We start from the raw sequence: 72,089 nt of genomic DNA on the forward strand, positions 1-72,089 counted from the left end.
GGGCAGAGGGAGAGACTCTCAAGCAGACTTCCCACTGAGCATGAAACTCGTGCTTAGGAAGTCAGTGGCTGATGTTCCCTGACTCTGAACACTGATGTGGTGAACCTTGCTACTAGCTTGCCATGTCACACAACTGGAACTGCAAAGCTTGAACCAGCTCCCTGATTCTTAGAGGGGAGGGCATGGTGCTCTGCACAACCACAAATGCTGAGCCTGTCCAGATGGGGTGGGAACCACGTCTTGCCACGTTGTTCTGTAGATGTATCCTGACCCCTGATCACACTGCTGCTTCACTAATCAGACAACCCAAACCCCACTGGTGCTTCACTAATCAGCAACCCAAACCCCACCACTCAAGAGTTGAGATGCCTGTCTTGGACCCTACAACCAGCCCTATCAGATCTCTGGTGCTGTCCTAGAAGGCAGTGGACAATGAGGTCCTGCTCATCTTCCCATCCTCACCTCCATGAGTTTCCTCAGTGAACATTACTCCCACAGGAGGGGTGTGTGTACTCACACAGTGTCTAATATTCTGCTATATTTCTGCCTGATCCTTTTTTCAGTGTTTGTGTGTGTGTGCGTGTACATGTGCAGACACGTGGGTGTATTTAAACGAAATTGGAATCATGGGACACATGATTCCATGGGACACATGGGACGCATTTACTTTAATTAATTAATGTTTTATTTTGGATAATTTAAATGTTTTATAGAAGAGTTGCAAAAGTAGTAGAGTTCTTGAACACTTTTATAGTTTCCCTAAGGTTAACATCTCAGATAGCCATAACATCTCAGATAGTACATTTGTCAAAACCGAAGAAATTAACATCAATTCATTACTATTAATTAAATGACAGACTATATTCAGATTTCACTAGTTTTTTTTTTTATAATTATTAATGTCCTTTTTATGTTCCAGGATCCAATACAAGATACTACATTGCATTTAATCATCATGTCCCCTCAGTCTTCTAGTTTCTCAGCCTTTCCTTGTTTTCCATGACTTCGACAGTTTTCAAGAATACTGGTCAAGTATTTTGTAGAATGTCCCTCGGTTCAGTTTGTCAGATGTTTTCTCATGATTAGATGCAGGTTGTGGGTCCAAGGGAAGAAGATCACAGAAATGAAGTGCCCTTCTACTCACATCATACCTGAGGGGACATGAAAGCAACAAGACCTACCCCCTTGGTTATAGGGGTGTCCTCCAGGTTTCTCACTGTAAAGTTACTGGTTTTTCCTTTCCATATGCTACTGTTTGGGAGTGAGTCACAAAGTCTGGCCCACACTCAAGGGGAGGGGAATCAAGCTCCACCTCCTGGGGAGGGAAGGAAGGTATCTGTGGATATTATTTGGAATTTTTCTGTAAGGAATATTTTTCTTTTCTCCCCCATTTATATGTTTACTTATTCAATCATATATTTATATCACTACGGCGTCATGGATATGTATTTTGTTTTGAGAGGTTATAGTCCAATACTATCATTATTTATTTTGTCATGCAAACTGTCCCAGTTTTGACCTTTGGTATTTCTTTAAGGTTAGCTCCTGTGTCCTTTTGGCATGTCCCTAAACTCCCCATCCTTTTTCTGGACACTCTTCCTTACTTCTGGCCCTACAAGGTACTCTGGGTTCATCTTGTATTTTCAGTACAGAGCCCTACAATCAGACATTTCTCCTAGAAGCTATGGTTTCTTTCATTGGAAAGTGATAGTTAAACCCCAAGATCTGGGCACTGGGGATGTTCATTGCTACCAGGGTGCTACTGCTGCTAAGCCCTCTCAGCAGACAAAGCTAGGAAATACATGGACGTATACTAACCTACGTTTATACGCATACCTGTCATTACTTCTGTATCTATTTATCTGTATAAATAAACGTAAGTTCACAGGTTATCTCCAACTTGAACCCAGTACAGGATTCAAGCTAGCTTTCCACCTTTACTTATTTGAAATTTCTTTCTCCAACATTGAGAAATGTGGCTTCCCTTATCCACAACTTGTTTACTTACTTGTTCAACCCTAATGTATGGGGAAAGTAGTTTCAAAATTGTTAACCTATACCCCAGCACACTGAGTTTAATATACCAATGTTTTTCTTCTTTTAGGTAATGTAAGTTTTTTGGAAGGATCAAATACACATATAAAAGTATACAAGTCAAAAGTGTAAGGTTTGAATTTTCACAGAGTGAGCACATTCTGTTAACCTACACCCAGATCAAGAAACAAAACATCACCCAAATTCCAAAAGCTCCCATGGGCCCTTTGCCAAACACTTCTCCCCACAAAGAGAAAGCACAAGTGTGGCTTCTCATACCATAGGTGGGTTTTGGCTGGATTTGAAATTTTATAGACATGGAATCACACTGTATTGTGTCTGCTTCTTTTGTTTGATGCTTTGCTTATGAGATCCTTCCCTGTTGTTGCAGGTAGTTATGGTTCATTCATTCCATATGTCCTGCTTTCTTTCTTTTTTTTTTAATTTTTTAAATTTTATTATGTTGTTAGTCACCATACAATACATTAGTTTTTGATGTGGTGATCCACGATCCATTGTTTTCATATAACACCCAGTGCTCCATGCAGTACGTGCCCTCCTTAATACCTATCACTGGGCTAACCCATCCCTCTCCCCTCTCCCCTCTAAAACCCTGTTTGTTTCTCAGAGTCCATAGTCTCTCATGGGTCATCTCTCCCTCCGATTTTCCCCCCTTCATTTTTCCCTTCCTTCTCCTAATGTCCTCCATGCTATTCCTTATGTTCCACAAATAAGTGAAACCATATGATAATTGACTTTCTCTGTTTGACTTATTTCACTTAGCATAATCTCCTCCAGTCCCATCCATGTTGATGTAAAAGTTGGGTATTCATCCTTTCTGATGGCTGAGTAATATTCCATTGTATATATGGACCACATCTTCTTTATCCATTCATCTATTGAAGGGCATCTCGGCTCTTTCCACAGTTTGGCTATTGCGGATATTGCTGCTATGAACATTGGGGTGCATATGGCCCTTCTTTTCACTACATCTGTGTCTTTGGGGTAAATACCCAGAAGTGCAATTGCTGGGTCATAGGGTAGCTCTATTTTTAAATTTTTGAGGCACCTCCACACTGTTTTCCAAAGTGGCTGTACCAACTTGCATTCCCACCAACAGTGTAAGAGGGTTCCCCTTTCTCCACAACCTCTCCAACATTTGTTGTTTCTTTCCCTGTCCATTTTTGCCATTCTAACTGGTGTAAGGTGTTATTTCAATGTGGCTTTCTTAAGAAAAGAAACAGCTTTTCTTAAGAAAAAAAACAGCTCTCATGAGCTGTTTTTCTTGGTCTTAAATATTTCTCTACAATATGATTTTAATGCCTATATAATATTTTATAGTATGATTATACCATAAACTATTTAATCATCCCCATATTGCCAGTTATTTAATTGTCCTCTAGTTTCTACATCATAAATAATGTTGGCCAATGGTACTTTAAGAAGATAGTTAGGAGAATCATATAATAATTCTAATGGCTCAAAATCAGTCAAACCACATATGGAGTTTTGCATTACATTCTGGCCTTAGTGGTCAGAGCATATCCAGAGAGGTTTATGAGGGTGGTGAAGATTCTGGAAACTATGACTTATGAATCTTAGCTGGTTGAATGGAGACTATTTGGCATGGGGGTGTGCAAGTGAAACACTATTTGAAAGGGAGTAAACTTATTCTGTATTATAAAGTTTTAGTCCTCATATTTAACTAAGAGAAGGCATTTTTCCCCCTAGCATAAGGGAGGTAACCAATCATCTAAACTAGGACACATCTGAGGGTGAAAGAAGCACGAGTCATAATTACACCCAAATAACAGACCTACACTGGGGATCTCCCAGGCACACCAGGATGCTGATAATCACCCTGGGAAGGGAGAAGTCTTTCCTAATGAGCAGAGACTGACTGAGAAATGGAAAGGTTGACTCACAGTGCTGACCCTCCATTATTTAAGGCCTAGTGTATTGTTAGGCATGAATGTACAGAGATTCCCTGCTTTGGGTTGGAGGTTACTGGATGTTATTAGTTACCAGATGACTTCCAAGTTGCCAGATTGTCATCAGATGACATTCTAGCGCTAAACACCCATAATCCAACTTAGAAAATAATCACGGGCATTGCTGAGATGATTAAATGAGATTCACATTTCTTTCTTCCAGGTCCTTATGGTGCTCAAACATTGTGTGTGTGGTCTAAGAGGAGAGGAGGATGATGATACAAAGGTGCTAAGTGTTACATTCAATGCTCTGTGTTGGTTCATGGAAGATTCCATTGGAGCTGCAGAGAATTGTAATGTCTTATGCAGGTTACACCAGTTAGACTTTTTTAGTTTTAAGAAATGAAGTAGAAGTGATGTTGGGTCCTCAAAGGAAATAGTCAACAAAACCAAAAGACAACTGACAGAATGGGAGAAGATATTTGCAAATGACATATCAGATAAAGGGCTAGTATCCAAAATCTATAAAGAACTTATCAAACTCAACACCCAAAGAACAAATAATCCAATCAAGAAATGGGCAGAAGACATGAACAGACATTTTTCCAAAGAAGACATCCAAATGGCCAACAGACACACGAAAAAGTGCTCAACATCGCTCGGCATCAGGGAAATACAATTCTAAAACCTCAGTGAGATACTACCTCACACCAGTCAGAATAGCTAAAATTAACAGGTCAGGAAACAACAGATGTTGGTGAGGATGCGGAGAAAGGGGAACCCTCCTACACTGTTGGTGGGAATGCAAACTGGTGCTGCCACTCTGGAAAACAGTATGGAGGTTCCTCAAAAAGTTGAAAGTAGAGCTACCCTATGACCCAGGAATTGCCCTACTGGGCATTTACCCCAAAGATACAAATGTAGTGATCTGAAGGGGTACGTACACCCCAATGTTTATAGCAGCAATGTCCACAATAGCCAAACTATGGAAAGAGCCAAGATGTCCATCAACAGATGAATGTATAAAAAAGATGTGGTATATATACACAATGGAATATTATGCAGCCATCAAAAAAAACCCAAAATCTTGCCATTTGCAATGACGTGGATAGAACTAGAGGGTATTATGCTAAGCGAAATAAGTCAATCAGAGAAAGACATGTATCATATGATCTCACTGATATGAGGAATTCGTAATCTCAGGAAACAAACTGAGGGTTGCTGGAGTGGTGGGGGGTGAGAGGGATGAGGTGGCTGGCTGATAGACATTGGGGAGGGTATGTGCTATGGTGAGCACTGTGAATTGTGTAAGACTGATGAATCACAGACCTGTACCTCTGAAACAAATAATACATTATATGTTAAAAAAAAAAAAAAGAAGATAGTAGGAAGGGAAAAATGAAGGGGGGAGGGAACCGGAGGGGGAGATGAACCATGAGAGACTATGGACTCTGAGAAACAAACTGAGGGTTCTAGAGGGGAGGAGGTGGGGGGATGTGTTAGCCTGGTGATGGGTATTAAAGAGGGGACATATTGAATTGAGCACTGGGTGTTATACACAAACAATGAATCATGGAACACTACATCAAAAACTAATGTTGTAATGTATGGTGATTAACATAACATAATAAAATTAAATTAAAAAAAAGAAAAAGCAAGAGAAATGAAAAAAAAAAGTGATGCTGTTTCCTTCACAGTGCATTGTGTCAGGGAGCATGTGATATTGCTATATCTTGTTATGGGTGGTGTTAACCTTGATCACTGTCTTGAGGTGGTGTTTTCCAAGTTTCTTCACTGTAAAGTTAAATTTCCCCTTTGTAGTTAACAAATTTTACTTTGATATCATCCAAATACCATTTTCCTTCTTAAAAACTTGCTCACTAATTTTAGCATTTTTCATAAATCAACTTTTTCTTTTAAGCTGAATCACACGAATTCCTGAGGAAAAATGCGTAAGTGCAGAGAGCATACTTCCTGGCTTCTACAGTCATCTATCTGTCTTTCTTTTTCTGTCACTTGGATCAGCTTTTTCTCTTTAGGTTTGCTTCATGCTTCTCTCTCTGCATGGCTGTCTCTGCTTTCCAGTTTGTATGGTGGAGAGTGAGGCTACCGTCATCATCTCTCCTCAGTTTAAGAGATCAGTCCAAGGAGATGAACTCTTTTAGTGTCAAGCCCAAATCCCCAGGGAAGGGACTCCGGTTGATCCAATCTGGGTCAGTAACCAAGCCCTGGCCCATTAATTTGCACCCAAAGATGCAAAACCAAGTTGCTTATATACATCTACTTGGAACCACCTTAGTATTGGGATGTGGTGGAGAATATTCCCTAGAAATCTTTGTGAGATGAGAAGCCCCTCAGGGGTCCACAGCAAGTCTGAGGCATGGTCAAAATTAGAGCACAGTTGTCCTGACTTCCCAAGCAGTGTGAGTTTCTCTTCAACACCCTTACCCACGTTAGGCACTGAATCAAAGACAACTTGACTTCCTGTCTTGATCAGACTCAAGAGAGAGAGTGGTATCTTATCCCAAATCTTGGAAATAAATATGAAATTACAGTTGGGTAAGGAAGGGAGATGAAGGGTTGAAGGTCCCTAATAATTCCCTGGATTTAAAGCTCTCCTTGGTAGATCTGTGGAGCTGAATTATCCATCCAGCTGTGTTACCCTAATTCTCTAAAGACATGGAACTAAAACCCAAAAGCTAATCCCTTAATGGGATTGAACTTAAAATGCAGCAGATTTTCAGAAATGATTGGGAAATCTTTTCTGAAAGGAGAGATGCCTGGATCAGATTCTTCAAGGAAGGAAAGCAAAGCATACCTCCCTGGTTCAACAGGGAGAAAAAGGAGGGGTGGGTGCATATAAGGAAGAAACAATGCTTAGCAGCATTTCCTAGATTCCTGATTCATAGTTTCCCTCTGATGTCAGGAATGGAGCATCCTTTTCTCCTCTGGCAGCTTGGTTATGGCACTAAGAAATTCAAGATAAATGGGACGCTCTGTGAACAGACCCTGGAACAGCTGGACATTGCTGGACACAACTGCAATGATTAGTCAGATACATCTGGTTCACTTCCCCAGAGGTTTAGCAATGGCAGGAAGTCCAGTAAAGATATTCCAATTGGCCACTGCCAGGCTGAGCTCCCAGGAGTCCAAACACTGGGCTGGGGAGGTTGGGTTTCTTCCATGGGAGCAGAGGAGGGAGAGTGGCAGGACAGCCAGCTGTACACCTTAGCCTTTCTTGCCTGCAATCCTGGGTCCATGTGACCATGGGGGACAACCTTCCAAGAAAGTTGGGGGATTGCCTGGAAGAATTTGGAAGATTTTTCACATTTGCATTTTGGGAGCACACCAATGGTCTCCAGTGAGAAACTCTAGAAACTCATGAGAACTTTCTAGCCTGCAGTGTGACAGATATTTGTTCTATAATGACCAGGTTGAGGGACTCTTAGCTAGAGGTTAGAAGACTTAGAATCAGGGCTGTTTTATATCATGCAAGAGTTTAGCAGTCTTGGCAAAAGACTTAAGTCTCTTCTGAAACTCAATTTTCTCAGCTATAAAATAAGAGCAGTAATACCAGCTTCCAGGACTGTCATGAACATTATATGAAATCATGGGCATAGAGAATTTTGCTAGAAAAGCCTGAGCCATTTTGGTGGTGGATGAGATCATTTAAAATATAGCTGAGTGTCAGTTCTCCATAGGGACAGGCGACACGGAGAACTGAAACCCATGGAAGACTCAGATATCTCCATTTTAGCCTCTAGTGTCAAACTGTAAAAAATCATTTAGCTCTTTTTTTTTATAAAGAGAATATATAGGCAAAAAGACATGTTGGATATCCATACCTTAATTTCCACTCAGAGGGATCGCTGACTCGAAGGTCACAGAGGAAAGGTATGGATCTAATGATTAGATTTGACTGACTGAGGTTCAGAAAAGCGACCAGATTTTGGCTACAAGATCATAATTTAGAGCAGGGCTTGCCATTAAGCTCTCATGGGCAAGTGATTTTTGGTTCCAACACTCTGCAATTCCCTAAGCTGAGACTATTAAGAGTCCAGTAACTAAGTAATTTACTAGTATTTTACCTTGGTTTCTCAATATGGCCCTAGTCACCTCCAGACCTCAAAGGGGTGACTCTTGAGAAAAATGCCCAGGAGCATTGCCCAAGGAGTTACACGAAGTCACCCTAGAAGTTAAAATAAACATGTGTGGAGGAGGGGCAGATGGAGGCAGCTGGAGGGGAGGGAGGGGATCATTTGGTTGTAGTGCCCTGGTCTGCAGATGTGCCCACAGAGTATGGGCACTGGAAAGGGGAGGGACAAAATGACAAAACAGGGTGCAGCCACAAGGGCCTCTTTGAGAAAAGGGAGCATGACATGAGGAAGGACTCTTTTATGTAGTTTGCTCCATTTAGGGCATATTTGTCAGCAGGACCATGAGTCAGAAGGAAAAGGGTCTTTGATAACCTAAAAATAAAGCCATAGGGATGGAGCAATCAGGGGAGGGTTTGTGGCTTGACCTTTTCTATTTCTGAATGTGTGTGAAGCATGTGTGTTGTGGGGGAGGAGGAAGTATGGTGGACATGAAGGAGAGCCAAGAGACTCCAGCCCTAATCCCAAGAAGTTATGTTGGTGAAGTGAGCACTTGGTGGCAGCGATGGTTACCTAAAACTAAAAACCAGAATTCTAGCCCTGGCAGATTCTGGTTTGCTAAGGACCCAGCATCCCAAATCTTTATCCCTAATCTACTCTACTGTCCATCCCTTAGCCACAGTGCATACACACAGGCACCCAACCCCTTCACAGGTGTGCTGCCAAATTTTGTTGCATGTCTAAAACTGACTTTGGGTTCATTGAGGATGCATACTACCCTGGTGATGTCCACCTGAACTGAGGCATATCACAGGATGGGAGGCATAGCATGAGGACAGACTGTCATCACAACATGCAAGAATTCTACTCATGGGTGTCAAAGAGCAAACCAGGGTGGAGAAGGCAACAAAAGGTTAGTACAGTCATGGAGGATGCAACGTAATCCCTTCTAGTATACAGCCCCCAAATCTAGTGTATGAATTTCTTCCCCAAGGACAAAAATGGCTGGAAACCACAGTCAAACAATTTTGCAGATAGGTGCAGAAAACCCTTGAGGTCATATCCTGTTTACCTTCCTCATCTCCTGTGCTTTCTCATCAGAAAGCAAGTATTTGTCTGTGATCCCCACTGAGTGTAGTATCTCACAAAGCCTCAGAATTCCTGGGAATCAATGAAGACAGTGATATGAAAGAGCAAAAACAGAACACATTTCACTTTCTTTTCTACTCACCATGCTGTGACTACCCACCCACCCACCTCATGCTCTTCCCTGCTCCTAACCTGCCCCTCTGGTTCCTCTGGATAAATCTCACTCATCCTGGAAAGGCCAGTCCCATCCACCCTCCCTATGGAAACCTTCCCCAAATGCTCCATCTCACACTGCTCTCTCCTTCTTCCCAATCCCCCCCACCCCCCACCCCCACACACACACTCTATGCCACTCAGTGCTAGCACTTACTGATAGGCTGTTCTGTTGTCTGCCACTGTTTTGCACGTAGGGGAACTTGTGACCCTAACTAAGCTGGGCAAGAATGAGGCATCAGACCTTGGTCTAAGTCCCAGGCAAACACTTGCGCTCTCTACAGCATCGCTTTCTTGTCAGTAAGAAGGGGTTAATCATATCCCTCTCATGGGATTCTTATGAGAAGGAAATGAGGAAAAGTATGTAAAGGACTTAAAATAATAGCTGGTACATAATAACTTTTTAAAAATACAATCTAGGGGCAGCTGGGTGGGGCAGTAAGTTGAGCATGTGACTCTTGATTTTAGCTCAGGTCATGATCTCAGGGTTGTGGGATTGAGCCCCGCATTGGGCTCCATGTTCAGTGCAGAGTCTGCTTGTCCCTCTCCCTCTGCTCCTCCCCCCATCTCAAATAAATAAATACAATCTTTAAAAAAATAAAAATTAATAAATAAAAACACTGGTATTTTTTGGTATTGTACCAAATATTGGTATCAAGAGGGTACAATTTGTTTAGATCCAAGACTTTCCCCATATATTACCCCTCATCACACTCATTGCATAATTAGTGGTCCAAAAATATAGGTGAAATAGAAGTATTACAGACCCTTCAATGGAGGGGCTGGTAGTGCCACTGATGCAAAGCTACTGAATGACTCTGTTAAAATGGCATACTCCTCAGCCCAATTTACCTCCTCTCCCCATTGAGTGAGGGGTAAGAACTCTGACACTGGCCTGCTTGGCTGAGTGTCTTGGGAAATGGCCTAAGAGTCAGAACATGAGCTCCCAGGAGCCTGGAGACCATGTGCTCCATGACCTTCCTGGGGCCTCTTGCAGCCTCACACTCCATAAATCTGAATTTGATTAGGACGGGCAATGACTGGAGATGCTCCCCAGTGAGACGATGCCAAGAGCCCTGCCTAGGAGGGTCTGTCAGCGCCTGTGATGAAGTAATCGGAGGGAGACAGCTGCATCTGTCCTGGTAAACAGATGAACTCAGTCAACAGCCTCATCAGCAACCAACACAGAGAGAAGCCACCCACAAGACCGTCTCACTCTCCGGCCAAAACATTAACCAGCTTATCCATTCCCTTCACATCGCACACAGGAAAGCCAATGTCTAGAGAGGTTGAAATGATTTGCCTGCACTTAACACCTATAGTGTGTGAAAAAACTCAGACCTAAGACAACAGCCTTCCGAATCCCATTCCACTGTTCCTGGACAAGAATAAATTTGACAGAATCAATACAACACCTCCAAGCCTGACACTGCATGAGATACCCTGGGGGCCAGGGGCACTCCCAAAGTCACGCTATCCAATTTCTCACCCCTTAGCAGAGGAGATTGGGTCCCGATACAGGTGACATGTTAGGTGCAAAGGGTCTCAGACTTGGACTGGTTGACTTGCACCATGACTGAGGCAGCTGGCTGTTTCTGAGTTTTTGTTGTTTCTCTGTTGAGTAGGGAGAATAATTCATGGCCACTGTATCTGAGATTTAAAAAAAAAAAAATCACTGAGTCCCTCAGTATCTAGTAGGAATACTTCAGTTTCTAATAGGAACTCAAAAAATGTTAAATGAATCCTGTCTGCTTGAAAATGTTCTGATTAAGTTTACATGCCCCCAAGAAAGCACATGGAGAGTTAGAGTCAGACCAATTCTTTGACTCTAGAGCTTGATCTTTTGAGAACAGGTGTCAGGGTGGGAGAGTGCATATCACTGCAGCATTCAAGAGGAGAGGGAAGGAATGCTTAGTCCTTTGGGGGTCTGGAGGGTGCTTTATGGTTGCTGAGCCCTGGATCCCAAGAGGGGAGTTTCTATTTCCTTCTGGGAAAATCACTTAATCTCATTGAACCTCAGTTTCTTCATCTGTAAAGCAATGACAATAATTTCTCCCTTATTGAGAGGCACTGAGGATTAAATGCACTTTGTAAATTGTCAAGTGCATTGACAATGTGAGCCATTATTACTCTATTTAAGGATGACTGTCAATGCAAATAGAACCATTTAAGCTGATACTTTTGATAGACCCATTTTTTTCCAGGGTCTTTTGGAAAGATTCAATGCTTCCCAGAAAATACTCTAAGACTATGGCTGCACCTGCAGGTCCAGGCAGTGCCCATCTGCCTATTGTACATTATACCATTAGGGTCTGCTCTGCAGAATTCTTGGCTGCCCCTGGTTGTGCTGATCCTCACAAGGGGGAGATAGTGGAGTGCTGTACCATCTGAAAGGAGCAAGTGAAGGGATGTGCAACATTTCCTGCTGGGCCCTCTCCACTCTAATGCCTTTCCTCCTTGTTGCCCCAACCAAATTGCTTTGGATGATATCCATGGGGACAAATAGCCAGAAGGTGGATGCTCTTTTCCCTGCCTTTTTTTCCTCCTCCCCTTGCTACTCTTTCTCCCTTCTTTACTAACTTGAACATTTTAACCAATATGATGCTTCTCCAGGGTCTCCATGCTGTCACTGCAATTTGCTGTGGTTCAATGGGTCAATTTTCTTTTCCCTTCTAGTGGAAAACAGAATTATTTCCATGATAGGAGCCGACTGGTCCAGAGAGGCCTGCACACAAAGAGCACTATGAAGAAAGGAAACAGCTGGCTGAAAAGAGAGAAGGGATTTGGGGAATTGAAATTCCTTATGATATTGGACTTAAACGTGGAAAATTCACTGCTCTACATTGCTCAAATGCCTCTGAATTAGAGCAGAAGGGATATCAGTTAATTTGTTAACTCTGGGAGAAATTCATGGCCCAGAGATTTATAGGACTTTTTTTTTCTGACTGGTTATGACGTCCATTGTTCTTGGCGTTGGTCTATACTCATCTCTTCTTTTACAGTCTAGACTAACCCATTGATCCCTTTGCTGGTCATCCCTCTGCCTTCAGGAAAGAGGGCATTCAAACCACTTCAGAGAAGGAGCTGCTTCTCTGCATCACCATCTCTTCAAGTGTAAGGACAGTGGATATCCTTGTGTGTGTATTCAGAAAAGCACAAGACCAAGACTACAAGACTGGGTTCTGGTCCCATCACTCTCACCCACCTGCTGGTGGCCCAGGAGCAGTCACTTCCCCCTCTGACCCTCCTATTTCTCAGCTCTGGAGTGAGAGACCAGGTTTTGGCCTTTTCCCTAAGGTCAGTGAGAAGACACCATGCAGTTCAAAGCAGGGTTGTGATGGCTGGATTTGCTCAAGGAGTTGTTGACACAGAGGGTTGTGGTGGATGCTGTGTGGATGGGAGAGTGAGTGAGTTGGCTCTATTCATAGCATGTCTCAGAGGTGTTTCTGAAGTCTGTCTCTGCAAAATGACTCCTGAACATTGGATGACACTAAAGCTCTCTAGGCTTAAGGTTTGACTCTTACCAAAGTCCAAGTATCCTGGGAGGGAGAACATATGGCTCTCATCAGTCACCAACACCAGGGCCCCTCAGTTGAGGCAATGACATTTCCAAGGAGGTTCTTGGGAAATTTGTGGGAACAGCTTTTTTTTTTTTTTTTTAAGTACCGTTGTACCTGAGCATTTGCCTATTGAAATACATATGTTTTTATACATTTTGTTTCTCTTATATTCAGTAGAGCCTTCCATTGTTTGCATATTATGAGTATAGGAAGGTATAGGCAGATAGCTTTGTTATAAAAGCAAGTGTTGGATCACCTCACACCCATTAGGATTAACTATTTTAAAAAGCCCAGAAAATGACAAGGGTTGGATATGGAGAAATTATAACCTTGCATATTGTTATAGTGGGAATGCAAAATGGGGTGGCTGCTATAGAAAATAGTATGACAATTTCTAAAAAAAAATTAAAAATAGAATTACCATCTGATCCAGCAATTCCATTTTAAGATATATAATCAAAATAATTGAAGGTAAATTCTTGAAAAGATATTTATATACCAACATTCATAGCAGCATTATTCACAATAGCCAAACAATGGAAGCAATCCAAGTGTCCATCAACCGATGAATGGATAAGCAAAATGTGTCATAAACATAGAATGGAATATTATTCAGTCTTAAAAAGGAAGGAAATTCTGACACGTGCCACAATATTGATGAACATTGAAGACATTGTGCTAAGTGAAATAAATCAGTCACAAAAAGATAAATACTATGTGATCCCACTTACATTTGTCTCCTAGAATAGCCAAATTCACAGAAACGGAAAGTAGAATGGGGTTGCTAGGGGCTAGGGGAAGGGAGAACTCATCATCACTGTCACAAAATGAAAAAAGTTCTGGAGACTGATTGTACAACAATGTAAACTGAATGCACACAGCACTCCTGAACTGTAAAATGGTTAAGAGGTAAAACAAAAAATCATTAAGAGGTTAATTAAAAAATAAATAAATAAAGCAGATGTTGGGTGTAATGGAGATAAGAACCATAGACTTACTCCTTAGTGCAAATCAGTTAAAGCTGACTTCCTGAGAGGACAAGGTAGAAATGGCAGGAGGGTCTTGGGCTCTGAGGACAGTCAGATGGGCCCTGCTGGTGGGATAACAGACACTCTCAAGCTTCACTGATTTCACTATCTGGACTATGACGGGGACTGAGACATTTACTTCCTTGGAGATAGCTGAAGAAGACTGTATCTCCACGTGGGTTGTGGCTGTGCAGTCCTGGAGACAGGAGTGTGAGGGAGGTGAAGGTTGGAGATAAAAGCCCTGTGTTAAGGATCTCTGCCTCTTAAGATTATTTAGCATTTCCAAAGCATCATCTTATTTTCCTAGCTTATTGTCCTCCCATAGAGGACAAGTATTGAGCTTGTTGTCTATTTATACCTTCTTCAGGCCTTTAATTCTATTCAACTCAGTCATCTCAGTAGGCAGCTTGACACCCAATTCAAGTATATAATACTTGTTCTGAAGGGTTTTCCAGTTGAGAAGCACCATAGACAACATCTTAGCATAAATCCCACCTAGAACTGAGTCTGAATCTGAAAGTAAATCAAATGAGCAAAATTATTTGGGAAACATGAGTGAGGAGAAAGAGTTGTGAGACAGAGATGAGGGATGAACAAATGTGAGGGTATACTCTCATGATGTCCATGCTTGATACCTAGGCCAGTCCATCCAGGAGGAGGAAGGAGGAAATGTATCCACCAACTCTTATGTCCCAACTGTAAAAGTTTTGCTGAATATACATCAACTCCCTTAGAATTTCAGGTTAAATATGTAGGGTTATCTAGTAGATCCCTGGTGATTCATACCCCAGCTGGCAGTGGGAAACCCCAAGGTGGGACCAGAGAGGACACAGCAGGGGCATGAGATGAGGGTTCTTGGGTTGTGTCTGATGGGATCATATGTATTTTCCACAGAATGAGTGATCAAGAGCTAGAGAGAAACAGGTGAGCCTGGAAGGATCTGAGGTGGCCCAACAGGTAAAAATGACTGATTCTGTAAATAAAAAGGAAAATTGGAAAGTTCCACTTCCATGTCTCTTTTTGTCTTTTTATTTTTTTTCTTTTTGTCTTTTTTAAAAAAGATTTTATTTACTTATTTGAGAGAGAGAGAGAGAGCTGGAGCGGGGTGGGGGAGGGGCAGGGGGAGAGGGAGAAGCAGACTCCCTGCTAAGCAGGGAGCCCGATGTGGGGGGACCCTGAGATCATGACCTGAGCCAAAGGCAGACGCTAAACTGACTGAGCCACCCAGGTGCTCCTTGATGTCTTTTTTTATTTTCATTGTAATCCTATCATGTCACAATATATAAATTGCATTCTGCAATTCCACTGGCCCTATTTATTTTTTTACTCTTCCATGCCTTTGTTTATACTGCACACTTTCTTGTACAAGAGTGTATCCTCTCCCTCCTACAACTTTTAACTGAGCATGTAGGACTGGATTATCTCTAAGTTACCACCTTGCGACTCTAACTTTGCCATAAGTCCTTAACACAGTTGCATGCAGTCCAGATTGGAAATGCTCTGGGTATTGGTTTCTAAACTGACTTCCCCATAATCTGTTTCTGCTGCTTGCTCCAAAGTGAGCTTTCTGTCATCACACTTTGGCTCCCCACATTCTCAGCCTCTTCCATGGATATACCCCATATAAAACCACCCCTGCTGTTGTCCTTTCTCCTTTCCTCTCAGCTTGACTTTGATCTACTTTCAAGGTTCACTCTCTAATAGATTGGCTCTAGAAAATGTTGTTTTTCCATTTTTAAGATGTTTGGAGGGTGCTCTCTTCCAACTCTCCCTGGCCACCCATCTTCTCCAGATGATTCAGTTATGTCAGTCCTACCTTCCTACGCTTCTTACCAGCCTTCCAATTGCCATTCTGGATAACTATTTCTCCCTTATCATTTCCCTTTTTTAGGCATCACCTGAAAATGGGAGCTCCTGAATCACAGTATGTGATTCTGGCCACTGGCAGCTCAGTGTTCTGAGGATCTTTACTCAGTCACTCATGTGTGTTGAACATCTTCCAGAAGAGCTGATCTTCCAGGTAATTCATCTTCCAGGGAATTAAAAGTGTTCACAAATGTAGACATGTATAAGAATGTTTATTTCTAGGAGTCTTGGTGTGTGACTGGATGCCAAAATGACTTAAATATGGTTTTAGCCTGAAATTTAGCCTGAAAAATGAAGAAAGACTGTCTAACCTTGGGTACCATTTATTTAATATATACCGAGAATTATTCTAGATGCTTCCCATAAATTCACAGTATCATTATTTTGACAAAATAACACAAAAAGGTAGCTATTTTTAATCTCCATTTACAGATGGGAAATCAAGGATCAAGGAAGTAAAATAACTTTCCCAAGTTCTCATAGCTAGTAAGTGATTGAATCAGGGTCCAAATCCACCTTGTGTGAGGACATCTTTGTTGTGTGGCCTTGCCAATCCATTTTGGGAGGGGATCAGATTAGGGCAGCTCATGTGATTTCTCCCGAATCACCTGGAATAGGTGGCTTGTGCCTGAACTACTGAGGGTTTTATTCAGCCCCCATCTTTGGGTCAAAGTCCTCAGGTAGAATCTCAGGCTTCAGTTCAGCAATGAATGATCATCAGTCATTTAGTCTTAGTATGGGTGCATCCCTTTCTTGGGAAGTTCAGCTTCTTAAACCTTTGCTTCCTCTCTTTAACCAGAGAAAGCTGACAAGCCAGGGAAGCTCCAGAGCTCCATTCTAAGACAGTTCTATCCTCAGAGAAGAGACTTCACTATCCCCAGAAGGATGTGCTTCAGGAGATGTTGATACTTCCTTTATAATATTCTCTTAGCATAGGGACTTTGGTGAGAACTATGTGCTGCCAGAGTGGAGAAGGTATTCAACAAAGCAAGCTATGTCAACACAGACAAAATCTGGAATGTCACCCCTTTCACCTCCCCACCCCCACCAAGGTGCAATGAATTAAGCCGTTTCTATCTGCCAATCTGTACCCACCACTAGGTTATGCATTATAGATAAAATAAATGAATAATTATAATAACAGGGTCCTGTTTGCAAATTTATCTAATTTATTTTCTTCCTCTTTCCCTTTTGCTTTCCCTCACTTCCTCCTTCCCTTTCTCCTCAATTTCCTCCCTCCAAAAAGGATGGGACCTTATGTAGACAAAGAAATTCTTACAGATTTTGCAAGCCCATTCAGTAATTACCTTTGCTTAATAAACCTACTCTGAAACCTTGAAGTTTGTGAGAAATCACACCTGTCATTATTTTTAAGTTAGGAACTAACTGAATATATACAAGAATTGAATAAATTGTTATCAAAATGTCATTTTTAAAAAGATTTTATTTATTTGAGAGAGAGAGAACACATGAACAGGGGAAGGGGCAGAGGGAGAGAGAGAAAATCATCAAGCAGACTCCCCACTGAGCTCAGAGCCAGATGCGGAGCTCAAGCCCAGCACCCTCAGATCATGACTTGAGTTGAAGGCAGACACTTAACTGATTGAGCTACCCAGGCGCCCCTCAAAATGTCATTTCTATGATGGATGAAGCTGAATTCAATAAGTGGTTGAGACATATAAACTCAAATGGACCTCCTCCCTCCCCAAATATCTTGGTAGAATTATGGTTTGCAGAGTAGACTTGCCCAATGTCACTGTTAGTAAAGTGAGGCCAAAGACAGAGAAAAGGAGAAAGTCTACAATATGCTTAATTATTAATATACTAATTCCACTCAGGGAAGGGCCCAAGAAGGGCTTCATTAAAGCTGGAAAGAAATACCAATCTATTACTCAGTAAATATTTTATTTTATTTTATTTTATTTAAATTTAATTAGCAAACATTTGGTACATCATTAGTTTTTGATGTAGTGTTCACTGTTTCGTTAGTTGCATATAACACCCAGTGCTCATCAGATCACATAAACATTTTAACATGAAAACATGAAATAAGGAAAACAAAATTTCCTTCTGGGGTAGGTAAATTCTCCAGTCAGTCTACTTCAGTTAACTTAAAAATAGTTCTTCTAGTTAAAGAAAATTAAAAATCTGAGCAAAAACAAAAATCCTTTAATGTTTTACTGATGCTTATATTCAGATCCTCTTAAATCAGCATAGCTTATAAATAGCCAATACATTTCACTAACTTACAACATTTATTTCTCTCCTCTCTGTGTATCATGAGGACCTTCACCTTCACCTGACTGTTAAAGACTAATTCCCACCCCTTGAAGCCAAGAAGGGTGTCTTAGGTTTTAACTCTCTATAAAAACAAGTCTGTAAGTAAGAACCAGCACCCCTCCCCCATGCACACCTCATTTGGTTCCAAAATGCAGATTTTCATCTTATGGGAAAGCTATCTCTAACTTATGTTGTGGTCTTTTCCTTCACAACAGCAGTCTCTGCCAGTAAAAGCATCCTGGATTTCATTTACCAATATCCTCATTCAGAAAAGAAAAATATCAGCCTAGTAGTGCTCTGAACTCTATTAAACCATATTAGCACAAGCTCTTCTGGATTGTATTTTTCTATTCTGAAGCCCTGGTTCCCACTTGCTGGAGCAGGAGAGTTCTTCCAGTTTATAAGGATTGTGAAGCCCCTTGGAAATGACTTTACAGACCATTTTCTGAAGGGAGCCATTACCTCTGCAGGAAACCAGCAGCAGGGTGTTACTGACTAGAAGGCTCAGTGATAACAAGAAATCTCACCTTCAGAGGGACTGCTAACAACACCCCTAGCAATGTGCCTGCAATCCTTGAAATCTGGTACTTAGAAGGGGTCCCCAAGGTCATCTGCCTCTTCATTCCTCCCCTCAGAGGGGCAGGTGTCTCTTGTTCTCTTTGACCTTCTGAGGAGATGTTTAAAACCCTACTCTCTTAACCCATTTTGTCATTTCCATTAAGAAATTATTTTCAATGCCAAACTGTTTTTAGAAGTCATGTGATTTTAAAGCCTGGGCATTCATGTAACCTATCAAATACAGGATCAGGAAATCTTCAAGGAAAATAAATTCCCCTGTAGCCCATTTGGCAGAGCTATCCTGGTCTGGGCTAGTAATTGCAAAGCAATGAACCCCAAAAGTAAATGCCAGAGTCCTCATTCAATGGAGATTTTTTTTCCCCTTTAAACTACTCTGTTAAAAAGTCTACAGAACACTAAACAAGTTTTCTTCAACTATCTGCTCAATATTTTCAGCTAGGTTCCTTTAGTTGTTAAGTCTCCCTCCCGATTATCCTGTGGTCCTTCTTATCTCTAGGTCAGCACTAGTCAACAAATGTTGCTGTCTACATTTGCCCTATCTTTCCTAGTGAGGTTCTGAAGGCCACATTCATGTTTTGTTTTTCCTTATGGCACCTACAAGCACCTAGACCAGCCACTTGCATCTAATAAGTGTCTTAAAACAAATGCTTATTCAACTCAATTGTAGAATTAATATTAGGTTTTGGCTTAAAACAAAACAACACATATCTTCTGTGGGAAGGGCACATCCAGCCCAATCTATTCCTTCCCCACCTCCACAGGATGAGAACTGGTGCTCAACATAGTGATCCTCCTTGGACATCCTTCACAATCAAGGAATGATTCAGCAGGGTGCACTGTCCCTAAGGCAAAGAAATGGAATAGCAGTGCAGGGAGGAGCTTCAGAGATCACTCAGTCCAATCCTCTCCCTTAGAGTTGAAAACTGAAGTTCTGGGAGGGAAAACCAGTTGGCTCAAGTCACCCAGCTGGTTAGTGGAAGAATCGGTAAATCAGACCCTCTTCCTCCGACTCTTAGCTGGATGTTCTTTCTGCTGCACAGTGATATTAGCTCATAATCATAGAAAAATTTTCAAAATGAATTAAAAGGAAAATAATTTTCTGACTATTAAGAAAAAAAACTCTCCAGAATGTCTCATTCTTAATTATTCAACTTATTCAAAATTATACTGTTTTAACATTTTTTAAATATCTTAGATGTTCACAGTAAAGCTAAAAAAATAACCCCAGGACTGAATACCTATATTTAGATATACTCCATGACCAACCAGGCCTCCCAAACATAATGACCAGTCAAGTAAAAGCCTGCTCAAGCCCCGAGGGTCTGATCCTTTTCCCATTATAATAGGATTATAAAGTACTTAACTTCTGCTACTACTATTGGAACCAGATTTGCTTCCTCACCGCAGATTCCCTTTTAGGGATAACCAAAGGCCAGTATGTCTTAATCATTTATCACTTGTTTCAAGGGCTTTGACTTTGATCTGGGGATAATTCTTTGTGTTTGAAAGAGGAATAAGCTTTTTATCTAATCTGGGGAACAAAGTACAGAATCCAGCAGCCGGAAGTCCTGGGTTTATTTTTCTTAGGCGAACCCATGAATTCATCAACACTTCAGGGAGAAACAAAGAAGGGGTTTCCCAGCTGTCAGCTACTCATTTACAAAAAAGAGGGGAAAAGCCTGCCAAGCTGAAAAAGTGTTGGTGATCCAGATCCAAATAGACAGGGGAAACAGGCATTTCTCATTGTGAGCCACTGGCAGGGTTGTGAGGACCTTCCTCCCCCAGGTCACATCTCCAGGAACTCTGACCAGGGACTCTTGAAGCTCTACAGGACTTAATTTAGCATGAGGGAGTAGAGGTTATCAGCCTGACATCTGATTGTCCTTCTGAGTAGGGTTTGTGGAGCTTAAGTCTTGGATGAATGAGAAACACATGCACTTCAGCTCCATTTAGAAGCTGCATGGATTTACCCTGAGACAAAGGACTATGGGCTTTTCTTGACCTTTAATGGACAAATGGACTCAGTATCTGAAGCTGAGTTCTGGCCAAGATGATGTTTCATCATTTCTGTTATTACTGAAATTTATAAATATAATTCCCCTTATGAATTTATAGATAGCTTTATGTTCATGGCATGATGTGCCAAGGCACTATTTTACCCATTGTTTCAAATATTATTGATTTAAAATACCTATTTTATGAATAGAAAGTTGGCTTTTGAGCCTTGGGTGCTATTCCTACCTTGAGTGTAAATTTGCTTTTGGAGAATTCTACTTCTATTTCAATGGAATTTGCTCTCCTTTGTGACCTTGAAGGCTGACCACTGCACATGACATAAATGAAGTGGGAGAATTGGGCCCAATTTTCTGCTTGTTCTCCATATTGCCTTTTTCTGTCTATTTTCACTTATTTTTACAAAGTGTTTTGAAATGTACTTCCTCTAATAAGGGAATGTACATAGGACACTTGGTTTTTTAGAAGAATATAACCAAAATCCACATAGACAAAAGTGCAAGTAAATATTGATGACCCATTATTAAGGTCAACTTAGGATTTAATTGTTAATAATTGATGCACTTATTTTGCACTTTATGTAATCTTCAATAAGTATTTGCTAACATAGAGAGATTAAACTGTTATACACATGTACATCTAACTTACAGCAGAACTGAGAACAGAACCTGCGTATCTCTACTCAAATTTCATTAACTTTACAATATACTTCAGTTTGAGTAACCATTTTCTGCTGGTATTAGAGTGGGCTTAACTGATAATGAAGATTCTAATTTCTCCCAATATCTCCCTGAGGGAGATATGCCCTCAGGTCCTATCTCCCCAGCCCACTTTATCAATTCTCAGTGGCTCTCCATCACAGAGCAAACAGGAATATCTCAATGATAGAAGCCACTTGGTAGACCTTCTAGGATCTCCATAGATGTCTAAAAAAAAACACATCCAGGGGCACCTGGGTGACTCAGTCTGTTAAGTGGCTGCCTTCGACTCAGGTCATGATCCTGGGACCCTGGAATTGAGCCCCTGCTTCTTCCTCTCCCTCTGCTTATGCTCTCTCTCTCTCAAATAAATAAATAAAATCTTAAAAAAATTAAAAATAATAAAAGAACACATTCTTCCAGACATGCTTCAGTGGAATATAGTAAGATGTTATATTAGAAAGAACACTGGATGCAAAATCAAATAGACATGAGTTCAAATTTTGGCTCCCCACTTACTAATTCGGTGACTACATAAAAATCTCTATATACAAATTCTTAATAAAATGTTAGAAATTTTATCTAGATATATATAATGTATATATAATGTTTACAACCAAGTGGAACTAATCTGGAAGGCAAAATTTATTTAACATTAAAATCCAATTAATGTTATTTATCGCATTAATCTACAAGCATCTCCATAGATGCAGAAAAAGCATTTCACAAAATTTAACACTTATTCACATAAACAAAGGAAGCATACCTTTCTATAACCTAAGAATAGACGGGAACTTCTGCAATCTGATAAATAAAATCTATGAAAAACCTGTAGCTAGCAGCATATTTTACAGTGAAATATTGAATGCCTTTATCATAAGATAAGGACAAAAACAAGGATGTTTCCTTCCACTACTTTTATTCAACATTGTACTAGAAGTCCCAGCCTGTGTGATAAGCCAAGATAAAGTAATAAAAAGCATAAAGAGTGGAAAGGAGAAATCAAACTCTCTTAATTTACACATAGTATGATTATATCTATAGACAATTTTAAGAAGTCAATAAAATGCTAGAAATAATAAGTAACTGTAAAAGATGGGGAAATATGTAAAAATAATTTTATTTCTGTATACCCACAAAAAAACCCCTGGAAAGTAAAAAAAAATTAAATATGATTTACAAAAGATAAAAAAATATAAAATACTTAGGAACAAATTTCATGGCAATGTATAAAACCTCTGTATTGGTGCACCTCAGTGGTGCAGTCAGTTAAGCATCCAACTCTTGGTTTTGGCTCAAGTCATGATCTCAGGGTTGTGAGATCAAGGCTGTCATTGGGCTCTGTGCTGAGCATGGAGTCTGCTAAAGTTTCTCTGTTTCTCTCTCTCTGTCCCTCTCCTACCCCCACATGCTCATGCTCTCTCTCTCTCTCTAAAATAAATAAATCTTAAAAAAAAAAAACTCTTCATTGAAAACTAGGAAACATTGCTGAAAGAATTTGAAGAAAACCTAAATAAATGGAGAGATATCCCACATTCATGAACTAGAAGACTCAGTATCAGTAAGATGGCAATTCTTCCCAACTTGCTTAAAAGAATCAATGAAATATTAACAAAAATCCCAGGAGACTTCTTTTTGTAGTAACTGACAAATTTATTATAAAATTTGTATATAAATACAATAAAACTAAATTTTCCAGTACAATCTGGAAAAAAACAATAAGAGTTGGAGGAGTTATACCACCTGATTTCAAGATTTGTTATAAGAGTACAATAATCAGGAGAGGGTGATATTGACACAAGAATTGACAAATAGATCAATGGAACACAATAAAAAGCCCAGCAATAAACCTACCCACATATGGTCAATTACATTTTTGACAAGACAATTCATTGGAGAACAGAAAGTCTTTAAATAAAGGGTGTTAGGACAACTAGATTCCACATGGAGGGAAAAATGAACTACAAACACTAGCTTTCACCAAACTCAGAAATTAGTTTAACATAGATCATAGAACAAAATGTAAAAAATAAAACTATAAAGCTTCTAGAAGAAAACATAGGGGAGTAGGGCGCCTGGGTGGCTCAGTCGTTAAGCATCTGCCTTCGGCTCAGGTCGTGATCCCAGGGTCCTGGGATCGAGCCCCACATCGGGCTCCCTGCTCCACGGGAAGCCTGCTTCTCCCTCTCCCACTCCCCCTGATTGTGTTCCCTCTCTCACTGTGTCTCTCTCTGTCAAATAAATAAAATCTTAAAAAAAAAAAAAAAGAAAACATAGGGGAGTATATTTACTACTATGGCTTAGGCAAAAATTTCTCAGAATAGGACATCAAAAACATTAAACCATAAAAGAAAAAAAGGCAAGTTGGACTTTATAACATTAAAAATTCCTTCTTATCAAAAAATAACACTAAAAAAATGGAAAAGTAAGCCACAGACTGGAAGGAAATATTCCCAATACATATTTCTGACAAATAACTTTTTATAGAGAATATTGAAGAAGTCCCACAAATCAGTAGTAAGAAAGACAATTCAATTGTTTTTAAAATGGCCAGGAAAAAAAAACCTTGACTATACACTTCACTAAGATGTATAAAACATCCATAAAAATGTGTAACGGGGCTCAACATCACTAGTATGGAGCACTGGGTATTATACGAAAACAATGAATTGTGAATCACTACCTCAAAAACTAATGATGTATTGTATGGTGACTAACATAACATAAAAAAATAAAATTTTTAAAAAAGAAAATAAAAGAAAAGAAAACCTCAATAAGATACTATTTCACATATAAGAGTGATTAAATCTAAGAAGACTGACAATACCAAGTATTGACAAAGACGTGCAGGAACTGGAGATCTCTAATAAGGTTGGTGGACTTGGAAAATGGTACAGCCACTTTGTTCAAACTGGTTGATATGCTCTTTTGAAATTAATCCTGCACCTTCCCTATGCCCCTCTAATTCCAGATATTTACCCAAAAGAAATTAACACATATATGCACAAAAAGACAAATAAGACAGCCTATGTAAGAAGAACACTCAGATCCTCCTCTGTCCCCTGAAAGCAGGAAATAAATCTCCCATGTGAAAGATAGCATCCCTGTACCAGGAGGTGAGGAGACATCCTTCACCAGTGATAGGAAATTTAGAGCCCAGAAAGTACTAATTTACTACCCCAGCCCAAATTCTGTTTAGAATTCCTTATTAACTGAAGCTTCCAAAGTTAAATTTTCTTTGTCTTGTCAATTCCTCACAGATTTACTGTTTCTTTATCTAAAAAGTATAAAAACTCCCTGCCTTGGTCATCTCTTTAGGTCTCAATTTCATAACTGGGCCTCTGTCCACATGTAATAAAACTTTGTGGTTTTTTTTCTCCTATTAATCTGTCTCCTGCAAATTTAATTCTTAGTTCAGCTAGAAGACCTTGAGGGTAGAGAAGAATTTTTCCTTCCCTTCAGGTGGAAGAGGTGAAATGCAAGAGTATAATCTGCATGGTTAGATTGATATGAAGTTCAAGAGTAGGTGTTATGGGCTGAATTGTGTCTTTCCAAATCCATATGATGAAGTCCTTAACCCAGTCCCTCAGAACATGACTGTATTTGGAGATAGGGACTTTAAGAAAGTGATTAAATTAAAATGAGGTTATTAGGGTGGGCCCTAATCCAATCTGACTGGTGTCCTTATAAGAAGAGATTAGGAAGCACACACACAGAGTGAAGACCCAAATGAAGACGCAGAGACAGTCATCTGTAAGCCAAGGACAGGGGCTTCAGAAAAAATCAACCCTGCTAACACCATGATTTTGGACTTTAGCTTCCAAAATTATGAGAAAATAAATTTCTGTTGTTTAAGACATCCAGTCAGTTTAAGACATCCATACTATGTTATGGCAATCCCTAGCAAATTAGTATAATAGGCAAAAATAACAAATAATAGAAATCCAAAGAGTGGTTGACTTTTGGGGAAGGATTTTGATTTGAAAGGGACATCAGGAAACTTTCTTGGGTTATGAAAATGCTCTACATCTCGGTTAAAGAGGTGGTTATTTGTGTGTATAATTGTCAAAGTTCATTAAACTGTATTCTTGATATAGGTGCAACTTATTGTATATAAATTATACATAAATTTAAATAGGAAAACATTTAAATTCATTTCCATTCCAGCATTTCAACTGAACAGGAGAACAATAACAGCCTAACCCTTATAAGGTTTTTGATAAAATAACACCTACAAAACACCTGACCTGATGCTTAGTACATAGTAAGCTTTCAGGGTTAATTCAATCCGAACCTGTCCCATATTCTGGCCTTTTGTTCCTTTGAAATATTCTCTTTCTGGAATTTTAGTGAAAAACATCAATACGAGCAAACCACATTACTTTGTTCTTTTATCTGCTCACTCTGCTTTCTGTTGGAGGGCTCTTTCTCCTTTCAATATGTCCTGGAATATTCCCCAAGTACCATGGAGAAGTGACAGCATCCCACCCATGCTGGGCTTGCCCTTCACCTGGCAAGTGGCTCTGATTCCATCCATGAAAGAATTTCACACATTCTCCTGATGGCCATTGATCCCTTCCCGGCTCCAATGTCACCCTGGAAACTGCCCCAAGAGGGGTTTGTTTTCAGACATTCAGGGCTGTGGCTGCTGATCTTAGCCACATTCATTTTTCTGCTGGGAAAAAAAAAAAAAACTTGCCCCCTCCTCCTGGGTTTGTAGAGTTGTTTACTTAGGACCTGAAGCAAAGAGCTGGTATGTAGCTGGTCACATTTGAAGGCCAACTGATGGGAAAGTCTGACACCTTTTGTCTCAGGTCATTCTGGTTTCACCTAAGATTCTAAGAAAAATAATGTTAATGCTCAGCTTAAATTTTTCACTGGGCACAAAAAGTAGAGTACATGAAAGTCTCTGAATTCATGAGTGATATGGTATAGAGGAATTCATAACCTTGTTCATATGTGTCTTTTCACCCAGGTCATTTACAAATCCCTGGCAAACTTAGCTATGCTCCTGTGGGTAAAAGGATGGGAAACTAGTACAAGATGACCAGAGCAAAAACAATGTCTACAAACCTGAGTATCAGCCTAGATAGCATCACAAAGTCTGTTTTATTTATTAATTTTTAAGATTTTATTTATTTATTTGACAGAGAGAGACGGCAAGAGAGGGAACACAAGCAGGGGGAGTGGAAGAGGGAGAAGCAGGCTTCCCGCTGAGCATGGAACCTGATATGGGGCTCGATCCCAGGACCCCGGGATCATGACCTAAGCCAAAGGCAGATGCTTAACGACTGAGCCACCCAGGCGCCCCACAAAGTCTGTTTTAATATAATTATGCTCAAACACTTTCTTACTTGTCACCATAAAAGATTTGAATTGACCTGGTCTTCCTAGTGATGCAGCACCTGGCCTTCCCACCTATACTACCTTACTTCCTTTGTTATCCAGCATCTACCCTCTGCTCTTGCAGGATTTCTCTTTACTGCCTCTATGTGAGTTATACTCATTCCCATTCAAGGCCTATGGATGATCTTAAGAGTTGGTGAGATATATGCCGAGGCATATATCTGGGAGAAGAGTCAGGCTATACTGAGGAACAGATAGGCTCAGAAATAGCTAAAACTAGCTATGTGCATTTTGGAAGAAGATGGGAAACTTGGGAGCTTCCAGGTTGGACAAGCAGGGAAAGTCCTTAATAATCTTTTGGGTTCATCAAGAAAGCTTCAGGGAGTACCACTGCATCGAGAAGCTCCAGGGGCATGATGCACAGAGAATAAAATGAGAGTTGTACAACATGGGGGCCTTTGCTTCACAGTGGAGTGGGATTTCGAGAAAGCAACTTGAATGATGGAAAAATGGAAAGGGGGAGAAAAAGGAGAGATTATCCAAAGTATAGCTGTGGAGGTAACTTACACATGAATGAGGGAAGATTGTCTTTTGGTGAAAAATACCTTCTTGCAACTCACCTTGGTCAGAACATTTCCAGAGCCTTTCCTTCCTAGTTCTGCCTGAAAATAAGACTAAGAAGAAGGTAAAGAAGCTGGAAGTGCTTTGCTTGGAGTAATAGAGCCCAAAGGATAACTCCACAAAGCATTCAAATCTAGGAAAGGTCATTTTACAGATTCTGATGACCAACTGTCCTCTAACTCCCATGGCTGCAAAACAAGTTTTTAACACATGGCAATTCAGGACTCATTTTAGAAAGCTATTCTGCATGGTTGACCCCATGCTAATTTATTTATACCCTACCTAGCTCCATAAAAGGGTTTGAGGAAGCAGCTTTTGGACTCTTTTTTTTTTTTTTTCAAAGATTTTATTTATTTATTTGAGAGAGAGAGAATGAGAGACAGAGAGCACGAGAGGGAAGAGGATCAGAGGGAGAAGCAGACTCCCCGCCGAGCAGGGAGCCCGATGTGGGACTCGATCCCGGGACTCCAGGACCATGACCTGAGCTGAAGGCAGTCGCTTAACCAACTGAGCCACCCAGGCGCCCAGCTTTTGGACTCTTAAACAACAAATATCACAAGAGATGCAGTCACTCACTAAATCATTGACCATAGACATGATATCATGGCAGGAGATTTATATAGTAAGTAAGTCTTATTTATTTTTTGGGTGCAAAAACACTTCAAGAGATAAAGTAACCACACCTAAATCACATTATTTTATCTTATTTTCAGGATAAAAAGCCCAATAATATGGAGATTCTTTATTTGGTAACCATGAACACCTAAGAGGTTCCTGAATCCCTTGAATTTGCATACAGAATGTTGTGTGTATCTGCAAGTCTGCTACTCAGTGGTTTACACCAGTATATCTGTATTGGGTATTAAAACATCCAAATGCCTCCATACTGGTTCCAAATCCTCCTAGTGACCCACAATCCCAGGTGTTCTGACCTCCCTCTAGGAACCCTCCAGATGTCCCTGGAATCCAGCAAGTAAAGAGCCAGCATCTGGCAGGGGACCTCCAGGACTATACTCAATGTTTGATGTTTCAAAACTTACATGCGTGTGTGTGTGTGTGTGTGTGTGTGTGTGTGAGAAAGCACATATATGCACTTTTTTGGAGACAGACCTTATATAGGCTTTAGTTAGGTTGTTCAAGAGGTCGTTGGACCCAAAATGATTGGGGACCATGGTGCCAGGACTATAATTCCACTATGACATTTGGTTCTATCCACAATGCCTAGTAGTAGACTAAGGTCTGGATTTACATGTAGAGTGTCTTGCCAAAATTTTCAAAATTGGGGAGGGTACGGGCTAAGGTGAGCACTGTGAATTGTGCAAGACTGTTGAATCACAGATCTGTACCTCCAAAACAAATAATACATTATATGTTAAAAAAAAAAAAGAAGAAGAAGAAGAAGATAGCAGGAGGGGAAGAATGAAGGGGGGAAAATCGGAGGGGGAGATGAACCATGAGAGATGATGGACTCTGAAAAACAAACTGAGGGTTCTAGAGGGGACGGGGGTGGGAGGATGGGTTAGCCTGGTGATGGGTATTAAAGAGGGCACGTTCTGCATGGAGCACTGGGTGTTATATGCAAACAATGAATCATGGAACTACATCAAAAACTAATGATGTATGGTGATTAACATAACATAATAAAAAAAAACTAATGATGTAATGTATGGTGATTAACATAACATAAAAAGAAAAAGGATTGAGCAAGCCAAAAATAGGTGGTACCATAAATTATTATTCTTATGGTCTTTTCCCACTGGAACTGTTGGGGGAGCATAAATAGCCCCAGATTACTAATGAAGCATATTTGATCATATTTTCCTAGTAAACGTTTATTTACATCTAAGTGAAGCCCCCTACAGCTACAGCAAAATTATATGTCTGGATTAATGGGAAGTGGACATGGGCATGGTATCATAGCTAAGGTTCTGCATCAAAAGTCTGTCTGTCTTATAGACTAATCAGGGCAAGCAGGATCCCAATTCAATACAATTAGGTTTATATTCAGGGCCTTTTGGGGTGTCAGAATGGAGAGGCTTGAAGAGCCAACAGTCAACAAACATTTATTGTACTCCAACTATGTGTCAAGTATTCAGCTAGGCTCTGCAAAACGGTTCTGGAATCAGGTCTGAAAAGAATCTGAGATTCATTGGGGCTACATTCCTCATTTATGGATAGGGAAACTGAAGCTCAAGGTAATAGTGACTTGCCAGGTTTACTCAACATGTAGGTGACAAAGCTGAACCTCAAGTCTTGGTTTCCGGACATTAAGTCTAGTGATGTTTGTCTATAATTTTTGAACATTAAAGAGATGTAGAGGTTATTTGATATGCACTCCTCTTTCTAACGATGAGAAAACAGATTCACCAAGGTAAATGTAACATATTGGTTGAAAAAAAATACAGATAGGATTTCAGCTTAGTTCTGATTCTCTGACCAGTCCCCTTTGTCATAGTCTATGGAGCTTGTTCTGCTTTGTTAGAGTGACAGGGTTAGAGATAAGAGAATCATGGGGACCCAAAAATGAGGAAGGGGAAAGAACAGAGAACAAGTTTAATTCATCAGTCTTACAATTTTGCCTGAGGCGGGTCCTATTTGAGTTCTGACTATACCATTAACAGTCTTGGGCAAATAACAAAGATTCCTTGAATCTTAGTGTTCTTCACAATACTAGGGTAATACATACCTCTCAAGCTTGTCATAAATATTAAATATAATTCTTTGTAAGGCATTTGCACTTTGCCTGGTGTGCAGCATGGTCTCATCCAAATTTAGTCCCCACAACTGCGTATTTCCTTCCCTCCTAACTTGCCAAAATTAAGTTTATTTCCTCAGAAAATAGGAGCTGAGGAAAACACTTTAGCCAGGACACCTTTAGAAAGAGAATTGTCTGCCTAGAACTCAGTGAATATTTGCAAAAAATATTTTCATTGTGGTTAAACTTCCCAAAATAAAACCCTAGGAAAGGAAGCATTTTGAAGCCACTTTATCAGCCTTGAAGAATGTACTTCCCTTTGATTTACTTCATTTCTAGGAATTTATCCTAAGTAAATAAACAGAAACATTATGTATGTTTATATTACATTGTAGTTTATGAAGGAAAACCAAGACTATCTAGTAACTGGATTGGAACCAATCTCACTGCAGGTTGATAAAATCAATCATGGTGATCCATATAGATAGCAATACTATGCAGTCTCTTTAGGTTGGGTTATTGAGAAATGTTTATAGTTAAGTTGCAGAGTTTAAAAAAATATGCTATAAAACAGTATATTGTCATATGATACCATTTTGCAAGTATATTTGTCTATATTTATATGCATGGAGAAAGGTCACAAAAGATGTGAGCCATATTGTTAACAGTGAACTGTCTCAGGGTCATTGGATTATAGGTGATTTGTTGTGCCCTATTGCTGTTAGGTGGTGGGGCAGAGGGGGAACTCTGCCATTTTCCAATTCATCAGTTCCATTCACCAATGCCATTTTCCTTCTAGGCACACAGGAAAATGATGTTTCCCAGACTCCTTGCATGTCATTTGGCCATGGGATCAACTCTGGCCAGTGGGATATAGGAAAAGTAAAGTACTTATAGTCCTCACTTTAGAAAATCCAGAGAAATACTCTTTTTCTCTCTCTCTCTCTCTGCTTGTTCACTGGTCAAATGATACAGAGGGTCTAGCCGAAGACTCTGAGGTCCTGGGGACTACAGTGCAGCAAGAATGAAGACTCCTAGATCTCTAAGTCACTGCTTGGAGGGGAGCCACCAAAGAAAGCCACCCACCTAGGAACATTGTTGTTCAACTTTGTGTGAGAAATACATTTTTATTCTGTTAATCTACTGTGATTTTGAGGTTGTTCATTAAAGGAGCTGATTTTACTTGCCTTGACTAAACCATGGCATTTAGGTTTTCTCCATTAAATATGCATTACTTTGAAATTAGAAAAACAAGTTCTTAAAAAAGACTAACTGCTCTTCCCTCTCTTTCCACCTGACACCCTCTACTCTAAAGCATCTGTATCTGTATCTTCAAACACCTGTGTGTGAAGGGATAATCACCCTCCTAGCCCTCTCATGTCTCATTCAAAGACACAGTACCTGGAAGTATTTTGGCAAATCTGCCATTCCTTTGTATCTGTGCAGTCACAGTTTTTTTGAAGACATAAGCTGTTTTACCAGAAACCTGGGGAGCAGAGCTGCAAAGCCACTGGCAGCTGATTCAAGGAAATCAGAGGCAGACACGAGTCCTGCTGTTTGGCCCGGGGCCCAGCATATGGTTTTGGAAAAGAGGTATTTGCTATGGATGATTCTCACTCCGCAATTCCACTTAAGCCCCATGAGTTGCTTGATGTGAACATGAAAGTGGTAGCTGGGAAACAACAGGAGCCTCGTGAAAGGTGATGCCCACAAGGCAGGTGGACTTCTACTTGTGCTAGACCAGCCCATCCACTGCCTTTCCCTTTCCAGGAAGAGTAGACATTCTCTTAGCCATTGGTAATGCACGCACCTGAGGCTGGGACACATGCCCATTAGCATCAGAATCAGGGCAGAAGGTCAGGCACTCTTACTTCGAAGCCCTGACCTGGGCACCAGGAACACAGCCAGAGCATGGAGCAGAGGTAAATGGCCCAACTTACTTTCTATCAGACACCCTCCTCGGTATTTGTCATGCATGCCGGCATTCACTCCCCTCAACAGTCCTGAAAGGCAAACATTATCATCCTCCTGTTACGGATGAGCACAAGGCCTAAAAGTTTACATTCCTTGTTACAATCAACACATGTTAGCACTAAAATTTGGCTCCAGGTATGCTCTCTGATTCTTCTTTTATCCTCCCCACTCCCTTAATAAGAGTGATTAAAGTGTTCAGCTAAAAGTCATAGGAGACATTTCAGTTTTTGGTTTCAGGTTTCTATAAGCATTAAAATATCTTCCTCTCATACCACTTGCTCTGTTTTACACTTTTTTTTAATTTTAGGAATTTGTTTGAATGTCTCCTTATTTTTGCCTTTTGCTTCATTTATTTTATTTTCTCCACACCAACATTGGACTAAGACTAGAGTTACCTTGAAACCTGAGTACAAGTACACCGGTTGCCCCATTTGTGCCCTGGAGTCAGTGTAGACCCTGACTTTTGAGATGAAATTGTCACTTGTGTATTCCAGTCTCCCTCAACCCCAGCGCTTTGCCTTCACTCTCCTGACTTTAAGGGGTACAGGTTTAGGTATTCCTCAGCTTGTTTTCTCTCCCTCTCCCCTTCCCCCAAACCCCCCTCCCATCTGCATATGTACACACACACACACACACACCAGTTTAAGTTTCCATTTAAGACAATCATGATGAGACCCTCCTAGGAAGGCTTTATTTTAAGGTTAAGTGCACACTTGGCACTCTATTTCCTATAACTGTACCCATGGTAGCTGTTTTAGAAATTGTATTAATGTTCATGATTGAGAGAAGAAGCTGGGGGGTTTTAGGACATGTCCTTTTGCATGGCCTCAATCAGGTAAGATTTTATTGGAAGAGACTTTTCACTAAATATTCAACTATACCCAAATAAAAAAATTAAATATCCTAGTAAAAGGTAAAGAGGAGAATAAGTCTATAGTACAGACACCATCTGATTCTTGACAGAGATAGAAGAGTGTCCATGTGTCAGGGCACTGAGTTCCTTGGAGAGCTACACTGGCCCTTGGGGACAGGATGATCTTTTGCCCTTATCCTTCATGGACCCATCTCAGGAGGTTAACGAGGATGGCCTTTCTACAGGGGCCCACACTACTTGAGTAGCCCCTTTTTTATTGGTACTAGTCACTCAAGGATTTCCTTAGGGACAGAGAAAGCATGGCTCCCTGTTGTCAGGCTGTCATAAGAGTTGAGTCTCTCTTCATCTCTTGAACCTGCTTCCTTTCTCCTTCACTGTCTTTGTTCTCAGCAGGCACCCAATGCAATGGCAAAGCTGGCTCCACAACTCTCCAGGATTTCTGGTCCTCAGCTTTCCTGATCTCAGAGAAAAAAAAAAGCTCCTTGCTCTTTCTTAAAGTCTATATATCCAACCACAGAGGAGGATCTGATTAGCCCTATTTGGGTTATGTGCCCATTTCTGAGCAATTGCCTCTGGCCTGAGGGCTGAAGTGCTGCAAGAGGACAAGCCTGGGTCATAGAAGGACCCCTTTGGCAGGGTCTAAGAAGGGCTGCTTGGTGTTAGGGCAGCCCTACCTAGACCAGTTGGAATGGATTCTCACAAGAAAGAAAGTTTCTGTAGGAGAAGAGGGATGAAAGAGGTCTGGGAAGGCAAAAACAGCACTCATGGGTACATTATGTGCATGTTAAACACGGGGTAAACATTGCGGTTTCTCAAGGATGTTGATGTTCCAGAAAATCTTTGACATGTGGGAGTGCCACTTGAGTTACAAAACTGTGGTAAATACTTATTATTTTTATTAACCTACTCTTTCAGATGCTGTAGGTCTTAATCTCACGTTCTTTTTTCCCTCCTCTAAGTAAAAATTCCACAGATGTTTGCATTCAGGCTTAAATTTCATTCATTCTGATGTTTTCTATAATGCCGCTTGGGAATTAGACTATCCCTCTTATGTGCTTTTCTGCAATTTGGCAAAATCCAGTAATGAATTTCTGGCTTTTGTCCTTCTTGCCATGGGAGAATTGAAAACAGTAGCCTTTGTCCAATAAAATTACTTTTTATCCTTTCTCTTTTATTTTTATAATGGATTTAAAAGAATGTCAACTTGGGCCAAGAATCCAGGGACAACTCTATCCCCTTCTCTTACTGCTTTCTGTCCCTCTCTGATATTCCCACATCTAGCTGTCTTCTCGTACCATTTTTCAATCCTCTCCTCCTGTTCCTTTTCTTCCTGGCTTCAGAGAACACCAAAACCTAGGTCTAGCTCCATTCACCTCCTCATCTGCCTGTTGCTGTTCCCTTGTTACCCTTTCTATAGTCAACTCAGGGCTTCAAGAGAACAGTTCTCACATGGAATGGACATCTATGGGAAGACTGCTGTCCAAGTTCCTGGGCAGATATATGCTGAATATATTGTATGTGTGGTGGGGGTACACTTTTGTTGAAAACAGAGAATAAAACTAGAAAATGCTGGGAGATTCCATCTAGCCCAGCACAATAGTGACCCCATGGAGATGCCACAGACTACCAAAAAGTATATACCAGGACACCTGATCTCCCATTTGACTAGCCCTTGTGAACACCTAATTTTAGCTAACTTTGCCTTCATTTATAACCAGGAAACTTGCTTAATACCGATCAGTTTAGAGTACTAAATGTCATACAAATTACTTCACTTAATCCTCTTAAGCACCTAATGGGTTAGGTATCACTATCTTCATTTTATCAGAATGTAGAGTGAGGCTTAAAAGAAGGTGTATCACTTTATCATGTCCGTATACCCAGTAAGTTGCAAAACCAAGTTTATGCCACCAATGTATATTATCTTATGGCTATAAGGCAAGGCATATATATAGGAAATCTGTAGGGCAAGCCAGCAAGCTGGATGTCCCTTTACTTCATCTTCTTTATTAAAATCAAGTGACTGTAAATGTTAATCACATCTATAAAACGCCTTTATGGCAATGTCTAGTGTTTGACCAAACAACTGAGCATCACAGCTTAGCCAAGTTGACACATAAAATCACATACTTCTTTCTTTTTTTTTTTTTTAAAGATTTTATTTATTTGACAGAGAGAGAGATAGCGAGAGCAGGAACACAAGCAGGGGGAGTGGGAGAGGGAGAAGCAGGCTTCCCGCCGAGCAGGGAGCCCGATGTGGGACTCGATCCCGGGACCCCGGGATCATGACCTGAGCCGAAGGCAGACGCTTAACGACTGAGCCACCCAGGCGCCCATAAAATCACACACTTCTTTCAATCACACCCTACTTTGGAGGGAATGTGTCTCAGTTGGCACAGCTACAAAATGGAGGTAGATTATTTAGCCTGCATTAGATTTGGGGTGAAAAAATAAACTTTAAGTGTATTTAATCCCTGAAATGCTGAAGTTTGTTACTATGTCTTAGCTTATCCTGTACTGACCAGTTTAGATGCTCTTGGTTGCAAGTAACAAAATACTCTGACCATTTTCAAAAACAAACAAACAAAAAACCCTGAGCGGCATCAATAATGACTTCAAGGATCTAGGTGTTTTTCTACTTCTGGCAAAGTAGTAGGAATGTCTACTGTAGAAACTGACTATAGGGTCAGGGCACAAGATAGCACCATATGTACTGGGAAATATTCCATGCAGATTGATTTAGACTAATCATTTTCAAACCTGAATACACATTACAATCACCCACAGATATTTGAAAACATGACCAATGCTCAAACCATAGCCCAGAACAATTAAATCAGAATCTCAAAGGTATGGGAAACCACAATTACCAAGCTTTCCAAATGAGTCTGATGACCACCAAGTAGGGAAAAACACTGACCTAGACAGACCAGTCAGAATCTCTCTCTAGAATCCTGGAAGGAAGGAGAAAGGGAAAATAACTAAAAACCCATTATTTAGGGGACAGAGTATTTCTACTGTAAGCTTGAGGGTTAAATTGAAAATACTCTTGGCACAGAAAACTTAGTGACTTAAATATTTGTGATCATAGCAGAAACTTTCAAGAGATTAGGTTTTGATAGGGAAGAGGGGATCTCAATTAAGGGAGGAGATTCGGGGCTAAAAGATGGGTAGGAGTACCACAGAGATTTTCCTATTTCTTTGCTTTTCATGGTCCCAAATCTCATCTCTCACAGGTTGGTTTTAGACATGTGGGCTTTCAAGAGTATTTGGCAATGCTCTCTATGTGGTTGATGGTCTCTAATTTTGCATTTGGGGAATATTTTGACACAGATAGATGTTTAGGAGGTAGATAAGGAAACTCTATTTTGATTTTCTCCTTTTCCTCTGTTAGGTTATGGGTTGGGTGTGACTCTTCAGCCCCTAATCCAATTAACCAGCCCATGGTCCCCACTTGCTTAAATCAGTGAGGATAATTTTCAAGTGTATATGTGAGCAGGAAGTAGATATGATGATAAATGAGGAAAATGAAGTCTGATCTAAGAAGAACTTCAATTTTGGGATAAAAGTCAAGTTTTTATATAATAATTTATATATAAAAATAATAATTTTTTAATAAAAAACACACAAAGCACATAAACCTCCTTTTTTCCTTGCTAACCAATTAATTCTCTCCTGGCCACTCTCTTACCTCCCTTGTTCATGAAAAACTGCTGCCTTTGAGCTGCTCAAGGAGATGGTGCACTGTTTTGTCTGCTTTTGTGACTTCTCAAACTATGTTCAAGTGCTGCTATGCTGATGATATTAAATACTTAGAAATTTTAGATTAATCCCTGGCCATAGTCTATGTGCTCCTGCATGTTTCTCTGGTTTGTCTCCTGATTTTTTTCTAGGTCTATGTCTCAGATATTATTTTTTTTCAAGCCCAAAGTCAATGTAGATAGACTCCCCTTGCTTATGTACCATGATTGGTGTGTTTCTCTAAAGAGATATTATCTTCTTGAAAGCAATGACAGTGTCATTTAACCATATATCTCCACTTCTGATTAAGTCTTTGGCACATAATTCATGCTCAAAACACTGTTTTCTTGAATGAATGATTCACTGAGTTGATCAACAGGTCACCAACCTGTATAAAACTCAGTGTGGGCAGAAAATCTGATGAGTGCTCTATAATCTTGAAAAAGTCATCTTTCAACTTCAAAAGTCACTTAATTATTTCCCAATCTAAGAATCAAGGGTCTCTTTTATTGTAAGAACACCAATTTTTACCCAAGGCATTAATTGGGAGGAAATCTTATAATCAAATGTGCTAACATAAAGTATGTCTTTATTTTCACTTCTGAACAATATTGTAATTTAGGAGATTGCATTCCTGACCAAATTCTGGGCTCTAGATCAGAGCTAATGATTGACCATATGTCTTACAACATCCTATAATAATAACAAATGAGTAAAATTGGTGGAAACAACAGAGGTATGTTTTCAATTGTAAAAGTATGCTACAGAGATTCACATTTTTATGTGTATGGTCATTTTATTTACTTTATTAGAACTTAGAAAACTTGTTTGAAGATGATTGGAAATGGCCAACAAAATACATTTAAAATGTTTTCATTGATGCCTTTTACTCCCCATATATAACTGTCTGAAGTAAGCAGATGCATTCAAAATTATTCCCTGATTGTATAGGTGCTTCAAAATTTGTAAAAGGTTTTCAGTGTGTGATTTGCTACTGCTAAAGTTGTGGTAGCAAAGATGATGGTGGTGATGATAAAGATTTTTTTTTTCTCACTGAAAAATAACTTTCAAAACTAAGGGCTATCCAATTCCCTCCCTGCTGCTCTCTCCTACCTCCTTTATTCATACAAAACCTATGCCTTTGAGCTGCTCAAGGGGACGGGGTGCTCTTGATCTGCTGTTGTGACTTCCCATGGCATTGAAATGCTTTACAAACAATTACAGAGCCATTCACAGAGATTCTCTAAGAGGAGCTTCAAAAACACACTCTTTGGAAACTGCCAGGATCCATGCTGGCTGCTATTTCTGATTGCTACTAACATCTTCCTTAGGTAAGGGCATTAAGTAGCTCTAAATTGGTAGACAAGAGTATTCTTATTTTGGGGGAAATGATTGAAGGTAGAGGAAAGGGAAGGTTTTAAGCGCCTGGATGTTCAAGAATCATAAGTGATAATGCTCCCTCTTCCCCACCCCAATCTGTCCCCTAAACACACTGAAAGTACTCAGCATTGATCTAATAACTAATTAGTTATTGAATTAACCTCACTCCTAGTTCTATTAAAAAACAAAATTAGATCTTACTGACTTTATTCCATGATTCATGAATGGGGCAGCATCCAATCTAGCAGATCTCTGAGGAGCTATACAAAATGAAAGACTTTCATAGGCAGAAGGAAGCAGGAACAAGGACTTTACACAGGTGAAAAAGTAAGTTGGTTACAGCAAGGTCACTTTCTTTTAGGGGATAAGAGGGATCTATCAGGCAGATTACCTATCTAGGGCTGACTAGGTGATTCCTGACTGACTGACTGACTGGTTTAAGACACCATTTCCGGGAAAGCTGAAACTATAACTAAGCTAAATCTTGGTTTGGTGACATGGGGCTTAACATAAGAGACCCCATTTTGGACCTCTTGTCTTGTTTCTTACAGCTGTCAGGAAAAATAATAAAAACCCTTTAAATGGACTTTTAAATATAGATCCATATATCTGGGTGTCTTGACTAGCTCTCCCATCCAGATTCTCTTTCCTTCTCATTCTCTTTGAGCTATTTTACAATTCTTTAAGTTGTATAAAACTGATATTAATGCAAAGGATTCTTACCATATTACAAATTTGTTGGGTTTGTTAGAGTGCAATTGACTGTTGCCCTGCCGATAGACCAGGTTTTGTATCTATTTGCAAAGTCATCTCAGCCTTCCTTTACTTCATATAAACATGTTTCTTTTAATTCTTTTTTGACCTGGTGTGACATCTTACTGGCTCCCTCACTGATTAATGAGTCAAATAAAAATATTTGATGATATTTTATTTTATGCTTGTGTGAAAATCATGATTATACTCTTTTTTAAATTTATTTTTTTATGTTATGTTAATCACCATATGTCACATCATTAGTTTTTGATGTACTGTTCCATGATTCATTGTTTACGTATAACACCCAGTGCCCCATGCAGAATGTGCCCTCTTTAATACCCATCACCTCTTTTAAATATTATCTTGTAACAACTTGGTAGTTGACTCATGCCCTAAAATAGCTTCTTTCCAACAAAAGGGCTCGTGAGGACTCTGGTAGATCCACAAAATAATATTAGAGATTTATGTGTAGTCCTAACCTTATTCCCTAAACTTCCTGTGTATAATTTTAAGTGCATTTATAGTCATATTCCCCAACGATAGCTAACTTCTACATAATGCTTTGCAGCTCGCAAAATGTTTCAGCTATGTGATTTGTATACCAATACCTTATATAATTAGTTGAACAAGAATTATTATGACTCTCACTTTGTAGATGAGGAGCTGAGGGGGTTCAGTGTTTTATCTGACATCACATGAATAGAAACTCAGGTCTTCTAAGATAAATTCCTTGTTCTTTTCTCTATACTACCACACCACACAACACTATACTCCCTTCTAAATTTCAAAGGGCCTCTTGAAAAATCAAAGTCAATTCAATTAAGTTTGAGACAATTTTAGAGTTAAGGATATTTTATTTGAATATACCAATAATTTGCAAATCGATATTTAGTTGTTTTTACATTAACTCTCTTTTAATCACATTACTCAATTGATCTATAAAATTGTTGCCAGGGTAATTTATAATAGTATTCATTTTCTGAAGGAAGAAAAGAAACTAACATTCATTAAATGCCTGCAATGGTGCAGGTCTTTTTAACCTACTTTATTTTTTTCACTTAATCTTCAAAATAACCTTGTGAGGTAACTTTATGTCTTCATTTTACTGTTGGTGATGATAAATAATATAAATCATCAGTACCATTTGTTGACCATTCACATATTATCTCATATATTCATCACAACAATCCTATCAGGCTAGTTGCATAAATAAAAATTAAATCATAGGAGCATTAGGAGATGTTCCCGAAGTCATATAGTTAGGATTTGAACTTATGTTCAAAGCTCATGTTCTTCACAACTACTTAGTGGTTCAGAGTAGTAGCCCAGACCATTGTTGTCTTGTTATTGTATCATTGTCAATGCAACAGGATCCATTCTGCATGGAGCTTGGTACTCAGGATTGTGAAGAATAAATGGGGCCTCTGGTCCTGGGTGTCTTAAAGTCTAATAGTGACACAGGATCAAGGGAACAGATGGGATTTGAGTTGGGAGAAAAAGGGACAAGGAGATTCTTGACAATGGCTAGAAGTGCAAGAGGAATTTCTTTTCCAGGTATCTGGAGGACCAGGGATATAAAGTCATTAAGGTGATCTTCCTATTTACTCCAAGCCCTCAACTTTTCCCTGTCTTCAGTCCAGGGTAAATCCACCATTTTGAAGAAAAGAAAAAGAGTTTCTCCTCCTTCATCCCTGTAATTCATTCCAAAATGAACTCTTGTCAAAGCTTTGAGAAATTAAGGATTATAACAAATGCAAAACAACCCAAAAGGCTTTTAAGGCACATCTGGTGAAGAGTCAAGTACAAGGCTCAGTGCTTCAGGTTACTGGTCAAATAGAGAGACAACAGAGAGAACATGGAGCTCTCTTGCCCACTCCAAGTCTGATGTTCTTATCTAAGAGAATGACCCTCTAATTGGAATGAACAGGCCAGGGGAAAATTGAAGCTGCCCTGGCTGAAGAGGTGTTAGAGATCTTACATGCTCTTTATGTGGCTTCCTGGTCTAAGGGAACTCTGGTGCAGGAGACTTGTGGGTGCGTTAGCTGAATAGCTTTGGTAGACTGTGGGGAACCAGAGAGGATGGAAGATGTGGTAGACACCAACCTTCAGGTAAACATGACCCGACTGTCAAAAGGGAAAGAATGTCGAGGCCTGGGAGCCAGGGAAGATTCCAGTAGGGATTGTTGGAAGATGGTGTGCACATTTTGGAACAGGAGTGACCTGATCACTTAGGAACCATCTGGAGTACACTAAGGACAAATCACAAAACATGTCCAGTAAGAATGTTCCTTGCTGGCAATTCAGGCAAATGCACTATAGATGGAGAGTTTGGATTTCAGTCATTCATTTGTCAGAGTTAGAGCTCTTACCGGTGCAGATGTTACAGGCCATATTAGAGCTTCTTACAGAAGATTACAGTTTGCTCTCTGACAAGGTCTGAAAATCTGTGGTTTTCTGTGTGCACACTAGATGATGATTCCCGAATTAGGGGTTTCTAGAAAACACTGATATATAATGAACTGTACAACATACAGGCAACATACTGTATGATGGCAGAATACAGAGAACATCACAGATGAAATACATTTGAGCACTGATATCTTTTTTAATATATTTTTAAATTTAAATTCAATTAAATTTTCTATCCACGTATCCACCTTTTCTTTTGTATGAATCAAATGTATAAACCCTAACATCCCTCTGTCCAACCATCAAAAGGCTTTCTTTTGCAGTGAGTTTTCCAATTGTTGAGGAAGGATAAAATGCTTCCCTTTCTCATCATCATCCAGGCTTCTCTTTCCAGAAAGGTACCAGGTAAGGTTGGATGACTCTTATCCTTTTGACCCTTGTCCCTCTTTTGGCACTGGGATGTTCTCTGTTGTCCAGACTTTCTTCACTGGCCTCACACGACATATTCTCCAGCAGGCTGAGAAGATTTTTTTTTTCTCCAATGGCAGACTCTATTAGGTTTCCTATGTTTATAAATATGGGTCTTCAAGCTTTTGGGAGAAATAATTTTCATTTTTTGTTTTTCTGTGGAATCGAGCATATCTCCACCTCCCTTCTAAAGGTTACATAAACAAGTGGGACTGGAGAATGTTTTTTCTTCCTCAAAAACAAGGAAAAATGAAGCATTCTCCTCTTCCAAGAATGGGCATGTGTATGCTAGTGTTCTAATAAAAAACCACAAATGAATTGTTTCCTACTAGAGTATGTGCTTGTGAACAGGAAGGGACCTCAAACAGTGCTTACTGGGTAAGTAGTTTTGAAACCATAAACAACAGCTTAATTAATCCATCCTTTGGCTCACACTTTACCGGAGGTAGGAGAGTTTTCAATTTTTAAAAACTGTAGCCTCTGATTCCAAAGGAACAGAGGGACAACTAAGAGTACATGAACTACAGCAAAGCAGAGAAAAAAGAATATTCTTTTCATCTCCCTTTTAAATTATAATTTTTATAATCCAGCAAAAAAAAAAAAAACAACTGAATTCCATCTGTCTTATACTATGTCCAGTTTGGAGAGAAGGCTATTGGAACAAAAGAGGGAGGGAAGAATGGAAAAGAAGCCTGTGGGGGATGGGTGAAATAAAAAGGCAACAACTGGGCCTTGGATCTAGTTATAAACAAAGGTACAGAGAAACAAATACAGATATAGCCAGGTAGAGACTTAGAAACTCTCTAACATGGAAAGAGACACTCAGACACACACACACACACACACACACACGGAGATAAATAGTGAAATAAACATATGCCTAAAGAATACAGTAAATGAATTAGAAGCATACACATTTTAGAGACCCACACATTGAAAGAGCTGGGGAGAAATTAAGGTGCTGGGAGAAACAAGGAGAAGAGGTGTGTGGGACATGGAGAGCCTCAGTCCTTGAATGATTTCTGTTCTTCACATACTGTCTTGGGCTCCTTGCAGGGGATCATAGTGCAGTTTTTATAAATGCAGATTTTGAATACTGCTTCCAATATTTTCTAATTGTGCAACAACAGACCAGCTACTTAGCTTCTCTGAGATTCAGTTTCTTTATCTCTAAAATACTTACTATTGCAAGGTTGTTGTAAGAACTAAGTGATATAAAGTGTTTGCTCATTGCCTGGGTCAGAGTTAGTACTCAATAGATCATGAGTAATATTATTATTAAAATTCATAACAAGAGATGTAATGTATGGGGATTAACATAACAATAAAAAAATTAAAAAAAAATTCATAACAAGAACCACAGAGTAGGTATTATTATTTTTTATACTGATAAGGAAATTGAAACCCAGAGGCATCATATAGCTTCCCCTAGCTGCAGAATTATTGCATGGTTGAGCTCGATTTGAGCTCAAATCTACCTGGCTCAAGAGTCCATAGTCCTTTCCCTACACCATGGCTGAAACTTACCTACCTCATCTAAAATGTTGGATTTGTGTGTGTGCATGAGTGTGCCTGTGTGTATTGGTGGTGGGGACATGGTAATATGACCCTCTCTCTAAACTTTAAAAATTGCTCCACATGTTCAGATCTAGTTATGCAAATTATCTTGGATTCCATGTGGAATTTTTAGATATTTCTTAAACTCTTCTTCCTATGTATCAATGGTGAAGACTTTTATTTTACAGCTCTGTGAAGTGAGCTTCTGGAAACCTCTTAGAGACATCTTTGACCTTTTGGATACTGCTGCCACAATCCATCTTGTTTTTCTCTAACCATGGGTGTGAATGGTATGTCCTCTGTGCTTTTCTGACAGGGTAAAATTAAGCAAAAGCATTCACCAAACCCATACTTTTGAGGTTATTTTGATCCCAAACATCCTCGACAGGAAGGGTTAATCCCATTTATAAAATTGCTTTCAGTCCTGTTGGTGAAAAGTCGTTCCCTAAGTATCTCCAAGTGCTGGCTCAACCTTCAAGACATCAGTCTCTCTTTTTTTCTAACTGCTTCTAATGAAACCAGACCATCCTTCTCAGGAACTTCTATTGGGCTTCTTTGCCTATGACCCTGTTTATCTACTAAACTTGAAGCTACCTAAGAGCAGGACTTCTGTCTTTGTATCACCAGGACCTGGTACAGTGTTTGTTATAGGCAGGCACTAAATGTTTATTAATACATGAATCCCTTCTGAGGGCTCCCATAGAAGCCAACCTGTTCTTTGACCATAATTTTCATCTTTTCCTATTGCATTTTGAGTATTTGATATTGTATTTGAGTAACTGATATCTACGTCATATCTCAGGAGTAGGTCCAATGCTTGTCCATCCTTATGTCCCCTTTGTGCCTAACATCCTGCCTTAAAGCCAGAAGAGTGCAACACATATTTTATGGTTCCTGTCTTTAGTAAGATTTTCTCCAACACTCTTTGCTTAACTCAGCCAGAATTGTGAGAAAACCTCTTCAAAAACTGCTTTTATTCTGGGGCACCTGGGTGGCTCAGTCATTAGGTGTCTGCCTTCGGCTCAGGTCATGATCCCAGGGTCCTGGGATTGAGCCCCACATCGAGCTCCCTGCTCAGCGGGAAGCCTGCTTCTCCCTCTCCCATTCCCCCTGCTTGTGTTCCCTCTCTCACTGTGTCTCTCTCTGTCAAATAAATAAATAAAATCTTAAAAAAAAAAATGCTTTTATTCCTCCTCGGATACAGAGTTCTTATTTTGCAAATGGGGCTCTTTCTGTGGCGCAAATCCACCAGATTCAACCAGTTCATGTCAGCTTTTCCTTTTATGGACTCATTCCGAGGAAGCAATTGCCCAGGACCGTGCAAATGTGCCACCTGATTGCTAAAGGCTGTGCACTCGGCACTGGGATCTGACCCACAAATGAGCAAAATCCTCAGAAGATTTTTTCAAATGCTATGTCAAAAATGTACCACCCCCCAGCCTAAAATCTGCATTGTCACAGCATTTCTATATCTGGTCTATGCCAGATGAATCTGCTCTGGATTATACATTTCCATATGAGCATTGGTGGGCCTGTGTTGTTCGTGTGTGTCCTGTTCCCACAGCGCAAGCTTCAGGGCCCCTTCTTTTGCACGGAGATCACGGAGAATCTGTATATGAAGCACTGACGTGTTATTGAGTGTCAGTCTCTTGAAGTATAGGCTTTGCTTAATCACTCAAAAACATGGCTGTTTGGTATTTCTCTGACACTCTTCATTCGCGAAGGGAAAACAAAAAGAAGGAGGGTGGTTTGACCTTGGGAACAGTGCCCTGTAAGTGGCGTACCAGAGCTTTTCTCTCACTTGCTCAGGCCACCAGGGAGAGGGTGTCCTGGCTGTCGATGGACATTTCTAGCATCCACTGACCTCTCCTATTTGCGCAGGGGGAAAAGCAAAGAGGAAGAGAGAAGCAGAACGGCTCTCTGATAGTGAGCTCTTAAAAGGTGGGCTCTGGTCTCAACAGCCAAAATCATATAAGCGGCCAGTACCATGGAGTGTAAGCTTCAAGGTGGCAGCCTCTACATTAGAGCAGATTCCATAAAGCTGCGAAAGGTGGAGACGGGAGGATTCAGAGGACAGAGAGAAGAGGTCAAGGGAAAGAGTTATAAACAGGCTGCAGAGGGCAGGCACCTTTCTTGGGGAGGCCTCCCGGGATGGAGGTCTGTGTCTTTTGGGAGGGTTGCTGGCTCTCATTCATAATTGCTTTCAGAGCTTTCAAATTGTTTTACGGTCTCTTTGAAATATCACCTTCCATCTGATCTAGGCCCAGTCAATATATCAGAACGTGTTTGTGATGTACAGAGGCATAAATACATACTCACTGCCAAATTCCCTAAATTTTTGCTGGAACATTAAGTGGCATATTCCATGGGTGGTGCAGTCAAGTGTGACAGATGTTGGTGGTCGTTATTCTGCCAGGTATATACAAAGATACACAGAGCCAAGTGTTGTGGAAATATGTTTATTTAATGTGGACTTCATGTCTATGGGTTTCTATAGGTGAGGCAGCTGGGGCCCAGATTGGTGAGGCCACTTGACCAAAGGCCCTTCTCTCCATCCTCCCTCCCTCCCTTCCTCTTTCACAAAAAAGCTCTCTGGAACAATCCTGGGCCACCCTGGGAGTCTAGGTGTGTGCAAAACATAAATAGATGTACACATAGACTTTCTTTTATTCTTACAGATGGTCTTTCAGTGAAAATTATTTTAGAGCCTAACATGATAATCACCAAAATGATGGCCTGTCCCAACTGAGTGGCTTTGATAACATAGCACAACATTCATATCACCTGATTTGCGCATTTAAATAAACAAGAATGGTAATAACAGCAGTAAGGATAGAAACTCTGTTTGTTCAAAACCAGCTAGGCTATGGCACAAGAATCCCCCTTAACCCTGTGGCAACAGCCCTAGGAAGAGGTTTTATTTTATCCCATTTTGGGAATGAAGAAACCAAAGCCCAGAGTGGTCAAGTAACAGGCTTTTGGGTTACCCACTTGGCAAGTGTGGACTCCAGATTCACACGCTGGTTTTCCTGATTCCAGAAACCCAGTTCTTCACCTCTGTTCTAGATCCCTTGCCTGGGCTCCAGTTCCACTAAACACAGTTCTGCTTAACTAAGTTTATGCGTGCACTTTCTTCCCAGGTTCCAAATAGAAGTGCCTGGATGCATTCCTAGGTTTTTAAGTCTTCTGCCGGAGCTCCTTCCAAGCGTGTGTCAAAATAACCACTTCCCTTCTATCCTCCCCTTGGCACACCCCTGCCAGCTTCTGGGGCCTTTCAGCTCCCTGCTGCCTCCCCTGCTTCCTCAGTATGCAGCCTGCTTCGCAGCTTTGCCCTCCTAAGTCTGGCCTCTTTAGAGAACATTTTAGTCTTTCTGTTTGTTTGTTTGTTTTGCTTGCTTGGCTTGCTCATTTTTTCTCATTTGAAAAAGACATAGCAGGGCAAGACTGCTGGGGCTGTGTACAGCTCTCACCCCCCTCCCCCCACTGGGCTCTTGAGTGGCTGTGTTTGCTCCTCAGTCAAACTGGTTTATATTTTTAGCGTATTTCTTTTTTCCCCTCCTTCCTACCTTTTAAACAAGTGTTATTAGGTCTCAAAAGTTTTATATAACTTCTACTCTCAAAGTTTAGGTCAAGCTTCTTTCTTAATGTCGTAAGAATGCTTCAAGTATATTTTGAACTTTACAAAAATAGGGATTTTTTTTCAGTTCAATTAAACATTTCAACATAAAATATTTCAAAGTTTAGAAAGGTTTAGAGAATAGGATAAACACTCGGATACGCACCACCCAGCTTTATAAAATCTTAACATTTGGCCTTTTTTTTCAGATTTTTTTTTTAAAGAAAGAAAAGCAACTCCTAATTCTGAAACTTGGTAGTGAGAAGGAAACAAGGAGGTGTGGTTCTTGTGTGAGCTATATACTTCAGGATAGCTAAGTATCCCTTGCAGATGAAGCCCTTTTCTTTCTTGACAGACTAATTCAGACTAATACAGTGAAAAAAAACGATGGAATTAGAAAAGCACCGTTTGCAACCTCAGAGGAAATCATCCATCCAGGCAATGAGCATCGGTGAAAGTGGATGGGAGGCTTTGCCACAGAAGGATTGCACAGCCACCATCTGTGTTATTTCCATCTGTTTTCACATCACGAAAACACGGGGTGTCTCCAGATATGGTGCAGTAGAAATACTCAGCATAACCTAGGAAGTTCTCTTACTGAAAAAGTTGACCCTGAATTTGGAAAATGTCTAGTTTTAGAGATGATTACTGAATTAAGGCATTTGCTTTAAAACAGTCAAAACAGGGGCACCTGGGTGGCTCAGTTGGTTGAGTGTCCAACACTTGGTTCGGCTCAGGTCATGATCTCAGGGTCCTGGGATCGAACCCAGCATTGGTCTTCATGCTCAGTGTGGAGTCTGCTTAAGATTCTCCCTCTCCTTCTCCCTCTGCCCCTCCCCTCCTCGCTCTCTCTCTGTCTAAACAAACAAACAAAATTAAAGAATAAAACAAAAACAGTAAAAACAACAACAAAACATCACAAATAAATTTGAGGCCCCTGAGTGAACCCCTCCCTAATCTCGTTCTTCTCCTTATCTCACAAAAAGCATCTGAATTTGATGTTTATTATTTCCACCCATATATTTTTTTATTTCTCCATATGTATGTACCCATAAATGACATATGGTATTAGTTTTTATAACTTTGAACCTTCCACAAGTGGTATTCTATTGCATGTATCATTCTATAACTTTTTTTTATATATAACATTACCATTTGGAAATTTATTTATCCCAAATATACAGATGTGGCCAACTATTTCATTTCTTTATCATTGTCCATTATAAAAATATTCCACAATTTCTTTATGGATCCAAGTGTTGACTGGCATTTGGGTTGTTTTCAATTTGTCACCATCACTAGGAATGCAGCAATCAACATTCCTGTGTATGTTTCATTGTGTATATTTGCTAGAATCCTCCTGGAAGTAGATTTGAGGAGTTGAAAGGTATTTCTATTTTTATCTTTACCAGAAATCGAGAGATTATCCTCCAAAGGTATTGAAACAATTTATATGCCCAACACAATTTATAAAAATATATGAACTTCCACATGTTTGCCAACACTTGGGATTATCAGGTATTAATAGAATAACTCTGTATCATAGCTATTTGGAGATTTTCTCACACAGAGACTTGAACTTTCAAGTGCAAGTCTCTGAATGAAAGCAGGTTGAAATGGGAGACACAACACAAATTTATAAAACAAATACACAAAGCCTACGTATATCCCAACTTTCCTGCATCACAGTTTCAACGTGCCATAGTCATCCTAACCCCAGCACCTTTTCAGTTCCTCAGTCTATACTGAAAAGTCCTGAAATCAGGCAGCAGTCAGGGTGTAAACAAACCTTAGAGGAAAAAGCACCGGTAATGTAAGATGAAAGGCTAGAGGTCATGCATGGAGGGATGGAGAAACTAGTACTCTGTGTTGGGGGGGAGCACAGCCGCCCCGGCTTATAAATCCTCTGCTGGTCTCTCATCCCAGTCATGGAGCGTGGTTGAGTGAAAGGCTCGGGCGAACACAATTACAGAGGTGATGATATAATCACAGGCATGATTAATAATCAAACTTAAGCTGCTCCGTGTTTGACAAAGTGGGCAGAGACTCATTTTATGGGACAACAAAGGAAGCCATAAAAAGCAAACAGCTTAGAGTAATTATTTTGAAAAAAAATGATTATGAAATATCTTTGATGTACAAGCAGTATAAAGAATAATACAAGTATCCACAATTGAAGTTAATAAATAAAACATCATCAACGCGGTTGAAACCACCCATGATACTCTTTTGTTGAATTCAGAGTTTCTAATTCCCATGCATGTTATTCTGCCTTTACTAATAGGTATATGCCCCTAAGGCACGTAGGACATGTTGTTTAAATGACCGTCTACTCTGTGAATTATGCTACAATTTGTTTTTCCCTGAACATTGTTTTTAAAAATCTTCCATATCTGTGGCTTTTGCTCACTCATTTTTGCAGCTATAAAATTCTATAATTTTATTGCATGAATATGTCACTATTTATTTATGCATCATCTGGCAAAGGACATTTAGATTGTTCCATTTTTCATTATTATGATACTGTACATGTTTTCTTATACGCACGTACCAACGTTTGTACCAAGAAGTGGACTTTCTCCATGTAGGGTAGGAGAATCTTCAGCTTTACTAAATTGATCCTTAATTTGGTAGACTTAGTGTGCACCCAACAAAGTATTTGACTTCTGATTGTTTTACATCTTAGCCAGCCCTTGGTACTACCCTATTCAAACTTTCATCCTTAATTTAATGAGTATGAAATGGTTTTATCAAAATGTTTTTAATTTATACTTTCTAATTATTAGCATACTTGCATGCTGCTCCTTCTTTGGATCACTTGTTTAGATCTATTGCTCATTGTTTTTTTTTCCTATTGGATTGTCTTTTGTGAGTATATGAGCATGTGTGAGTCTTTGTGTGTTGATGTATGTGTGTTATTTGTAGGAATTCCTGATAATTGTGGGGAAATTTGTACAAAATCTATTCAGCCCAGAAATTGTTTAAATTTCTCCCAAAGCCAACTTTGCCTAAAATATAATCCTATCTTCTGCCCCTTCCCCAGTCTACCATGAAGGAAACAAAGCAGCCTGTGATGCAGTGTGCATTCCTGGGAGTTTCTTTTTCTTTTCTTTTCTTTCTTTTTTTTTTTTTTGAAAAAAGATTTATTTATTTATTTTAGAGAGAGAGCACAAGTAAGGGAGTTTCAGTGCTTTCCCTGATCTCTCTAGTAAGAAATAGGGAGAAAAATTGCTAGAACTTGGACATGTGTGCTCCTCATAGTTTTATCGAGACATAATTGGCATACAGTAAATTTCATATTTAAAGAGAACAATTCTATACATTTTGACATGTGTTATAGCCATGAAACTATCATCACAATCAAGATAATAAACCTATCACCCTCCAAATCTTCCTCATGCTTCTTTTTTTTTTTTTTTAAAGATATTTATTTATTTATTTGACAGAGAGAGACACAGAGAGAGAGGGAACACAAGCAGTGGGAGTGGGAGAGGGAGAAGCAGGCTTCCCGCGGAGCAGGCAGCCTGATGCGGGGCTCGATCCCAGGACCTGGAATCATGACCTGAGCCGAAGGCAGACGCTTAACGACTGAGCCACCCAGGCGCCCCCCTCATGCTTCTTTATAATCCCTTCTGCCCCTGTTCCCAGACAATCACTGCTCTGTTTTTTACCACTAAAGATTAGCTTGTATTTTACTGAATGTGTGATCATACTGTATGCTCTTTTTTGTCTTGCTTATTTCACTCTGCAAAATTATTTTGAAATTCATCAATGTTGTTCAGTATATCACTAGTTTATTCCTTTTTATTGCTGAGTAGTATTCCACTGTATGGATATATAACAGTTTAATTTATCAGTTTTAATTTATCAGTTTACCTGTTGATTGACATTCATGTTGTTTCCAGTTTGGGGGCAATTACAAATAAAGCTGCTATTTGTGTACTAGTCTCTGTATGAACATATGCTTTCCTTTCTCTTGAGTAAGTAGGAGTGGAATGGCTGGATCATAGGGTAGTGTATGTTTAACTTTTAGGAAACTGTTAAAAGGTTTTTCAAAGTGGCTGTACCATTTTATATTCTTACTCACCATGTACGATATGAGAGTTCTAGTTTTTCCACATTTTTGCTAATATTTGGTGTGGTCACTCTTTTTTTGTTTTGCCATTCTAGTATAGTGGAATATCATGGTTTCAATTTGATTTACATTTTCCTGATGACAAACAATGTTGAACATCTTTTTATGTGCTTATATTCTATCTGTGTATCTTCTTGGGTGAAGTATGTATTCAGATCTTTTCCCTATTTTGTTATTCAGATTGTTTATTTTCTGATTTTGAGTTTGGAGAGTATTTTATAATATCTGGAATTCAAGTCCTTTATAAGTAATATGATTTACAACTGTTTTCTCCCAGTCTGTAGCTTGTTTCATTTTCTTAACATAGTCTTTTGAAAAGCACGGTTCTTAACATTGATAAAGTCCAATTTACCAGTTTGTTCCTTTATGAATCATGTTTTTGATGTCACATATAAGAAATCTTTGCCTAATTCATAAGTTTTAAGTTTTATACTTAGGTCTCTGATACATTGAGTTTATTTTTGTATATGATGTAAAGTATGGACTGAAGCTTTTTTTTTTTTTTTTTTTTTGGTATGGATGTCCAATTGTCCTAGCACCATTTGTTAAAAAGACTATCCTTTCTTCACTGATTTTGTATATTTGTTAAAAATCAGCTGTCTGCATATCAACTTGGAATCTTTAAGCTGACCACTTTCTCCCTTGGCTAATATTGAATTACCAGTTCCACATTCTTGCTCTCTCTGAAAGCTGTCCACCACCCTTTCTTCAGTCAGTACAATCTTTCCTAATTACATGTCAGTTTCCTAGTTGCAATGGTTTTCCAGACTGCACCTTGAGATTAGCCTAAATCATCCTGATGGCGTTGGATTTTCCCAAATCTCTATTCTTATATTTCTAGATTATTCTTTGGTTCTTTAGTCTAAGGATAATAAGAGCCATTCATTTTACTAATTCTTCTTAATTGCATTCTTTTTTTAAAGATTTTATTTATTTGACAGAGAGACACAGTGAGAGAGGGAACACAAGCAGGGGGAGTGGGAGAGGGAGAAGCAGGCTTTCCACTGAGCAGGGAGCTGGATGCGGGACTCTATCCCAGGACCCTGGGATCATGATCTGAGCTGAAGGAAGATGCTTAACAACTGAGCCACCCAGGTGCTCCCTTAATTTCATTCTTAAGGCTCCATGGATCCAACATGTCACTCCCAAATCTTAACACAATATGATGTTAGAATTTTGACCAGTTCTTGAGGACCAATAACATTTGCTTCAGCTAATCTACACAGTGATAAGATTTTAATGGTCCTTACTGATGTTGGTTCTTGCTAGACCACACTAACACCTCATATTACCACTTAAGAGCATAACATCTGAAGTTAGAGCATAATCATTTATGCACTAGTCACTTTTGAACACCTGCCATGTGTGAGGCACTTAGCTAGTGTTATGGGGCTAAAGAGATGGATAAGACATACTCTTGATTCCCAAGATATTTCAATTCTAATATATTCTGTACTTTTAGGTCCCAAGGCCACTGAAAGAGTCTAAGAATCAATATCATGTAGGTTTCAGAACCCATATCCACATTTTTTCCACAGAAAAGGCTGCAGCCATCATTAGGAGGGAATAAAGAGCTTTCTGAGTCAAATCAGACATTCTAATTCAAGCATAGTGGGATGTGGTTGACAAAGACAAGCTCTGAGAAGGGATAAAGCATGCAGACAGGACCAGATGCCAGAAGGTAGAGGCCAAACTACGGAAGGAGTCACTTTGGGTCAGTGAACATTTGTCAGAAAAGAATGAAAATGAAAGAAACGGGAGAGAACCAGTGAAGAATTATCTTTACCTCTTGACTGGGAAGTGTATGTGTAGGAGAGTGGGTAAAAGTGAATTTGAGCCTCAAGGATAAAAGATGCCAGATAAAAGTTCAGTTGGTATTACCTTTCCTACTGTGGGGTCACTGAGGCAGGGAGAGTCCAGACATGTCCCAGAGAAAGGAAATGAATCAATGTGAGATTGCTGGTCTCCGGTGATAAATGTCGGTTTTGCACACATCATTAACAAGCACTTCACAAAGGGCAGGCAGATGAGGTGTCTGCCAAAAGAAGCAGCTCTTTAAAAGCTATTGCCCAGCCAAGGTGCATTACAATAATAAGAATGGAGAGCAAAAGGAGCGGCCTCTGGTCTTAGCCAGGGAAGGGAAAGGTAGTGTGTGCTTTTCTCCAGGACCACGGAAGTACTTCCTGGTAGCAGGAACAGAGGAGTTAGGGGAGGGCATCAGGCTTCTATCAATATGGGGCTTTGGGATACAAAAGTAGGGACCCGAAAGGGTACGTGCACCCCGATGTTTATAGCAGCAATATCCACAATAGCCAAACTGTGGAAAGAGCCAAGATGTCCATCAACAGATGAATGGATAAAGAAGATGTGGTATATATATACAATGGAATATTATGCAGCCATTAAAAGGAATGATATCTTGCCATTTGCAACGACGTGGATGGAACTGGAGGGTATTATGCTGAGCGAAATAAGTCAAACAGAGAAAGACATGTATCATATGACCTCACTGATATGAGGAATTCTTAATCTCAGGAAACAAACTGAGGGTTGCTGGAGTGGGGGGTGGGGTGGGAGGGATGGGGTGACTGGGTGATGGACACTGGGGAGGGTATGTGTTCTGGTAAGCGCTGTGAATTGTGCAAGACTGTTGAATCTCAGATCTGTACCTCTGAAACAAATAATGCAATATATGTTAAGAAAGAAAAAAAGAAGAAGAAGAATGTAGCAGGAGGGGAAGAATGAAGGGGGGGAAATCGGAGGGGGAGAAGAACCATGAGAGACGATGGACTCTGAAAAACAAACTGAGGGTTCTAGAGGGGAGGGGGGTGGGAGGATGGGTTAGCCTGGTGATGGGTATTGAGGAGGGCACGTTCTGCATGGAGCACTGGGTGTTATGCACAAACAATGAATCATGGAACCCTATATCTAAAACTAATGATGTAATGTATGGGGATTAACATAACAATAAAAAAAATTAAAAAAAAAATATGGGGCTTTGGGAAGTCAGCAGCCCCTGGGGAAAGGAATCCAAGGCACAGACTAAAAAGAGAGCTGGAGCTAATTGCAGTGAGAATTCAGGAATTGAATTCCCTTCCCAAAGGGAAGTGAGTGGCCAAAAGAGAGGGGTGAGGCAGGTGGGAGGACCATTGGCCTCACATGTGAGCTCAGTAGCCTATAGTCAATGCTGCCTGATTCCAATGGCCCAAGGAAGACTTTCTGTCTGAAATCACACTTCCACCCCTCAACTAGAGTGTAATATTCTTTTAAACTGGGGCATAAACTTTCCTCCATAATTAAAGCTAAGGCTTGTAAGTTAGTATCCCTGGGAGCATTCAATTTACATTAGGAAAACTCTAGATGTTCTTGAGAGTAGTATTGGAGGAGAGGACAATTGTAAGAGTCTGATGGAAGAGGACAATGCATAGAAAAAGGAAGTGGGGAACTGGAAGACAGATTCCATAGTTCTAGTGCCCAGCCTGATGCTGTGGCCTATCAGGGCTGCCAGATTTGGCAAGACAAACAGAAAGAAACAAGATACTCAGTTACATTTATCTGAAATTCAAATTTAACTGAGTGTCCTATATTTCATGTGGTAATCCCAGATCAATGGGTAGTTCTGCCCCCTTGTCCCACTTAAACCTTGCCACTGTACTTGTAGATTCCTTGAGCCTTCACTCGTGCACGTGAGCATAGTGGGGCTGGGCGTGTGGCTCAGAGAAAATGGAACCACAATACATGATGAGGAAGATACATTATTGAGACCCAAGAATGTAAACTCTTTGAGGACCCAGACTGTCATTTCTGTCTGTACCCTCAGTGCTTTGCATAAGGGCTGGTGCAGAGCAGGCTGCTCAATACAGGTATGTTGACATTTAAAAAAATGTCAATAATAATAATAATGGCAAACATATATACAGTGCTTACCACACTCAGGCTGTCCTCTAAGCACTTCCCTGAAAAGCTGAGATGATGCATAAGACATGTTGCAGGTGACTTAAAAGGGACTTATCAGACATCGCTTTTTAATTAAGTGGATTCTTTCTTTTTTTTTTTTTAAGATTTTATTTATTTGAGAGAGAGAGAATGAGAGAGAGAGAAAGCACATGAGAGGGGGGAGGGTCAGAGGGGGAAGCAGACTCCCCGCTGAGCAGGGAGCCTGATGCGGAACTCGATCCCAGGACTCCAGGATCATGACCTGAGCTGAAGGCAGTTGCTTAACCAACTGAGCCACCCAGGCGCCCCATAATTAAGTGGATTCTTTCATTATTAGTGTGCAATCCTTCTCGGGCGATGAGCTGTCCAGACCTCAACCCAGGCTTCTATTCAGCCCTTCAGCTCTCCTGCTCCTAAAAGACAAAAGCACAAACAGAGCCAGTTATGATATCACTTCTTCCCTACCTCTCTTCTATAACTGTTCCCATCTCTGGACTGCAGAGACACTTCACACCTGCTCACCCAGGCGCACCATGCACCCCCAGGGTGCAAATACACACCCAGGCGTGCAAAGAAGCTCTTTGTTAAGAGAGTAAACAACTTTTGAAATCATTTCTTAATGCGTTTTCCAAATATAGATGATATGGGGTTACACAGGAATTTGGGTTATCCAGACTCCTCCTTGTGTCCATTCACAGAGAGCCCCAAGCCTTGTTTTGTGCCTGCATGGAAACCTGCAAGTAGAGGGGCAAAAGGTTGGATGGTTAAGCTGAGAGCATCTCTAGCCTGGCATGGATTAGCCTCAGATTTGCCAAACAGCACTGGGGAAGTTTGGCTCCATTACATCTATCAGATTAGGACCAGGCAAAGCTCAGGGCAACTTCGAGATTGGGGAAAACAGGTATAGAGCAACTGTTTCTGCTTTTGTACATGTCTTTGTTTTTTTAGGCAGAATCTCAAATGCTTTCCATCAGTGCCCTTTTTCACCCCCACCACCTCCATTCCACCCCCACCCAACCCCCAGGGTGCCATTTCCATGTGGGGAGAGCTGGCCACACAGGGCTCTGATTCATGTGCATCTAACTCATCAAAATATCATTTAGTCAAAGCAACTCCCCATCCAAGCACTCTTTTACAAGCTTTTGTAAGTCTGGCTTAAGCCTATTGTAATTGAGCAGTCTCTTTCCTTTTCTTTGGTTGAGAAGTTGCCAGCAGGCAACCAAAGCAGGCCTGAGAAGCTGCATTTGTCATTCATTCATTGGATTTTTTTTTTAATGCTGGAATCCGGTCAGCTCCAGCATGTTTCCTAGTTGGTGAAAAGTACACTCAGAGCTGTTTTCAAGGGCATCAGTCCCACCCAGTCAGTATGTCTGTACTGTGAATGCATAAGCTCCACCTGATCATTACCTGGAGTCTGTTACTGCTCTTCATTTTCACTGCTTCTACTCTGGTCCAACCAGTGTCATTTGTCACCTATATAATCCAGTAGCTTCCTGCCTGCCTGACATGCACAAGTCCTCATTCTGCTCTTTCTCTGACTACATCACTCTTCTGCTCGTGGCCCATGGTAGTCCTTCTTAAACAGGACGTATGTAGAAAGGTCACAATGGGATATCTACCTAATGGCACTCCAAAATTGAGGAAAATGTGATTATTCTATGTTTTAAAAACCTGTGGAGTAGAATATAAAAGTCTCAAACATTCTGAGGATAACATATGAAGCTTCAGGGAAATTTTAAGCTTGAAGTACACTACTTTAGATTAAATCCCTAGGCTCCCAAGAAATATATTCATTGCCTCTGCCATTAGTGAACGTGGGTAAAAGTTTGAGAAGCCTAGAGTAGAGTGGCCCAGTGCCTCAGCAGGTCTATCAAAGGCCATCACACCCCATTCCCAAACCTCAGTCCAATCTACTGCTCACTAGCTCCCACATGCACCTCCCTCTCTAGAGAAATAGAACAAGTCCTCATTCTTCAGTCCATTCCCACTCTAGATGTTTGTTCCCATAACCAGAATGCCTGTAAGTTTCCTGATCTCCTAATTCCATATCCATTTTCTTTCCATTATAAACACATTCTTTTTTGTCTTTATTAACATATAATGTATTATTTGTTTCAGGGGTACAGGTCTGTGATTCATCAGTCTTACACAATTCACAGAGCTCACCATAGCACATACCCTACCCAATGTCCATCACCCAGCCACCCCATCCCTCCCACCCCCCACCACTCCAGCAACCCTCAGTTTGTTTCCTGAGATTAAGAGTCTCTTATGGTTTGTCTCCCTCTCTGGTCTCATCTTGTTTCATTTTTCCCTCCCTTCCCCTATGATCCTCTGTCTTGTTTCTCAAATTCCACATATCAGTGAGATCATATGATAACTGTCTTTCTCTGATTGACTTACTTCGCTTAGCATAATACTCTCTAGTTCCATCCACATCATCACAAATGGCAAGATTTCACTTTTTTGATGGCTGCATAATATTCCATTGTATATATATACCACTTCTTCTTTATCCATTCATCTGTTGATGGACATCTTGGCTCTTTCCATAGTTTTGCTCTTGTGGACATCGTTGCTATAAACATCGGGGTGCAGGTGCCCCTTCAGATCATTCCATTTGTATCTTTGGGGTAAATACCCAATAGTGCAATTGCTGGATCGTATGGTAGTTCTATTTTCAACTTTTTGAGGAACCTCCATACTGTTTTCCAGAGTGGCTGCACCGGTTTGCATTCCCACCAACAATGTAGGAGGGTTCCCCTTTCTCTGTATCCTTGCCAACATCTGTCGTTTCCTGACTGTTAATTTTAGCCATTCTGACTGGTGTGAGGTGGTATCTCATTGAGGTTTTGATTTGGATTTCCCTGATGCCAAATGATGTTGAGCCCTTTTTCATGTGTCTGTTGGCCATTTGGATGTCTTCTTTGCAGAAATGTCTGTTCATGTCTTCTGCCCATTTCTTGATTGGATCATTTGTTCTTTGGGTGTTGAGTTTGATAAGTTCCTTATAGATTTTGGATACTAGCCCTTTATCTGATACGTCATTTGCAAATATCTTCTCTCATTCTGTCGGTTGTCTTTTGGTTTTGTTGACTGTTTCCTTTGCTGTGCAAAAGCTTTTTATCTTGATGAAGTCCCAGTAGTCCATTTTTGCCCTTGCTTCCCTTGCCTTTGGCGATGTTTCTAGGAAGAAGTTGCTGTGGCTGAGGTCAAAGAGGTTGCTGCTTTTGTTCTCCTCAAAGATTTTGATGGATTCATGTCTCACATTTAGGTCTTTCATCCATTTTGAGTCTATTTTTGTGTGTGGTTAAGGAAATGGTCCAATTTCATTCTTCTGCATGTGACTGTCCAATTTTCCCAACACCATTTGTTGAAGAGACTATAAACACATTCTTTATATGACTCAGAGCCCTGGTCATGGCACTAGGTTGTCAAGGAATATTCATTGAAAGGTTGTGGGTAGAACACAATTCCTGACATCTTGAGGTGTGCAGAAAGGAATGGAATATGTCTCTGCTCTTAGGGAATGGGATAGGATGGTGCAAAGTGAAGATTCTAATGAACTTTTCTGACTTATTGTTCTCTTCAGTAAGTCCCAAGCCTCACTTCCTCACCTTCCAAGGTTGGGGTGAGGGCAGGGATTCAGAGGATGGGCACAGCTTTATCTAGATAGGGTTGATGATGCAAAAATGGGAAGAAAGATAGATGATATGGATTGTGTTAAAAAAAGAAAACAACAAGCCCAAACTGGAGTCAACCCATGGAGTCTGATGTTATTCAAGGTAGATAGGGTCAGAATCAAGTTGAATTGTAGGACAACCAGCTGGTGTTGGAGAATTGCTTGTTGGAAACCACCCCCAACACCCAAAACATGTTGGAATTGAGGGTAGAACCCAAACAGTTAGAGACTCTAAACTGGCCTCTCTGCAGCCAGCAGAGGGGCACAAGCCTCGGCCACCATCTTGAGATGGGGTCTGGGCTTCCCATCTCCCCACTGTCCCCACCACTCCTCATCTACAGACACAGTGTACGCCCCCATGAGCACTTCAGCTGGCTGCCCTGATGCAGAGGATAGACAAAACTATTAAACATTCCAATTTAGAATCTACAGGTAAAAATTCTGAGTAGATGCCAGAAGAATGAATAGTGATTAGTTGAAGAGAGAAGACCTCAGGCCAAAGCCCAGTTGGAGGTGAATTTGGACATTCCCTTCTGAGCTAAGTCATTTAGCCTCCTTATTTCAGAGCTTCTCTGTTCAAATACATCACACATGTAAACATGTCTGGTATTGTCCAAGAAACCATCTTCAGGTTCTGAGCCACAGCTTGGGACTTGCACACCAGCCATGTTCTCCCGGCCACTTCTCAAGAGTTTAGCCTCTGTTTCCCTTTGAAGCACTGTCTTGTCTTCCCTTTCTTGATTTGCCCAGAGCCACATTAGAGCTTATTCCACCTCTGAGCTCCTCAGATTCAGACATTTTGTTCAATTTATTTCAAAGACTATTAGAAAAATCCATCCAAGATCAAATCTCTTCTCTCACTTTTCAAAAAGGCCTCTAATGCCAATGGGGGAATGGAGCCAAGCTTGGAGCAGGGGGCTTGCCCTTGCTTCCCTGTCCCATCCATAACTCTAACCAGGCTTCTGGAAGGGGGACTAACTGCTTTATCCCCAAGCTTCTCATTTCACCTGTCACAAAGGGGAGAAAAGCAAGGGCTGATAGGGATCCCCCAAGGAGTTCTCTGTCTATCAGGCCATTCATGAACAGCCATTCCCAGGGCTTTAGATTTCAGGATGGGGAGATTAGCAAGGGGCCTTCCAACCAGGCAGACTGGGCACAGAGTCTTCATTTCTCTCTTCTGCCTGTTCATCTTCAGAACTAAGTAGCTGCCATCGCTGAGGAAACTGGGAGCTGCTGCTTGCCCTGTCTCTGAGGGCCAGTGGGTGGGTGAGGGAGGGTTACAAACAGAGTTGCTAACAGATTGGCATTGCTCTTAGGACTCAGTCCACAGTGAAATCAAAGAGATAGTGTGCCTTTACTAGCTTCAAAAACAACAAGCAGAAGAATCCCACCTCCTTTTACTGTTCTATTCTTTCCATGCTCTCTTCTTCCTCCACGCCTCACACACAAAATAATAAGCATCATAGAATTTCAGAATTGGAATATACTTTAAAAGCCTTCAGCCTACCTACTCTCCTCATGTTACATATGAGAAAGCAGTCATGGAAAGAGGTACAGTGGCTTGTCCACAGGCACACGCTGGAAAGTGTCAGGACAAGGGTGGGAACAAGGCACTTCTAACTTCTTTCTCTTTCTCAGTTTCAGTGGTTCCCAGCCCTTAGTCATAAACATACAGCTTTCATCATTTTTGGCATATCAGCAAATACCTGTGCTATTACTTAATACTTTTTCTTCAGCCAAACTGATTTTTTTTACTTAAGTGTAGTTACTTTAAAAAGAAACTATATCACTAATGCCAATGAAATGGCACTAGTATTTATTCTAAATATTGGACACCAAAGGGCAAAATTAATTAATGGAAAACTGATATGAAACCAGCTGGATATTGTGATCTACTGAAGGCTGGCACTCTAAGACCCATTCATTTGGGGTTAAAATGGAAGGTAAGGGTTTGAGAAGAGTTAAGGAGATCCTAGCACCTGACTGAGATATTCTCCTTGAAGGGAAGAAAGAGAATTGAAATGGGAGCAACTTCCTGAAAACCATGAATGCCTCTCTATTCACCAGGAAAGTTTTCTCTCAACACCTGTGGTGTATGTCCCCCCACTTTGGGATTGCTGCACTGGATGGCTCTGCTTTCAGGAGTGTTTTCCTTCTCAGGGGTAGGGTTCCACAGATGCAGAAAGATACATGCAGTATTCCTTACACATTTTAAAAAGTGTGGGCAGTGGTTCCTGGAAAGGAATGACTTCTTTGATGTCAGTTGTGTTGTTGGCTGGTAGATCTTCTCACAACTTTCTGGCTGGGAACATCCTGGAGAAGGAAGCAGGGTCACAGAAGGTGATTAGGGAAGTTCTTGGATCTGAGAAATGGTGAGGTGATTTTCTGCACACTAGACCTCCTTCACCTTGTCCTTATTTCCATCCCCATAAATTACTGTGTGACCCACATCACTTCTCTGTCCGTGATGACAGTAATAAATGGGATTCCCTCCCCTGTGGGAATATCAAACTGTATATGATCTGAGACTCAGAACTCTAGGTGAAATTGGGTCTGTTTCAAGCACAGCCTGGAGGTGTAATCTTAGTATTGTCCAAGTAAAGACCCAGTTGGCAAATGGTTCTTAACCACCTGTCACTGCACTAGGTATGGGGTCACAGAAATAAATAATGTGTCATGATGCATCATGTCTGTACATAAAACAGCTCTGGGTAGTTGAGACAAATTTTATTCATATAAAAGGGTAACAAGGGTGTACATACTATGTGATGTTAATGGGTGGTCTGATGAATGTTCTGGAAGCCCTAAGGAGGGAATGAAGCCAGGGGCTTGAGGGGGCAGGGGAAGCTTTGTGGAGGAGGTAGGATTTTTGCAGGACCTCCTTCTCCCTATTTTCCTCTGGTCTTCCTCCTCCCCCTTCTTGTCCTCTTCCAGAACGGGTGCAAAGTTTGCCCTGGCAGAGGGCTGGGGGTTGGCTCTCGCCCCTAGATGTGGGCTGAACAAGCATCCTGGAAGCCTGTGCTGGTGGGAGGCTGGCCAGGTGGACAGCGCCCACACTGTGGCCTGCGAGATCCTCGAAGACAGATTTACCAGTTGCCAAATTCTCCTTGTAGCCCACTCTCCTCCTTGTGGCCCTGCACAGCAATTCCTGGGGACAAGGAGGGAGGAGAGGGCTCAGGAAGGCAGAAGAGGGGGCATCACACATAACCTGCAGGGATTCATAGGGCTTCCTCGGGCAGTTTTCTGAGCACACATTGGATCTGCCTTTACAAGACCCCTCAGGCCACAGGGAGGACACAGGCTGACACAGGCCAACTCAGGCTCCCTGGAAGAGCGCTCTGGCAGGGAGTCAAAAGTGGGTGCCAGCTCAGCCACTGAGTCTCCGTTTTCTCCTCTGTCATATTCACCAGATTTTTATGAAGGTCCTTTTCCAGATTTGGAAGGAAAATGAGAGAATGAGGCAAAGAGGAGAGAGGGGAGAGAGAAGAGAAAGGGGGAGAGACAGAGAAGGGGTAGGTAGGGAAAACAGCAGTAAATCAAAATGGTAGTGTTATTGGGAAGACAGGAAAAGTGGTACCTTGACTATCCAGGGAACACACACATAAGACAGTCTCTCTCATTCATCTCTGTGGTGGGGCTGCATGTGCCCTAGCCAAGTCCAATGCCTTCAGCTCTGGACCATAAACATTAGCTGAGGAATTTCTCTGTGGCAGGCACTTGGGAAATACAGGGGTTACCAGGTGTGCATCTCGGCTCTGACAGGCATAAACTTGCACAATCATAGGGGGGAAAATGCAAAAATTGTGATGCAGAATTAAGTACAAAAATACATCTATTAAGAATGAGAAAATACCTCACAACAAATTAAATGTTTTACAAAGCTGAAATCTGCAACAAATATCTCAACATCTGGAAACCTATAATATTTTTGTTAATTAGCTTCTTGACAAAGTGCTTTTTTTCACCCTACATTTTTTTCAGTCACTTTCTCATATAGCAACAACTTTATGAAACCATTTTCTACAGGGGGAAAGAAAAAATCATTCAGCTTTCCCTCCAGCACAGTTGATGGAAATTTGTTTTTTTAACAGCAAGGTTTAGGATGCACAAACACACAATGAAAGGACTGGCTGTGGGGGGGTGGGGTGCCTAGGTGGCTCAGTCAGTTAAACATCTGTCTTAGGCTCAGGTCAAGATCCTAGTGTCCTGGGATTGAATCCCACGTCAGGCTCCCTGCTCAGCAGGGAATCTGCTTCTCCCTCTCCCTCTGCCTGCCTCTCTCTCTCTCTCTCTGGGTCAAATGAATAAATAAAATCTTTTTAAAAAAATTTGCTGTTTGTAGTACTGCTACAAGTTTAGGCCTTACAAATAGAGGAATTCCAATCCATTTCATTTTTGTCTGAATCCCATCAAAAAGGAAAAAGGTACAGTGTACTTATAATTATATATTCTGCATTATTGAATATTATAATACGATTGAATCATTATAATTCAATATATCATTAGTGGGTAGATTAAAAATTTGGCCTTAATTAAATTTATTTTATAGAATTGAATGTATCCTAAGTGTCCAACAATGGAGAATTGGTTAACTATGCCAATGTTCCAGGGGCATATTCTTTAATAATTTAGTATAATTTTTGTAGACATATATTGTTGGCCTGAAAAGATTTTCTTTATATGTTAAATAAATAAAAGGCATATTATAAGAGTATAACCTCACTTTTTTAAATGTTAAAAATATATGTATATATATTATATATCTACATCTATATCCATCTCTACATCTGTGTATATCTATATCTACATCCCTATTATCTAAATATCATCATCATAGGAAAAAAATAAGCATAGAAAAATGTCTGGAAGGTTATAGAGTTTGGTATTAGCATGGGCAGTTTCTCTAGAAAGATGGTAGTGAAGTTTTTTCTTGTCTATTATTTCATTTTTCTGTAATAATTATGTTACTACTGTCACAATAGGAAAATAAACAAAAGTTTTAAATGTATAATTAATAAAAAACCTCTCATCCCCCACTCATCCCAGTCACAGGCATGAGAGAACCCTGGGGAGTGAAGGGTAAGAAGGTGTGTGTGTGTGTATGTGTGTGTGTGTCTGCATGTGTGTGTATCTGTGTGTGTGTCTGTGTGTGTGTCTCTGCGTGTGTGTGTATCTGTGTGTGTGTCTGTGTGTGTGTGTGTGTATCTGTGTGTGTGTGTCTGTCTGTCTCTCTGGGTGTATGTGTGTGTGTGTGTGTCTGCGTGTGTGTATCTGTGTGTGTGTGTCTGTCTCTGTGTGTGTGTGTGTATGTATCTGTGTGTGTGTGTCTGTCTGTCTGTCTCTCTGGGTGTATGTGTGTGTGTGTGTCTCTGCATGTGTGTGTGTGTGTATCTGTGTGTGTCTGTCTGTCTGTCTCTCTGGGTGTTTGTGTGTGTGTATGTGTCTGTGTGTCTGTGTCTGTATAAGTGCAGGGGCGCCCATCTGTGGGCAGTGCAAGCAGACATGTTGCCTTCAGTTCTCACCCCTGGCTTCGCTCTGCACTCACGTTACTGAAATCTTGGTGAAAAGCCTTCAGTGTCCACACTGCTTCATTCACTCAGCCCCCTTGACAAGCCGGAGGCTGGAGAGGGGAGACAAAGGCTCCTGTCAGGACTTAACGGTTCATATTGCTCTAAGTGAGAGGAGAAGCTCTGTCTTTGCACACGCTGAGGCACTTGGGAAATAGGGAAATTGCTCTCCTGAGTGAAACCTTATGAAGGGAAGGATAACTGGAGTATGAGATGGCAAAATGAAGGAAGGGGGGGTGCTGATGAATGCCTCAGAGCTTCCCTTCCCATAGTCCCCATCTCAAACTCAAAACCCTCCTAAGTGTGATCATTTGGAGAAGCAGTTCAATGTTCAGTTTTTAAGATACCTTTGAGCCCACGTGTCCAGCCCCCACACACAGCAACCCCTTGCCGCTGCCCAGAAGGCACCTTCTGGGAGGGTGAGTCGGGCTCCAGGGAGGGGGCTACAATGTGCAATGTGAAGCCCCCTCCCCCCTTCCCCAGGGGTCTCTGGGTTCCAGTAGGCTCACTTCAGAAAGGAAAACAAGTGGAAGCTGTGTCTCCATTTTGGGTTAGTGACTTCCTCGGCTCCCTTCCCCAGCTCTTCCTGAGCCGCAGTCTGTTCTCTCCAAAAGACACCCAGGACATGGGCTGAGACTCTCCTACTGTCTACCTGGGGAGCCTTCAAATCAGTGTCCCCTCAGTCAAACAAGGCAGGATTATTCCACCACCTTCAGCCCACCTGCACTCCTACATTAATTCAGGAAATAGTTCTTGAGTCCCTGTTTTGTACCAGGTACTATGCTGGCTCTGGGGAAAGAGCAGAAAACAACCTAGAAAAGACCCTGTCCCCTGTACTCTTAGGGATCCCTGTTTCACTCTCCATAGGCTGGACCACAGCTGCATGACAGTTTTGTACCCCAGCCACCCTGTTAGTACAAAAATCCTCCCAATCACCACCACACTGGCTGGGGGAGGTCATGGTGGGGGCCCTTTCCTCTATCTTGACCACACTCCTCATCTTCCCACCCTACAGTATCCCATGGAGTAAATGGAGAAAATCCCAGGATATTTGGCCAAGATTCCTTTCCCAGAATGGGCAGCTACCCAGAGCTACATACACATCGAACTCATCCTGTTCCTGGGGTCTGACATATATGGGCCTTTTTTAAAGTCCTCAGATCAAGAACACAAACAGCAACCTCTTCGACCTCAGATGCAGCAACTTCTTCCTGGAAACATCGCCAAAGGCAAGGGAAGCAAGGGGAAAAATGAACTATTGGGACCTCATCAAGATAAAAGACTTTTGCACAGCAAAGGAAACAGTCAACAAAACCAAAAGACAACCAACAGAATGAGAGAAGATATTTGCAAATGACCTATCAGACAAAGGGCTAGTATCCAAAATCTATAAAGAACTTATCAAACTCGGGGCGCCTGGGTGGCTCAGTCGTTAAGCGTCTGCCTTCGGCTCAGGTCATGATCCCAGAGTCCTGGGATCGAGCCCCACATCGGGCTCCCTGCTCGGCGGGAAGCCTGCTTCTCCCTCTCCCACTCCCCCTGCTTGTGTTCCCTCTCTCTCTGTGTCTCTCTCTGTCAAATAAATAAAATATTAAAAAAAAAAAAAAAAGAACTTATCAAACTCAACACCCAAAGAACAAATGATCCAATCAAGAAATGGGCAGAAGACATGAACAGACATTTCTGCAAAGAAGACATCCAAATGGCCAACAGACACATGAAAAAGGGCTCAACATCATTTGGCATCAGGGAAATCCAAATCAAAACCTCAATGAGATACCACCTCACACCAGTCAGAATGGCTAAAATTAACAGTCAGGAAATGATAGATGTTGGCAAGGATACAGAGAAAGGGGAACCCTCCGACATGGTTGATGGGAATACAAGCTGGTGCAGCCACTCTGGAAAACAGTATGGAGGTTCCTCAGAAAGTTGAAAATAGAGCTGCCCTATGACCCAGCAATTGCACTACTGGGCATTTACCCCAAAGATACAAATGGAATGATCTGAAGGGGCACCTGCACCCCAATGTTTATAGCAGCAATGTCCACAATAGCAAAACTATGGAAAGAGCCTAGATGTCCATCAACAGATGAATGGATAAATAAGATGTGCATATATATACAGTGGAATATTATGCAGCCATCAAAAAAATGAAATCTTGCCATTTGCAACAACGTGGATAAAACTAGAGGGTATTATGTTAAGCAAAATAAGTCAATCAGAGAAAGACAATTATCATATGATCTCACTGATATGAGGAATTTGAGAAACAAGACAGAGGATCATAGGGGAAGGGAGGGAAAAATGAAACAAGATGAGACCAGAGAGGGACACAAACTATAAGAGACTCTTAATCTCAGGAAACAAACTGAGGGTTGCTGGAGTGGTGGGGGGTGGGAGGGATGGGGTGGCTGGGTGATGGACATTGGGTAGGGTATGTGCTATGGTGAGTGCTGTGAATTGTGTAAGACTGATGAATCACAGACCTATGCCCTTGAAACAAATAATACATTATATGTTAATTAAAAAAAAATAAAATCCTTGGATCAGAGAAGATGAGATCCAACACATCTTTTAAGGGGGACTTGCATTATTCCTTGTGGACAGGTGGTTGTTCTCACACCTGCTTTCTCCCAGATCAGCTCATCCTCTCTACTACTTTTTAATTCATTCTAAAAATCCCTCCTCCTCTGAGAAGGCCTCTGGGGACTAAAATACCAGAAGAAACATACCCTGTTCATCCTCTGAGCCTCCCTCTCCTCCTTGGGCTGAGCTGGGGGCTCTGAGAGTGAGAGGTAGGCACTGCAGTCCCCTGCAGTTCGGACTGTTGCCCCTGCACTTCCAATCACATGAAGAATGACATTTATCAGTATATAAAACATCGGTTCCAAACTTAGGAGGGAGAAACCTCTACATATTTGAAATTATGATTGTTCCCTGCAAGAGAAGCAACCCTCATCTTCCCTTCCCTTGTGCCGAGGTCTGCCTATGGTCAGTTACAAAGGAGTGAAAAATTGTCAGACGTCTGGTCACTCCGACAGTTTATGGTTAAGGGCACTCAGGTCAGAATCAAGGCAACGGAAACATATATGACAGGATAATATGCAGAACAAATTTATTATTTTTTAAATTTTTTTATTATTTTTATTTATTTATTTATTTATTTTTTAGTGTTCCATGATTCATTGTTTGCATATAACACCCAGTGCTCCGTGCAGAACGTGCCCTCTTTAATACCCATCACCAGGCTAACCCATCCCCCCACCCCCCTCCCCTCTAGAACCCTCAGTTTGTTTTTCAGAGTCCATCGTCTCTCATGGTTCATCTCCCCCTCCGATTTCCCCCCCTTCATTCTTCCCCTCCTGCTATCTTCTTTTTTTTAATTTTTTTTATTCACATATAATGTATTATTTGTTTCAGAGGTACAGATCTGTGATTCAACAGTCTCACACAATTCACAGCACTCACCATAGCACATACCCTCCCCAATGTCTATCACCCAGCCACCCCATCCCTCCTACTCCCCACCACTCCAGCAACCCTCAGTTTGTTTCCTGAGATTAAGAATTCCTCATATCAGTGAGGTCATATGATACATGTCTTTCTCTGATTGACTTATTTTGCTCAGCATAACACCCTCCAGTTCCATTCACGTAGTTGCAAATGCCAAGATTTCATTCCTTTTGATGGCTGCATAATATTCCATTGTATATATATACCACTTCTTCTTTATCCATTCATCTGTCAATGGACATCTTGGCTCTTTCCACAGTTTGGCTCTTGTGAACATTGCTGCTATACACATTGGCGTGCACGTACCCCTTCGGATCCCTACATTTGTATCTTTGGGGTAAATACCCAGTAGTGCAATTGCTGGATCGTATGGTAGCTCTATTTTCAACTTTTTGAGGAACATCCATACTGTTTTCCAGAGTGGCAGCACCAGCTTGCATTCCCACCAACAGTGTGGGAGGGTTCCCCTTTCTCCTCATCCCCGCCAACATCTGTCGTTTCCTGACTTGTTAATTTTAGCCATTCTGACTGGTGTAAGGTGGTATTTCATTGAGGTTTTGATTTGGATTTCCCTGATGCCGAGCGATGTTGAGCACTTTTTCATGTGTCTCTTGGCCATTTGGGTGTCTTCTTTGGAAAAATGTCTGTTCATGTCTTCTGCCCATTTCTTGATTGGATCATTTGTTCTTTGGGTGTTGAGTTTAAGAAGTTCTTTATAGATTTTGGATACTAGCCCTTTATCTGATATGTCATTTGCAAATATCTTCTCCCATTCTGTTGGTTGTCTTTTGGTTTTGTTGACTGTTTCCTTTGCTGTGCAAAAGCTTTTTATCTTGATGAGGTCCCAATAGTTCATTTTTGCCCTTGCTTCCCTTGCTTTTGGTGATGTTTCTAGGAAGAAGTTGCTTTGGCTGAGGTCAAAGAGGTTGCTGCCTGTGTTCTCCTTTAGGATGTTGATGGATTCCTGTCTCACATTGAGATCTTTCAACCATTTTGAGTCTATTTTTGTGTGTGGTGTAAGGCAATGGTCCAGTTTCATTCTTCTGCATGTGGCTGTCCAATTTTCCCAACACCATTTGTTGAAGAGACTGTCTTTATTCCATTGGACATTCTTTCCTCCTTTGTCGAAGATTAGTTAACCATAGAGTTGACAGTCCATTTCTGGGCTCTCTATTCTGTTCCATTGATCGATGTGTCTGTTTTTGTGCCAGTACCATACTGTCTTGACGATTACAGCTTTGTAATAGAGCTGGAAGTCTGGAATTGTGATGCCACCAGCTTTGCTTTTCTTTTTCAACATTCCTCTGGCTATTCAGGGTCTTTTCTGGTTCCATACAAATTTTAGGATTATTTATTCCATTTCTTTGAAAAAAGTGGATGGTATTTTGATGGGGATTGCTTTGAATGTGTAGATTGCTCTAGGTAGCATTGACATCTTCACAATATTTGTTCTTCCAATCCATGAGCATGGAACGTTTTTCCATTTCCTTGTGTCTTCCTCAATTTCTTTCATGACTATTTTATAGTTTTCTGAGTACAGATTCTTTGCCTCTTGGGTTAGATTTATTCCTAGGGATCTTATGGTTTTGGGTGTGAGTGTAAATGGGATCGACTCCTTAATTTCTCTCTTTTCTGTCTTGTTGTCGGAGTATAGGAATGCCACTGATTTCTGTGCATTGATTTTATATCCTGCCACTTGACTGAATTCCTGTATGAGTTCTAGCAGTTTTGGGGTGGAGTCTTTTGGGTTTTCCACATAAAGTATCATATGATCTGCAAAGAGTGAGAGTTTGACTTTTTTTTTGCCGCTTCGGATGCCTTTTATTTCTTTTTGTTGTCTGATTGCTGTGGCTAGGACTTCTAATACTATGTTGAATAGCAGTGGTAATAGTGGACATCCCTGCTGCATACCTGACCTTAGGGGGAAAGCTCTCAGTTTTTCCCCATTGAGAATGATATTCACTGTGGGTTCATAGATGGCTTTTATGATATTGAGGCATGTACCCTCTATCCCTATACTCTGAAGAGTTTTGATCAAGAAAGAATGCTGTACTTTGTCAAATGCTTTTTCTGCATCTATTGAGAGGATCATATGGTTCTTGTTTTTTCTTTTATTAATGTATTGTATCACATTGATTAATTTGCGGATGTTGAACCAACCTTGCAGCCCAGGGATAAATCTCACTTGGTCGTGGTGAATAATACTTTTAATGTACTGTTGCATCCTACTGGCTAGTATTTTTGTGAGAATTTTTGCATCCATGTTCATCAGGGATATTGGTCTGTAATTCTCCTTTTTGATGGGGTCTTTGGTTTGGGGATCAAGGTAATGGTGGCCTCATAAAACGAGTTTGGAAGTTTTCCTTCCATTTCTCTTTTTTGGAACAGTTTCAGAGGAATAGGTATTAATTCTTCTTGAATGGTTGGTAGAATTCCCCTGGGAAGCCATCTGGCCCTGGGCTCTTGTTTGTTGGGAGATTTTTGATGACTGCTTCAATTTCCTTAGTGGTTATAGGTCTGTTCAGGTTTTCTATTTCTTCCTGGTTCAGTTTTGGTAGTTGATATATCTCTAGGAATGCATCCACTTCTTCCAGATTATCTAATTTGCTGGCATAGAGTTGCTCATAATATGTTCTTATAATTGTTTGTATTTCTTTGGTGTTGGTTGTGATCTCTCCTCTTTCATTCATGATTTTGTTGATTTGGGTCATTCTCTTTTCTTTTTGATAAGTCTGGCCAAGGGTTTATCAATCTTGTTAATTCTTTCAAAGAACCAGCTCCTAGTTTCATTGATCTGTTCTACTGTTCTTTTGGTTTCTAGTTCATTGATTTCTGCTCTGATCTTTATTATTTCTCTTCTCCTGCTGGGTTAGGCTTTATTTGCTGTTCTTTCTCCAGCTCCTTTAGGTGTAGGGTTACGTTGTGTATTTGAGACCTTTCTTGTTTCTTGAGAAAGGCTTGTATTGCTATATACTTTCCTCTTACGACTGCCTTTGCTGCATCCCAAAGATTTTGAACACTTGTGTTTTCCTTTTCATTGGTTTCCATGAATTTTTTTTAATTCTTCTTTAATTTCCTGGTTGACTCATTCATTCTTTAGTAGGATGCTCTTTAGCCTCCATGTATGTGAGTTCTTTCCGACTTTCCTCTTGTGATTGAGTTCTAGTTTCAAAGCATTGTGGTCCGAAAATATGCAGGGAATGATCCCAGGCTTTTGGTACCAGTTGAGACCTGATTTGTGACCTAGGATGTGATCTATTCTGGAGAATGTTCCATGGGCACTAGAAAAGAATGTGTATTCTGTTGCTTTGGAAGGAATGTTCTGAATATATCAGTGAAGTCCATTTGATCCAGTGTGTCAGTTAAAGTCTTTATTTCCTTGTTGATCTTTTGCTTAGATGATCTGTCCACTTCAGTGAGGGGGGTGTTAAAGTCCCCCACTATTATTGTATTGTTGTCGATATGTTTCTTTGCTTTTGTTATTAATTGGCTTATATAATTGGCTGCTCCCATATTAGGATCATAGATATTTACAATTGTTAGATCTTCTTGTTGGATAGACCCTTTAAGTAGGATATAGTGTCCTTCCTCATCTCTTATTATAGTCTTTGGTTTAAAATCTAATTTGTCTGATATAAGGGTTGCCACCTCAGCTTTATTTTGGTGTCCATTAGCATGGTAAATGGTTTTCCACCCCTTCACTTTCAATCTGGGGGTGTCTTTGGGTATAAAATGAGTGTCTTGCAGAAAGTATATCGATGGGTCTCATTTTTTTATCCAATCTGATAGCCTGTGTCTTTTGATTGGGGCATTTAGCCCATTTACATTCAGGGTAACTATTGAAAGATATGAATTTAGTGCCATTGTATTGCCTGTAAGGTGACCGTTACTGTATATTGTCTGTGTTCCTTTCTGGTCTATGTTGCTTTTAGGCTCTCTCTTTGCTTAGAGGACCCCTTTCAATATTTCTTGTAAGGCTGGTTTTGTGTTTGCAAATTCCTTTAGTTTTTGTTTGTCCTGGAAGCTTTTTATCTCTCCTTCTATTTTCAATGACAGCCTAGCTGGATATAGTATTCTTGGCTGCGTATTTTTCTCATTTAATGCTCTGAATATATCATGCCAGTCCTTTCTGGCCTGCCAGGTCTCTGCGGATAGGTCTGTTGCCAATCTAATGTTTCTACCATTGTAGGTTACAGATCTCTTCTCCCACGCTGCTTTCAGGATTTTCTTTTTGTCTCTGAGACTCATAAGTTTTACTATTAGATGTCAGGGTGTTGACCTATTTTTATTGATTTTGAGGGGGGTTCTCTGTGCCTCCTGGATTTTGATGCCTCTTTCCTTCCCCAAATTAGGGAAGTTCTCTGCTATAATTTGCTCCAATATACCTTCTGCCCCTCTCTCTCTTTCTTCTTCTTCTGGGATCCCAATTAT

The sequence above is a fragment of the Phoca vitulina genome, unplaced genomic scaffold, assembly GCF_004348235.1.
Source record: "Phoca vitulina isolate PV1807 unplaced genomic scaffold, GSC_HSeal_1.0 scaffold59, whole genome shotgun sequence".
In the NCBI taxonomy this organism is placed as follows: domain Eukaryota; kingdom Metazoa; phylum Chordata; class Mammalia; order Carnivora; family Phocidae; genus Phoca; species Phoca vitulina.